Source organism: Hydra vulgaris, chromosome 06 (genome assembly GCF_038396675.1).
Source record: "Hydra vulgaris chromosome 06, alternate assembly HydraT2T_AEP".
Taxonomy (NCBI): Eukaryota; Metazoa; Cnidaria; class Hydrozoa; order Anthoathecata; family Hydridae; genus Hydra; species Hydra vulgaris.
In genome coordinates, this window is record NC_088925.1 from 39,704,215 (window position 1) to 39,776,303 (window position 72,089).

General features: G+C 26.4%; 3 protein-coding genes across 5 annotated transcripts in view; 2 read left to right on the plus strand and 1 right to left on the minus strand.

The window, feature by feature from the left end:
* Positions 1 to 296: 296 nt before the first annotated feature.
* LOC100198704 (uncharacterized) lies at positions 297 to 42,175 on the minus strand. 3 transcript variants are annotated; one of them, XM_065800110.1, is made up of 24 exons: positions 42,001 to 42,175; positions 40,119 to 40,167; positions 36,671 to 36,842; positions 28,256 to 28,521; positions 27,937 to 28,110; positions 27,489 to 27,524; positions 26,472 to 26,960; positions 25,894 to 26,382; positions 25,751 to 25,789; positions 25,001 to 25,492; positions 24,345 to 24,833; positions 21,928 to 21,966; positions 21,329 to 21,814; positions 17,701 to 17,739; positions 17,081 to 17,566; positions 13,567 to 13,605; positions 12,995 to 13,480; positions 8,429 to 8,467; positions 7,823 to 8,308; positions 5,349 to 5,387; positions 4,721 to 5,206; positions 1,993 to 2,151; positions 789 to 911; positions 297 to 683 (listed from the first exon to the last, which is right to left on the minus strand). In XM_065800110.1, the coding sequence occupies exons 1-24, from the start codon at positions 42,001 to 42,003 to the stop codon at positions 382 to 384; spliced, it is 5,907 nt and encodes a 1,968-aa protein (XP_065656182.1). In that variant the 5' UTR covers positions 42,004 to 42,175; the 3' UTR covers positions 297 to 381. The 3 variants fall into 3 exon arrangements, with proteins under 3 accessions (XP_065656182.1, XP_065656183.1, XP_065656184.1); XM_065800111.1 differs by lacking the exons at positions 17,081 to 17,566; positions 17,701 to 17,739 and having other exon boundaries at positions 42,001 to 42,143; XM_065800112.1 differs by lacking the exons at positions 7,823 to 8,308; positions 8,429 to 8,467; positions 12,995 to 13,480; positions 13,567 to 13,605 and having other exon boundaries at positions 42,001 to 42,143.
* Positions 42,176 to 56,466: 14,291 nt separating this feature from the next.
* Positions 56,467 to 68,533, plus strand: LOC100210622 (E3 ubiquitin-protein ligase TRAIP). The gene is made up of 11 exons (XM_065800113.1): positions 56,467 to 56,599; positions 56,794 to 56,818; positions 59,765 to 59,891; positions 61,189 to 61,228; positions 61,352 to 61,479; positions 62,959 to 63,053; positions 63,324 to 63,437; positions 67,363 to 67,450; positions 67,578 to 67,735; positions 67,835 to 67,972; positions 68,158 to 68,533. Exons 1-11 carry the CDS (start codon positions 56,533 to 56,535, stop codon positions 68,474 to 68,476), a joined length of 1,299 nt encoding a protein of 432 aa, XP_065656185.1. The 5' UTR covers positions 56,467 to 56,532; the 3' UTR covers positions 68,477 to 68,533.
* A 2,748-nt stretch (positions 68,534 to 71,281) lies between these two features.
* The window catches only part of LOC136081388 (uncharacterized), a 1,023-nt gene continuing 215 nt past the window's right edge, over positions 71,282 to 72,089 (plus strand). Inside the window, exon 1 of the mRNA XM_065798701.1 lies at positions 71,282 to 72,089. This exon is cut by the window's right edge and continues 215 nt beyond it. Coding sequence (XP_065654773.1) covers positions 71,282 to 72,089 — 808 coding nt within the window.

The window sequence follows — 72,089 nt, forward strand, 5'->3', positions numbered from 1 at the left end:
CAATACGCTATCCAGTTATTATTTTGATATCAGTGAAGAATGACAAGAGAGTTAAGCTATTTGTTTTGATGCAAGAAAGGAAACGTAACAAATGTATAATAAATTTAGTAATTCACATTTGTTTAATAAATACACCCATTAGTACAATAAATAAAACAGCACATTTTTTTTAATTAAAAGTTTTTCTATATATGCTCTCCAAAAACAAAAATGTTTTAAAAATAAAAATAAAAAAACCAATGAAAGATTTATATCCAAACTATAAATAAAATTATAATTATAAACAAGAAACAAAATTTATAATAAGTATTCTTTGAAATCAACATTATTAATCTGTTTATTTAAACTAAAAATATTCTGTAACATAAGATTTTTCACTACTTATAACTTCTTAAGTTTAAAGCTTGCATCTTTCCTGTAAAGTTCAGTGTTAGGATCATCTTTGTGAAGTTTTAAAGTATAATCTTGATGTCTAAGAAAAAAACCAGGATAGTTCGTGGACTCGAACGATACATAGCCAAGGTAATACTTATCTTCACGAATAATAAAAGAAGCATCGTTTTTGAAAAGTTCAGAACTACTTTCAATTGGATGCAGATGAAGAATAGAGTTCTGATGACGTAGGTACATTTTACTGTTTTTAGCTGATTGAAACGAGACTGCGTCAGCCTGCCCATTCAGAGCTAAAAAAATTAAAACCATTAAATTTTAAAAAATCATCGAACAGAACAAACTTGTTATTAAAATTAAATGTTAAAATTCAAGAATTTTGTTAAAACGTTATTTACCTTTAACAATCCGATAACCCTCATTGCTATTTAATATTATTGCTGCAGTTTTATCGTCTCTGATACCAATTTGATACTGAGGATAGTTGTAAGATTCAAATGAATATATATTGCTGACTAAATCTACAATACACAACAGTTTAAAATTTATTTTAAAATCTAAAAAATGTTCTTACTTTAATACTTTTGCAACTATTAGAAATTTGCTAAAATAAAATAAAACTTCCATTAAAATGAACCTCTTTTATTATAAAACTTAATTTACAATAAACCACCATTACAATAAACCTCCATTACCATAAACATTACATTAAACCCTTTATTACCCCTTAATAAATCCTTTAGATGCCATTCTTTAGATGCAGCCAACTCAACAAACTTTCATAGTTATTTTGGATATTTTTAGAGATACAAATAAAAACATGATAAATTCTAATACCTTCAAAAAATAAACCATTAAATATTTGATTTACAATAATTACTCTTTTGTTATAAATATGGTATTAATATTAAATATCTCTAATAAGTATAGTTTAGATAATGTATATGAAAAAACCTTTAGATTACTTTTAAATTATAACAAGCTTTAAATAGTAAAAATTTTAATTTTAATTTCAAAATATGAAACTAATTAAATAATACTTAAGAATTAAAGCTAAAGAAAACGCTATACTTGTGTACATCCGTATGAACAAAAGAATCAGGTAAAAGATTCCAGAAAAATAAAAACCCAGAGAGAAAAATCTTTTTTTATACAACATTATCGTTTACTTATTTTTGGTAATAAACAACTCATAAAAAATATTACAAACTCCCTAATACTGAGAGAGATATCCCAATATGCAGAATGGCCAACTATTAAAATATAAGCAAATCAACCGTTGTTTAAAAAAAAAACACTGTACCAAGTGTATATGTAATTAACTGTTTATCTTTTAATATATAGATGCCAAAATGCCAATGGATTCAAAGTTTAAAAATTACAATGGTTATAAAAAAAATTAAAAACTGAATATCTTAATTGATCCAAACTTTTTCTTTTTTGCAAATTTTTCAAAAAAGTGTGGCCATTACTCATATGAAACTGATCATAGTTGCTATTTTATCTAAATATTTTCACTCATATGCTATTATTCCCGTATAAATGTACCACATTCTTGATAAAAAAAATTTCTTATAAGGATTTTAAATTGCTTATACTTACTGCTTGAAAAAAAACACCAGTTGACATTTGGTATAGAGCTATCAAAGCAGCAACTTCGCTTGTTGCATTCACTTTCTGATATTCCAGGCCAGCCACAGTCTGTTCGTTCATTTGGAGAAATCATTTTACACGAGCTCTCAATTTCATTATTCATTACGTCTAAACAAAGATAAAAAGTAATGTATTTCTGAAAACAAACAACACACTGCTACTTTTAAAGATTATAGAACTCAAAATGATAAATTTACTGAATCACTCCCACAGATACACACATACACATAAAGTGCTAAAAGTGGATTATTCAAGCAGTCAAATTGCAATTTTAAAATACAGCATGAAATTAATTTAATATATTTAAAATAATTTTTAATATATAAATCATTTAATATATAAACTTTTGCAAAAAAATTCCAAGACCATTTTTCTATAATGTAGTTTAAAGGTTTTTTTTTTAATTATTAGTAATTAAATAAGTTTTTAATGAAACTAATTATAAGTTTATACTTTATTATATTAAAGTAATACTTCAAAGCTGTAAAAGTAAAATAAAATTTCTGTAGTATAGGATATAAAAAATTCATAATACACAATACAGTGACATAAAACTACATGAGCCTATTTACTGAAATTCTTATTCTTTCATTTACTTAATTAAAGATTACTAATGCTGATTTTCAGAAAAATGACAGTGTCAGAACGTAAACTTGAATGCTTAGATTTTTTGATCATAAACCAGGCCACCCTAACTGAACATTGCAACCAATATTAGATACATTGAATAATGAATTTTGTGGGTGTCAAGTTTTTTCCGTTTTTTTTTTATTCCTTTCATTATATATCTGCCAATGTTGATTAAAATTGAAAATAAGGATTAAAATTGATAGAAAAAACAAAGCTTTTCTAACTACGAAAATGACTGAAAAAAAAAATCCTGCATGTATCTCATTGGTATTTCATTGGTATCTCATCCATTAACAACAATAACATTTAAAATCAATATGAAAAAAAGGATATATCTCATTCTTTAACAGCAATAACATGTTACAGGAAATGTTAAATGTTTTTTTCTTTTACAATAAATAAAATATTTAGCATAGAAGTGCATTAAAGTAAGTAGTTCAGAAAGCTTGAGACCAATTTGGACCAAAGCTTCCTGTTGCTGAGAAAAGAAATATTGTTTGCAAGATTGGCAATTTAATAATCGTAAAAATGTCTATCAAAAAGGGACTCATAGAGGATCAGATCAACAACTTAAGAAAAATGACTTTATAGTGTCATGTAATCTTCTATTTGATATTGGTCACTATGATGTCATGGTCTTAACTAAAATTTTGTATTTTTGCAGATCATAGCTAAGAGAGGTGATCCACAAAATTTCTAAATTATTCTGAGATATGTATCAGAACAATTTATATGCCAGCATAATCTAGTCAACATCTAAGCAAGCCAACTTCAGTGCTTCAGATATTACTATATCAAATCTCACACCTGCATTGGATCAGAAAAATGTAAGCTATTTGAATGCTGCATATATCCAAACTGCACAGTACAGTATGGAGTTGAAGACACATCTAACTTACATTTATCTGCCAGTAGCATTTGTATGAGCAAAATGAAGAACTGTTTTCATCAAGTGTAAAAGTTAAATTTTCTGTTGATGACTATTAATTATTCATGTAAATGGAAACCTTCTTCAAGCCATCTTTGGTGGACAAGAGGAAGAAGATCAAGTTGCCAGGCAAGAGGATCAGAAGAAGATTATCTAGTTGTTTCAGGAAAAAAGTAGAAATCTTCTCTCTATAACTTGCTCAAACTTCGTTGTACAGGTATCTACCATCAGGGGCGCACAGAGGGTGGGGATCTGGGTTACTTTCCCCCAGGCATCACGTTTATGGAACATCAAAAACTATCAGTTTGCCAAATAAAAAATTGAAAATATCTAATAAAATAAATTAAAACTGTTTACTTTGATACCTTCATCCAGCAGTTTACAGAAAGATTTCAAGCTCTGAAACAGCAATGTAGATTATTTTCCTTTATTTGGTCTAAGCCTGACATCTATTCGGACTTAACAAACAGTCAAGAATCTAAAGTTAAAGATCTCGTACTTCTGTATCCAAATAATCTTAGTGAAGGCAAGTTTATTGATGAATTGATGAGTGAAAAACTAGTCCAAAAATGTCAGAGTGCAAAGAAATCTGTGAGGGCACTAAGTGTAGTGAGTGAATGTGCAGAGCAACCATTGCTTTTGCTACAACCTTTATCTCTGCTCTCACAAAACACACCAAAAAAAATAGTTTTTTATTTTAAACTATTAAAAGCCATCACAAGCACTTTCTAAGCTCTAAAAAGCATAGACTAAGTAGAGATTCTGCAAACAAATCAGACTAGAACAATTCAGACTAGAAACCAAGTAATTACAAATTTGACAATTGAAAAGACAATAGCAGTTATCTGTGCATTTTTCTAAAATCTTATTTTGTGTATTTACTATCAAAAATTTAAAGAAAATTGCACAAAACTTTTTAATATTTTGACCAAGTTTAGATTAAAACATAATTCTAATTAGTTTTGTTTATTTTTTTATAGTTAAAATTTTTAACCATCAAAAACTAGCTAGACTTTTAACCGTGCCAAAAAGAAAAAACGAAATCATGATTATTTTAAATGATAAATTATAATAAATATCAATAAATAAGATAAATAATATTTTAAACTAATATGTTACCATCATTCTGATTCAAAATATAAAAATTCCTAATAGAACCATCTTGAACTGGATACCATGGATCAGACGCATAGACTTTAACATCTTCAAAACTTCTAGCATCATTATTTTTTTCAGTAAACACAACTTCTCCATTTAGTTTTATAGTATATATGTATGTGTTTCCTTCAAGATGTTGTCTTATTTCAACATTTGTCCATTGCTTAAGAGCAAGTGGTGCAGTATCAAAATATCGATTAACATTTCCATTAATTGGAGCTGCAATATGAAGACCTCCATTACCACTATGATGAAACCACACTCCTGGTACTCTATCCCCATACCTTGACACATCTGAACCAATTGTAAAATGAATAACATTTCTCCATCCAACATCAAATGAGTTTGGTTTAACATCAAATGAAACAAAAAATTCTTTATCAATCTTGGGAATAACAGCTAACAAACTCCCTTTCACTATTGGTCTTTCAATATATGAAATTATCTCTATAAATTGACAAATACAATACAGAATAAACTACTTCTTAATTAATAATTTTTGATATCTTTTTAATTTTTAATGGCTATTATTAATAGGCAAATAATAAACTAAAAAAGTAAAAATATTGAATAATATATTGAAAAATACCTCTTCTTAAAATGTTTGAATTTTGTGAAAATAATAAATCTAAACAAAAAAAAAAGTTAAGAAATATACATTTTGATATTTATCATTTAAAGTTGATAACAGTAATATAAAACATAACACCAGAGGGTAATAAAGCAACTTAAAATTACAATTGAGTTTTGAAATAAAAATTTACCTGGTAAATTTACAGGTAAATTTTATTTTTAAAAAACTTACTGATAAATTTACAGGTAAATATTATTTTTAAAACTGATAAATTTTGAAACTTTTAGGAAATTGTGTAAAACATCAGTGATCATCTAAAAGATGAAATTTCAATTGTACAAAAATGTATATTTACAGTAAAGTTTTACCTTTGCCACACTTCTAGTCATAAATGCCATAACTTTATTTTTTTTTTTTAATTAACGCAACTTTTTTTTTAATTTAAACTATTTTATCAACCTATTTCTTTTAAATCAGGTATACTTATACTTTAAATCAGTTTTATTTATATTTTAAATTAGGTATGTTTATGTTTTAAATATGGTACATTTGTATTTTGAATAACCTATATTTATGTTTTAAATCAGATATTTTTGTTTTAGATTCTGTCAAATAAAAACTAGAGCAACTGGTTTTTAAATATAACAAATATATATATCATATATTTTATGTATAACATGTATTTACTATATGTTTTGATAAATATAATTATCAAAACATATGATATATAAGTTTAGAAACAAAACATATTTGATATTCATGAAACATTAGGCTCACATCAATTGAATCTGAAACATTAAGCACACATCAACTGAATCTGAAACATTAGGCACACATCAACTGAATCTGAAACATTAGGCACACATCAACTGAATCTGAAACATTAAGTACATATCAAATGAGCCCGTTTCATCAAAAAAATTTCAAAAATTCTTAAATGATAAAAAAAAATTTATTTGTCAGAAAATATATGCTGGAAACAAACTTGTTTTCTTATTTGGTGACTTTACCAAGCAGATCACTCTGCAACAATCCCCTACAATAGTTGATATTATTTTTCTAACTAATTACTTATGAAATTCTTCAGGAAATTTGACAACTTCAATTTTGTATTCCTAATTTTAACAAACTATTTGTATTGCAATGTCACAAATTATATTTCAAATATTTTGAAACCTTTAATATAAAAAAACTTTATAAAAAAATTACCAGGATGATATATAAAGAATAGTGATACTAACTTATGTTTCCAAATATTTATTACTGAAAATGTTTATTACTGAAAATGTTTATCACTGAAACTGTTTATTAGTGAATGCCCCACTCAAAAAGACTTATTTTTGAAATCAAAAGATTGGGAGTTTGAAATGTTGATTTAAAATATGGATTACAAAAATAATCATGAAAATTCAAATAAGAAAACTTTTCCAAAAATAAAAGCTGAAAGAACTTCTACTATAAATGGTAATAAAAATAATGTATAATATATGGTAATAATAAATGGTAATAACATTTATTAAACTTTGTAAAATACGTGTAAAATATTTTCGTAAAACTCAGAAATTAATAATCTAATAAATAATTTTAAAAATTCTAATAAATAGTAATGTAATAAATGTCAAAACTTAGATAGCCCCCAATTGTTTATAAATTAATGAAACATTTATAAGTGAAATATATATTGATATTCTTTCCTTTTTTTTAATGTTGTTTATAAAACTTAATCAAATATTTATTTGTTTCAAGCATTCAAATTTACATTGTCTACTCTTATCTCCAAAAAATATTCATGAAGTTTCACCTTTTAAATCTAAAATGAAATCAAGACGATTATTAGGTCCAAACAGCATTCCCACAAAAGTTCTTATATATTTCCCACAAATATTCTTATATATTTTAACAAAGAATTTTCAAATATTTTTTCTATATATTTTTAAGCCACTAGTTTGCTATTCCTCTTTTTGTTTTTTTGTTTTCGGCTCAAAAATTAATACTTACCATCTTCCACATCAAACTTACCATCTTCCACATCAAACTTTTTCACAGTAAGTAAAATAATACATTTGTACTCATAATATATATGAAATGAAAAACTTGGTGTACCATCTCATATAACTTAGAAATATAGTAAGTACAGCATTTTCTATGTTTTTTTACAACATTTAAAGATCTGAGAAATTATAGAAACCAGTATATCAATCTAGATTGATTTTTAAGTATTTTTCTGTTTTTAAATTTAGAACTTATTATTTTGTATATAAAACTAAATAGCACATAAAACTTGCATATAAACCTTAATAGCACATAAAGATTTTATTATACTTTATAAAATTACACAGTAAAATTACAGAGTAAAATAAAATTACACAGTATGAGGAATTTAAATATATAATAAAAAATGAGGAAATTTAAGTATATAATAAGAAATATTATAATACACAAACAACAATAATGTTACGACAAGGAATTTAATTTTAAAATAATGTTACCGTTGTTCTGATTTAAAACATAAAAATCCCTAATAGAACCATCTTGAACTGGATACCATGAATCAGACGCATAGACTTTAACATCTTCAAAACTTCTAGCGTCATTATTTTTTTCAGTAAACACAACTTCTCCATTTAGTTTTATAGTATAAATGTATGTATTTCCTTCAAGATGTTGTCTTATTTCAACATTTGTCCATTGCTTAAGAGCAATTGGTGCGGTGTCAAAATATCGGTTAACATTACCATTGATTGGAGCTGCAATATGAAGACCTCCATTACCACTATGATGAAACCACACTCCTGGTACTCTATCCCCATATCTTGATACATCTGAGCCAATAGTAAAGTGAATAACACTTTTCCATCCGACATTAAATGAGTTTGGTTTTACATCAAACGAAACAATGAACTCTTTATCAAGCTTGGGAATAACAGCTAATAAATTTCCTTTCACTAATGGGGTTTCGATATATGAAATTTGCTCTATAAAATGTAAAAATGTATATATAAAATAGACTACTTAGTTAATGGCTATTGTTTTTAGGCAAATAATGAATTTTTTAATATTAAAAAAAAAAAATTGAATAATTTATGAGAAATTACCTTTTTTTAAAATGTGTGAGTTTTGCGAAAGTAATAAATCTAAATATTGAATTAATAATTTTACAGTAGATAAGAGTTAAACAAAAAATATAATATAAAAACACTAAAATATAATATAAAAAATAGTATAATAGAACCAAAATAGAACTTTAAAAAATTAATAAAACTTTCTAAAAAACTATTTTTCAAAATACATAATATTCTGGGAGCCAGAAGTAAAAATTTAAAAGCTGTTTTTACTACAACTTATTTGTTTTTACAAAGATTTGTCAAAGATCTAGAATCATATATAAGTTAAACGAAACAAGAAAATACTATAATAATAAATTAAAATTACTAACATGAAAAAATTTTACAAAAGATTTGTAAGCTTCCACTTACTTCAACTAAGTGTTATGAGTTGATTATTTCAAAAAAATTGAGTAGTGAAATTGAGCTTCTATTTAAATAATTCAACCAAAATAAATAAATTGAAACAAGTTCGAAAGAAAAAAGTTTTCCTTGTATAAATGTATGTATGAATGTATGTATATATTTATGTACGTATGTATTTATATCAATCAATCAATCAATCAAGTTTATTGACAAGCTTAAGGCCCAATATAATAAATATACAATGGGTAAAATAAAGTGGATAAGAATAAAACAAAGACTAGCCCACTTGAATATAAACAAAACCCAATAAAAAATAAATAAAATAAAGATAAATAGATCTCACTATTCTGCAGCAGTAACAGTAAGGAGTATTGTTGCTTGCAAATAACAACATTAAGTGACTGGGCACCATGTTTCACAAATAATTCACTAGCACTGTTCCATGGTGGCTTGTTTAATATCAAGCAAAGTGCATTATTATATGCAACAAATAGGCAATGGAATGAGTCTTTTCTCAATAGATACCACAACTGACATCCATAGATTGGGCTGGAAAAGGCATTAAATAACATGATCTTTGTTTGTATTTGTGTAGAGCTGAACTTTCTACGGATGAGGTTAGCTTTAGCATACATAGAGCGCACGTGTTTTAAAATATCATTGTCATCCTGCATATCGTTTGAGATCAAGCGACCCAGGTATTTATATTGACTAGTGTATGTGAGAACCATGCCAGATAATGTGAAACAAAGGCTATTTATAAGGAGTTTATATATTTCAAAAAATATTATTTGAGACTTAATATTGTTATAAACTATATCATGTTTCACAGCATAAATGGAGCATAAGTCAAGTAAGATCTAGAGACCTTTGGCTGAGGGTGCACACAGGACAATTTCATCAGCATAAAGAAGATGGTTAACAAGAGAAGGACCCAACAGCCTATGGTAGCAACAGCCTATGGTAGTTTTATTGAGTAAAACACTAAGATTGTTAATATATATATTAAATAGAAGAGGAGACAGTACACCTCCTTGTCGGACTCCATTACTGATATTAAATGTTTTGGATAATATTCTACCCCAAAGGATCTGAGCTGTTTGACCAACATACCAGACAATGAGTAAGCGTAAGGTTACACCAGAGATAATTTTAGATAGTTTCGTAAATAGTGTATTAAAGCAAACTCTATCAAAGACTTCACTAATGTCAATAAATGCCACATGTATATTTGAGCCATGTGATAGGTAAAAATTTAAGATATCTTTTAAAATAAGAACTGGCATAAAAGTGCTATGGTTTTTCTTAAATCCAAATTGGTTGGGAGTCCAAGTGAAACTTTCATTAATGCGTGAGACAAAATATGTCCCAAAATCTAGGAGAAAATTGTCACCAAAGCAATTGGGCGATAATTAGCAGAATCGAAGATGTCACCATTCTTATCTTTAACCACAGGAGAAATAACAGAGTGTGAAGCACCAATAGGTATATATCCATGGCAAAGCATGGAGGAAAAATACAAAGACAAAATATTAAAGTAATTTGGGCTGGCATAGAGATAATACTCCAACTGAAGTCCAAAATGGTCAGCTGCTTTACCACAGGACATATGATTTATGATTGGACTTCATCAGGAGTAACAAGATAGCCATCATCTTTAAGAACAATGTTTAACTATAAAGTTATCATTTATATTGCATGTTGGCTTGATTGAGTTGAACAAGGTGGAATAGTTATTATACCACATGCGGCATACATTATCAGGACCTGAAGCAGAGTCAATAGAAGGTGGAAGACTACATTTATTGCTGCGAATACAAATCATGATAGACCAGAAACTGGTATAGTTCTTATCTGCTAAACTTTTTGCCAGCTTTTCTGCTTTTATAGTATCTTCTTTTTTTTTGCAGAAACGAATGACATATTTATATAAGGCTCTTGAATTTTCAAAAAGATTGAAGATTGAGCCAAATTTTGGTTTATTATAGCTACACCATAAACAGAACGCATCTTTAGCAGCCTTATGAGCATCTTTTACATAATCTGTCCAACCTGTTATAGGCTGTTTTTTATTTAAACTTGATTTAGAATAATTAAGACACTGAGATGAAAATTGAGTTAGACATTCATTTAGGATATTGTACAGGTAGTTAATCTGCTTAACATGCTCATGTGAGTTACAATGTACATTACTGCAGTTAATTACTTCAATTGATTGATTTGATTGATATATATATAAATATATATATATATATATATATAAATATATATATATATATATATAAATATATGTATATATATATATATATAAATAAATATATATATATATATATATATACATATATATATATATATATATATATATATATATATATATATATATATATATATATATATATATATATACATATATATATATATATATATATATATATATATATATATATATATATATATATATATATATATATATATATATATATATATATATATATATATATATATATATATATATATATATATAGATTGGTTTTGAATTACAATTAACAAAATGCCACTATCATTTCATTAATTAAAAATTTTAGCAAACATTTTCTTAAATATAACTTCAAATGGACTTTGATGTAATTTTACAGTGTTATACAGGGTGTTAGCCAGGATATATTTTTACCACATTTTTACAATATTGGCAATATTTATTGGTATTTTTCTACAAAATAATGAGAACTTTTATTGAAATTGTCCTACTACTTCCGCAAAAAAAAAGGTCATCAAATATTTGGAATTTTAAACTGATTGGGAAATCTGTAGTATATATGGTGCTATTTGGCTGGCTATAACCCTGTCATATTATATGATGCAGTAATTTATGATTTCATGTGATATACTGAAGCTTATGTTTCATTTAATGAGTATAGAACTGGATATTATTAAAGTTTTGAATAATATCCAGTTCTATATTTGCCATAAATGTCCTTTGGCCAGATAATAGAAATGTTTTTTTTCAAAGCAGACTTTCTATCAGTAGAAAAAACTACTGATATTAATTTCATTGAAACAAACTTTGTTGCTGATAGATGTGACATGGCTATTACTTCTATACACTTGCTTCTACAAGTCATTTATTTGATTTTACCAGCATAATGTCCACTTCTCTCACCATTTTAACCACTTCTACAAGTGTTGCTAATACATACCATTGCAAAATCTCCAAGGTTTATTATTCCAATACCAAAGCAGTTATTGCAAAGAAGACTATCAAGGAAAAGAGGAAAAACTACAATTCTGACCTCCTCTCCATAGGAAGTCTTGCTACAAGACAACCTGAGTAAGTTTGAGCCAAATGCATCAAATAAAAGAAAAAAAAGGCTCAAAGAGACAATTAAAAAAGGTTATACTCCAAAAAAAAGAACATATTGAAGTAGATGGAAAAAAAAAAGGTTATACTTTAAAAAAAAAAAAAAAAATATTGAAGTAGATACTTAAGTAGAAAAAATACTGCATCTAAAAAGAGGAAAACAACAAAAAGTCAGGAAAGATACTTCCTGTCTATACTTCCAAGAAAAAAGTCAGGAAAGATACTTCCTGTCTATACTTCCAAAAAAAATACTCAACTAGCATTGAAATTTGGGTTTTTGTAGTGATTGCAATAGCTTGGTACATCACTTTGTTGTTGGCACATTGCTGATTTAGTAAAAGTAAAAAGATAAAAAGCCAAGATTAACTAGTAAAGATTGAATAAAGTTATCGAAGTAACAATAACAACTTATGTTATTGTTACATTCTATACTCCTAGTTGCCCCTAGAATTTGGTAAAATATAATTTATACTTTTTAAATAAATATATTTTTTTTTTAAAGATTTTTAAATGTTAAATAATTTTTTGAATTTAATGGTAGTCTTTTTCATTTGTAAAATTGTAGTATTTTTTATGTATTGTATTTTGTCATCTAAATAAAAAAATTATTTTGTTTTTAATTATTTTTGCCAGTTTTTTGATGACTTTCCCATAATACCAAAGTTTTTTTAATGACTTTCCCATTATACCAAAGTTTTTTGATGTTTTTCCCACTATACCAAAGTTTCAACATAGAGGTACTACACTTTATATCTAAACTTTGAATATTGCGCCTAATTAAATACAACTAACAATATATAGCTATAGGAACTTAATTTCAAAAAAAATGTTACCATTGTTCTGATTTAAAACATAAAAATCCCTAATAGAACCATCTTGAACTGCATACCACGGATCAGACGCATACACTTTAACATCTTCAAAACTTCTAGCATCATTATTTTTTTCAGTAAACACAACTTCTCCATTTAGTTTTATAGTATAAATGTATGTATTTCCTTCAAGATGTTGTCTTATTTCAACATTTGTCCATTGCTTAAGAGCAAGTGGAGCAGTATCAAAATATCGATTAACATTTCCATTAATTGGAGCTGCAATATGAAGACCTCCATTACCACTATGATGAAACCACACTCCTGGCACTCTATCCCCATATCTTGACACATCTGAACCAATAGTAAAATGAATAACACTTTTCCAACCGACATTAAATGAGTTTGGTTTAACATCAAATGAAACAATAAATTCTTTATCAAGTTTAGGAATAACAGCTATCAAATTTCCTTTCACTAATAGAGTTTCGATATTCAAAAGTTGCTCTATAAAATGTAAAAGCATAATATAGAATAGACTACTTCTAAATGACATGTTTTTAAGTAAATAATGAATAAGTTAAAAAAAATACCTTTTCTTAAAATTTGTGAATTTTGTGAAGGTAATAAATCTAAATATTGAATGAATTAATTGAACAACTTTGATACATTCAAAAAATGAATACAAGAATAGAATATAAAAATCCTGATTTTAATCCGATATAAATTTATGGACACACTTTTAAAAAAAAACTCATGAATATATATGATAACATCCATGAGATTATAAAATCTTAAGATCCAAGAACCATAGATCATGCAGGTCATATTTGAAAAATCCGGAAAAATCCGGGTAAAATATCCGGAATATATTATCCTCTTAAATTTGCTTTTAGCTGAGTTGAGTTTTTTTCAAAATTTTTTACATTTTTTGTATGAGTGACGAGTGAAATAGCTTAAAAAACAAATATATTACAAAAATATATACCTAAACTTGTATGTATGGAAAATGTTTTGAATATCTGGAAAAAAATAAAGTTAAGAAGAATATCCGGAATCCTGAATCTTAAACCCTCAATTGTACACTCGACTGCAGCTATTCCAAGTGAACTTTATTAAGATTGAATTTTAAATTGACTTTAATTTTGTTGGAATAATCTTTTTAAATTGACTTAAATTTTAGTAGAATAATGTAGACTTTGCAGCGTCTACAACTTTATCAGTCAATCATGTAGCCAATATATCATTGATGAAAAAGTAATTAATAATAATATACTTATTAAATAAAAATAATCAAATAATTATTGTTTAAACAACAGTAATAGTTAATACCAATTAACATAAAGTATTTTAATGTTTATACCTGCACTTCAACACTTAATGCTAAAGAATTTAATTAAATACTTTATTTACCAAAAATATCTTTGGTGATTATTTGTCCATTTAGTCACTGTCTATTTATGTAACTTTATATTGAATTATAAGTACACTCCATTTCCCCTATACCTATTTAAGTCAGCTGATGTATGTAACTACACTGCGACTAAAGTTATATCAGTCAATTAATGTAAATAATAAATAAATATAGTTTTAACAACAATAATAGTTGAAACATGTAAAACTACTTTAAAGTAAAACACCACAATTTAAGGTTTCGATCTTTTTTAAAGTTTTTTGAGAAAAGCTAATTTTTTAAAGAAATTTCAAATTTTTGAGGGAAAACATTTTTAAATTTCATTGTGTTCAGAATATTTTTTTAAAAATTTCAGAATATTTTAAAGAAAAAAATATTTTGTTTTACTTTTCTATATATCCAAATAAACAGTTTATATTTTTGCGATAAAGTTTATTAAAATAGAATTTTGAACCTGAAAATTAATGATATGATTTTTATTGAATATAAAATCAGTTTAATTAAACTTGAACAAACACATGTTTAATTAAACTTGAACAAATACATGGTTGTGTAAACAACTCTAATATCTAAACAAACAATTAGTGGAAATTCATTTTTTTTTTATGTGTTTTGAGTCTCAAAGCGCTAATTTACAGAAAAAATAATTATTTCTCAAAAGTGTATCAGCCTGATTTTAAAAAAATTGCCATCAAATGCTGAACCTAATTACGTTGTTTTTATCAAATAAAAACAATATTTTAGGCTTTAAAATATTAAAAAAAACAGCTTTTTAAGATTTTATTAGAAAAAATGGAAAATGGAAACTTTTTTCAAAATTTGTTTAAATAGATTTTTCAAATAACTCTTTTAGCCTATAATTTTTTTGAAATCAGCATTAGATTTGACTATATTTTGGGTAAGTTTTTTTTTCCACATATTAAAATTTTAGCTTCCCATTTTGCACCAACTTTTGAGGAAACTGCCTCAAAAATCTGACGGGATGTTAGATTTTTAAAGCAGTTTCCTCAAAAGTCGGTGCATAATGGGAAGCTAAAATTTTCATAACATTTTAAATGGTATTTAATTGCAAAATCTCAACTAGTCCAGTAATGCTCTACACAATTATAATGATATTGTAAAAAATTAAAGAATTTAAACATACTCTTCCTACAAATAATATTTTTTTGTGGGCTTATTATTTGTGCATGCATACAAAAATGACTTTCAAAGTAATATTAAATATTATTAATTAAAATTTATATGTAATAAAATTTATTCATAGATAACTAAAAGCAGCTAAAAAAAGTTAAAATCTTATTGTTTTTAAAACCACAAAAATAATATTTAGGTGGTGGGGTGGCGGGTTCGAATTTGCTGCAAAATTATAGGAGGGGAGGGATCTGTAAACCGTGACGATTTGTTATTAGGAAGGGGGAAGGGCAAAAAGGCCTAAAATTACATGACCCTTATAATCACACAACCCCTTGATAGTTTGAAAATTTTAAAATAATAAAAAGTAGTTTTAATTTATATATATATATATATATATATATATATATATATATATATATATATATATATATATATATATATATATATATATATATATATATATATATATATATATATATGAACCTAAGCAAATTCTAAAAATACATACAAAGTTATACAAGAAATCTTTTGAGGTATTTTTTGACCATGCACTCATCAATATATACACAGGGTTGGACTGGCATTAAGGGGCCCAAAGGGGAGATATAATGGGGCCCTTATGTTACCAAAAAATTTATCAAAAGTAAGTTAAACCCTTTTTATTTATACAAAAAACTGAAATATAATGTTTACTAAGAAATAATATTTTAAATAATAAAATTTCCAGCCTCAATAAATAGCACATTTTTATCCTTTCCAGACTTGGGGGGATAAAAATGGGCTTATATAAAATATATGTGTATATATTTTATATAAGACTCGATAAAAACATGAAGTTTAATGTTTTTTAATAATAAATTAATTTTTTAGTCTCTTACTCAAGATAATTTAATTTACTAATAAATAATAATATAAGACTGCTTTATGATATCTTTGTATATTATATAAAACATTTCATATTTTAATCATCGAAATATTAAAAAATACTAATTGTAATGTCTTTTCAAAATTGATGCAATTAAACAATAATTAATTTGTATTTTTGTGTTTTACTTGTGCATCTTAGTGGCCAGCCTGACCCTGTTATTTAATTATTAATTTTTGTATTTTACAAAATCTGGGCCAACCATTAGAGTAAATTTTGGAAACTTATTCTATTTTTAAAATTGAATATTAAAAAAAAAAGGAAAACTTTTTATGGTCGTTTTTAAAATTATGTCCCACAATAAAATATATAAATATATATAAACTTTGGCTTTTATGTAACATTTCTTATTATATAAAAACATTCTAAATGTTTTCTTAAAAAAGTTTCAAAATATGTTCTGCTAAAATATACCTAGAAAAATAAACAATACCTGAAAGAATACCTAAGTTGTTTTGTAAATAAATTAATATGTATTATAAAAAAAGTATTTATATTCAATATTTTTTATATTATTATTCAGATAAAAATCAACAAAAATCAACAAAGTAAAAACTTTTAATAATAAAATTTGGAATAATATACTAATATTAAAATATATAACCATAGTAAATTTAATACTAAAATATATTACCATTATTCTGATTTAAAACATAAAAATCCCTAATAGAACCCTCTTGAACTGCATACCACGGATCAGACGCATACACTTTAACATCTTCAAAACTTCTAGCATCATTATTTTTTTCAGTAAACACAACTTCTCCATTTAGTTTTATAGTATATATGTATGTATTTCCTTCAAGATGTTGTCTTATTTCAACATTTGTCCATTGCTTAAGAGCAAGTGGTGCAGTATCAAAATATCGATTAACATTTCCATTAATTGGAGCTGCAATATGAAGACCTCCATTACCACTATGATGAAACCACACTCCTGGCACTCTATCCCCATATCTTGACACATCTGAACCAATTGTAAAATGAATAACACTTTTCCATCCGACATTAAATGAGTTTGGTTTTACATCAAATGAAACAATGAACTCTTTACCAAGCTTGGGAATAACAGCTAACAAATTTCCTTTTACTAATGGGGTTTCGATATATGAAATTTGCTCTATAAAATGCAATATAAAAACAATACAACATAAAATAGACTATTTCTTGACAATCGTTTTTAGGCAAATAATTAACCTTCAGAACAAACAAAAATTTTTTGTTTTTAATCAAAAGTAATTTATTAAAAAATACCTCTTCTTAAAACATGAGAATTTTGTGAGAGTAATAAATCTAAACATTGAATCAATATATTTAGAGTAGATAAGAGTCATACAAAAAATATAAACACCAAATCTCAAAATAAAAATCTCAAAACAGAACCTCAACAGAATGAAAAAAAATTAAAAAAACTTTTAAAAAAGTATTTTTAAAACACATAATACAATGGAGTCTGGAAACCATAAGCTTCATAGTTCTACTTAACACAGGTTATAAATAAATTTATAACTTGTATTAATTATACTACGGAATTTGAGCACAGGAATTACCTGTTCCAGACACTTGAAAAAATTACTAACTTAAAGGTAAATGTACTAGTTGGTTTTAAAAAAACACAGAAAAAAACATTGTTATCTCCCTAAACTCTAAATTATCTCTACAAACTCAAAATAAGCCACACTAATTACAACAATTTGTTTAGAAATGATTTTAGATAAAATTAATTTTTATAAAATTTTTACACTAATTATTTTAGCCAGTTAGACAAAGGTCATGAACTAAGAAAGCACATACAGGGAGAAAATACTTATATTTTATCAATTTTCAAAAAAAAAAAAATTTTCATTTTTGTACTTAATTGCATATTATATAGAAATGAGAGCATTGAAAATGTTTTGCTTAGTAACAAAACACCTATAATTTCATTTTGCTAATAAAAATTTAGTGATTTGCATTTACATTATACATTATAAATAGTGATGAAGATCACTATTTATAATATTGATGTATAGAATATTGAAGTTTTTATAACATAACATAACAATATGTTTTATAAAAAACAACATTTTTTATTAAATCTAAACAATCTAATTAAATAGGAAAGAATTTGTTACAAGGTTTTGTTACAAAGATTACTTTTTTGGCAAATGACATAAGCATTTAACATTTCAAGAATGAACCACAACATTTTAAATAAACATGAATTATAATTCAGACAATTTGAATGTAACTTTTTTAATATTGCTTTTACAAAGCTCTCTCTTTATTTATCTTTTTTTCACATTTCTATATTCCTTTGTTACACATAAAATCCAGAAATATGTAGAAATTCTAAATTGCTGAGGAGTAATTTCACATCAATCAGGTTTTAGCCTTCCACTCATTAGTGTATTTTTTTTGTACCACTACAAAACACATTGTTTACAAATTTTCCATGATAATTATTTCTTCGCGCAGCATGATCTAAAGTTTGTCAGTTGCAGCATTATTAATACAGGAGATTGTAATACAAAAAAGATTTCAAAATGTCAAATTAAGATAGATATCATAATGATAACAGGAAAACTGTCTGCATGCTGAGTATGAGAAAATGCACAAGGCATTTTACAACAACTCAAGGAGAAAGAATTGTTAGAATCTTTTATATAAATATTTATGCTTGTGATGCAAGAATTCCTTATGGCATTTGTAAGACATACCAAACAACTATTCACAGAAAAGATGAGGGGAAAGATGTTAAACTGCCTTTTCTTTCGGATTTCTCTACCACCAAATTTTGACCTAAAATGCAGGCCATCCCTGGAGACGCATGTTGTTTTTCATCACATATGTCCACGCATAAATTTTTTATTTTAGACAACTTGGTTAAAAGTTTTATATTAATTTCAATACTTTGCAGAAAAAAAAAGTTTCAAAAACAATGAAAGCAAAACTAACAAAATTGAAAATTAAAATAAATTTGAATAAAAAGAAAACAAAAACAAAAATTAATAACCAAAATAATTTGCGCATTTTATTTTTTAATTATTAATAATAATAATTATAATTAAAAATAATAATTATATTATTAATGATAATAATAATAATTATTAATAATAATTTTTAATTTTAATTTTATTTGATTTTATTTTTGTTTCTTTTGGGTGGTTGTTATTTTCAGCAACAAAATTGAATAAGACAAAACAAATAAAAACTGTTTTAAGTTGACATTAAAAAGAATGATTTTACTATATTATTTTATTTGTTTTTTAAAGAGGAAAGCAAAAATAAAAACTACAACCTGTTTGTAAAATATATTTGTATAAGTTTAATGTAACATAGTCTCCTGGGAAGGCTTGCAGTATCAATCAGCTTGATTATTCAAAGCTTAAATCTAACTGAAAAGAGCCCATTGGAAACCAGTAAAAGTTTACAATAGGGGACACAAAAGAGGTGTGCAAACTGCCAGACCCTTTTAGGCAAAGACTTGTCACATCATTGTATACAACCAACTTTAAGAGAAAATCTTAAGCAACTCACTACACAAAATGCGCCTCAACTGAGCAAATAGCCACAGATTTGATTGCAAAAAAGAATGCAATACCAGAAGGAACTATCAAATTTTTAAAATCAAAGAGTAGACAACCTCTACACCAGGTATATTTTAGTTATTTTAGAGCATAAAAGATTTTAGTAATGTTTGGCTGAAAAAAACATTTCGTTAATATTTTTGGTTTTCGTTTAATTTTTCTTAATATTACGCATTATCATCATCAAGTAGGCTTTAACTATCAACCAAGTAGCAAAATCTTAAACTATAGCAGTGTTAAGAAACAAATTCACAAAATTAAAGATATTTCAGAGAATTTTCATGAGAAGTATAATAACATCAAGTAAATTTGATTCAAGCTGATGCTTTGAACTTTGAACTGAAATCGGTGAACATTCTATTGGGACTTCAGTATATTACAAGCATGCATCCTTGTAGATTGATAGATGTAACATTGACAAAATGTTTCTCAAACTGTGGATCCTTTTGTACAATTGGTTCCCCTTTCAAATCTTTTGATGCTTTTAAAGCTTCTGGAAATGATGTTAAACAAGCCAATATGTTTAGAAAATTTGCTAAACAATATGGCAAATGACAGAAAAAGATTCAGCCTTTTAAGTTTTTGATTTCAATGACACATTTAGAAAATTTCATGCTGTTGTTACCTTATGCTTTGGCGTGACACTGGAGGAATATTTTGCAGAAAAAAATTTTAAATTTCAAAAACTTATTTTTGGCATTGACAAACTGCAGAAAACAAAAAAAGTCCATGCTGTTTTCATTGTTTTACATTTGATAAATTGGAATATTTGAAATGTTTTCATCAAATATTTTATTGAATGTACAAACTTTGAAACTATATATGTGTATATATCTATATATATATATATATATATATATATATATATATATATATATATATATATATATATATATATATATATATATATATATATATATATATATATATATATATATATATATATATATATATATATATATATATTCTTGTATGCATCCATTACTATAAAAGGGAAAACTGTTGAAAATTTTTCATCCTATTTATTATTAAAATAAAAAATATAGTTATAAAATACTTAAAACTTTATTCTAATTTAAAAAATGTGAAGAAAATGCATCTAAAGTGAGTTTAAATGTTTTCATTTTTATTTAAATTTGTACTTTCCATAAAATTAACACACACAGATTTAAAACCTAAATAACAAGGTACTTATATTCAGTTATTTTTTATATTAACATTGAATTTTAAATATTTAATAAATATTAAAAAAAAATAACAATACATAACTATAGTGAATTTTAAAGTAATAATTTAATATTAAAGTATGTTACCATTATTCTGATTTAAAACATAAAAATCCCTAATAGAACCATCTTGAACTGCATACCACGGATCAGACGCATACACTTTAACATCTTCAAAACTTCTAGCATCATTATTTTTTTCAGTAAACACAACTTCTCCATTTAGTTTTATAGTATATATGTATGTATTTCCTTCAAGATGTTGTCTTATTTCAACATTTGTCCATTGCTTAAGAGCAAGTGGTGCAGTATCAAAATATCGATTAACATTTCCATTAATTGGAGCTGCAATATGAAGACCTCCATTACCACTATGATGAAACCACACTCCTGGCACTCTATCCCCATATCTTGACACATCTGAACCAATTGTAAAATGAATAACACTTTTCCATCCAACATCAAATGAGTTTGGTTTTACATCAAATGAAACAATAAATTCTTTATCAAGCTTGGGAATAACTGCTATCAAATTTCCTTTTACTAATGGAGTTTCAATATATGAAATTTGCTCTATAAAATGTAAAATTGTATTTCTTAACTAATTATTTTTATGACATTGTTTTTAAATAAAAAATGAAAATTTAATATAAAATAAAATTATCAAACTATTTATTAAAAAATACCTCTTCTTAGAATCTGTGGATTTTGTGAAGGTAATAAATCTAAATATTGAATCAATAAATTTTTAATGTTTACAGTAAATAATAGTCAGACAAAAAAGTTTCCATAAAGTCATAAGATTTTCCATAAAAGCCCATAAACATTTTGAGCCATTTTTAAAATATTTTTTTAACAACTTTTTTGATTTAATCTTGAGTAAAAAAATAAAAAATTGTTAAGGAACTTTTTTACTATTTATTTTAAATATATAAAACAATATGAAAACAATTGGCTTTATAAAGTTTATAAAGATTTACCAAAAACTACTGGTAACTAACTGGCTGTCTAATTCTTTAGCCCTGATGAATACAATTTTGAAAAAATGTAATGAATTTAAAGTGAAGACATAGGAAATGATTATGAAACAAGAAATAAAATACTTGGCACACTGGAAAAAAAAGCGAAAAAAGTACACTGGAAAAAATACATAAAAGAGGCAACTTAATTTAAATGTAAAAACAAAATTGTAATTTTTAAAAAACAAATATTGTAGAACTAGATTGTAATATTTTTGCCTCATATCAGCCCAACACAAGGAGCTATAACTTCAAAATCAGAAGATAAATTGTTAAAAACTGCAATATTCGTCATCAATTCATAACTAATAGAGTCTCATCAATGTGGAACAAACTACAAAATTTCATCATCAAAAGTGAAAGGTTGAACTTATTCATAACTCGTATTTATAAATATCTGAGCTATAAGATTTGTAATTTATAATTTAACTTATTTACTTAGAATAACTACACAACTCATATGCTGTCAAAGTGAAATTAATTTCATTTTATTAATTTCACTCATAGTTTTTGGACTACTGCAGCTTTCTATTATATATTAAATACTTACTTAAAAAAAGTCTCTTAAAAAAAACCTCTTGAATCATTAAAGGTGGAAAATGTTGCATTAACCTTAACTATCTTTACTTAGCCTTAACTATCTTTACTTAGCTTTAACTATCTTTACTTAGCCTTAACTATCTTTACTTAGCCTTAACTATCTTTACTTAGCCTTAACCTTAACTATCTTTACCTAAACTATCTTACACAAACTCTTAATCTCCCCACAACTCTAAATAAGCAAAAAAAAATATTAACAGATTGTTTAGTAATGAGTTGATTTTGGATGATATCACTTTTTATAATGGGTGTGTGCAAAAATATTAAGTCACTCATGATTCTTAATATTTTAATAAAAAGTAATAAATAAAAAGTATAAAAAAACTTGATCAAGTATATGCTATTGTCTATGACTAAGAACAGATGCCCTGTGAATGATGCCTTATGTTTATAAACTGATGCCCTGTAGTTTAGCAAATAAAACAGTCTGGCGAATACAGTCAGTGAGGTAATATATCCTAGCCAAATTCAAATATTCTATATTTTCATTGAGAATGTAAATATTGTTTCTCTAGACAATCAGCTAAGAGCTTTTGTTTGAGCCTTTTTAGTTGATCACAGTAAACCTCTGCATTGATATTTGTATTGATAGGAAGTAAATACCATAATCCAATACCTCTTTAGCTCCACAAAACTGAAAACACTATCTTTTTTGGATGAAGTTCATGGTTTGGGGCAATATTAGCTTTTAAATAGGGCTGAGTCTTTAGTACTTTTTGGTGTAATTAACATAGAGTACCCACTTTTCATCATATGCAATAATGTCATCGATTTTGATAACACTAGATTTATTTTATGAAGAGCCCAAACACTTAGTTTTGAGCAATAACCAAGCTAATTCAGATTATGATAAGTAAAAAATAGTTTTATAGCAATACCTAACAATACTCATTAAGCAGACTGCAATTTGCTGTTAATTAGTTCTTTTTATTGGTTTAAGCAGTTTCTCCAGAACAACAGCCCATTCAATATTCATTTAATAGACTAATATGCTAACTAGCTTTTGCATTTTTTAAATACTTAAAACAGTTAAACAAAGATTATAAATAATAAAAATTTATTTGCACACACCCAATACTAATATGTATACATATTAATATGTTTATATATATTCTAAACATAACTAAAAAAAAATTTCAAAATAATTGGCACCCATTCTGCCTAATATTTCCACTTTCATTCAATCAAAGCAAACCTATCATCAGCACACCAATTAAAGCGAATCTATTATCAACACACCAATCCGAGCAAACCTATCATCAGCACACCAATCAAAGAAAACCTATCATCAGCACACCAATCAAAGCAAACCTATAATCAGACTAACAGTAAAAAATAGACTTTTATATCAAATGATAAATAATATAATTTTTTTTATCATAAAAAATTAAAAATTTATTGTAAGCATTAACTGATTTATTCACCAAAAAAATATTTTTTGACTGAAAAAAAAATTTTAATACAAAGTTTTTATAATAACTTACCATTCGCTGCATTAATGAAATAAAAATCTTTAATAGAACCATCTTGAACTGGATACCATGGATCAGATGCATAGACTTTAACATCTTCAAAACTTTTAGGTTGTGTATTTTCCTCAGCAAAAACACTTTCACCGTTTATTTTAATAACATAAATATACACACTTTCTTCAAGTTTCTGACTTATTTCAACATTTGTCCATTCATTTAAGGCAAGTGGTTTTGTATCAAAATACCGATTAGCATTGCCATTAATTGGAGCAGCAATATGAAGACCTCCATTGCCATTTTGATGGAACCACACTCCTGGAACTCTATCACCATAATTTCCAATGTTTGAACCAATAGTAAAATGGATTACATTTCTCCATTCAGCAGCAAAAGAATTTGGCTTAACGTCGAAAGAAACAATGAACTCTTTACTAAATTTTGGAACAACTGCTAATAATTTACCTTTATTTAGTGGTGTTTCTTCATCATTAATAATCTGATCTAAAATTTAAATTAAAAGCAAAGTATTAAAGCATAAAATTATTTTAATATAAGGCTATAAACCATATAACATATAGTATATGTAATGTAATATAGCATAAGATAAACTTATATTTATTAACTTTATTCATGTTTATTTTTTATTTCAAACAATTGTCTTAATTAACCTGAGTTTCCATTAAAAATAAGAATATCTTTGATGAAGCCATCTTGAGCATTATACCAAGGATCAGATGCATAAACTTTAACATTTTTTAATTCTATTGGTTTTTTATTTTCTACAGTGTGAATATTTTTTCCATTAACATCTACACTAAAATAAAATATATCTTTAATCTGGTACTGGTGTATTTTTACAGATGACCATATATTCAAAGGAAAGACATCAGTAGGAAAATATGCATTATTATTTTCATTTAGTGCAGTAAAAACAGCTAGTCTTCCGGAGCCACCCTCGTGAAACCAAACTGCAGGATTTCTTTCACCATATTTTCCATAGTTTTGATCGGTAGTTAAATGGATAACACTTCGCCATTCTTTAGAATATGTAACAGGCTTTATTTTAAAGGATACTGTATATTCTTTTTTTAACAGAGACATTGTTCCAATCAACTGTCCTTGTTCCAACTTCATTTCTTTTGGTTTACTAATCAAACCAACTAATTAAAAAATACATATATAAGATGAATCTAATACAACTGATGATGCATATAAACAATCATTTTAAAAATTATGAAATATAAAATAAATAAAATAATAAAATAACTTAACTTAAATAATAACATAAAATACTAAAAAAGTAAAAATTTAACAAACCAAGAAATTTTAATTATAGTTCATAATTTAAAATAAGGGTAGCTAAAATTTTTAACGCTATTTAGAATTATTTTGAATATATATATAAAAAAATAAAAAACCTGAAGGCCACATAATAGCATCATTGGATAAAGGTGTATCTAAAAAACAAGAAATTTCCTATTTTTAGTTTGTTTTTTGATCTATTTATGCAATTTATAAAATATAAATATAAAATGTAACATAAAAATGTCAATAATTTTACTCATGTTTCCATTGACAACAACTAAGTTCTTTATTGAACCATCTTGTACTGGATACCATGGATCAGAACAAAAAACTTTTACATTTTTAAAACTCTTAGGTTGAAGATTATTTTCTGAAAAAACTTCAACATCATTCAACATAATTTTGTAAATGTAGGAGTTTGCTTGAAGTTGTTGGCTTACTTCAATGTGTGTCCATTGGTTCAATGGAATTGGCTTTGTGTCAAAATAGCGATTCAAATTGCCATTAATTGGAGCTGCAATATGAAGACCTCCATTTCCGCTATGATGAAACCACACTCCTGGAACTCTATCTCCATAAGTTGTAATGTCAGAACCAATTGTAAAATGAATAACATTTCTCCATCCAACAGCGAATGAGTTTGGTTTCACGTCAAAAGAAACCTTAAATTGATTTTCAAGGACTGGTAAAACAGCCAATAACTTTCCTGCTTCTAATTTTGTTTCAACATCTTTAACTAATGTACCTAATTTTATATTATACAAAGATGTATAAATAAAACTAAAAAAATATAATTTAATCAATTTTGCCTTAAAATAAAATCTTAAATTTTACCTGGGTTTCCATTGGTTATTTTAAGATTTCTGATAAATCCAGGTTGCACATCATACCAGGGATCTGAAACGTACACTTTAACATTTAAAAAATCTCTTGCATCATTATTTTCCTCTTTAAATATTTTTTCTCCATTATGCTCAATTGTGTACATGTATCTTCCTTCAATGAATTCTTGTGATATCTTGAATGTGGACCATTTTCCAAGTTCAACAGCAATAGTATCTTTGCAAAGATTTCGATTGCCACTTACTGCAGAACATATGTGCAAATTTCCTGCTCCGCTTTGGTGAAACCACACTCCTGGGTTTCGATCTCCATAATTCAAAATATTCTCTCCAATAGTCAAATGGATGACACTTTTCCAACCACTTTGGAAAGCTGTTGGCTTTACTTCAAATGAAACTGAGTATTCTTTATTAAGTCTTTCGAAGGTTGCAACCAAGTTTCCTTTTGAAATTGGAATCTCTTTTTCCATTAAGAAGGCTTCTACAATATAAATTAAGAAATTTATTTCTAGTTTTATACATTTTTCTTTTTTGACAAACAGTAAAAATAAAAAACAATTCTATATTTAAAATAAAGAATTTCTTGCAATTTAAAAACAAACAAAAACTCAATAAAAACATTTTCAGAATGGTTGCTTTCAATTTATTTGTAAAGTTAGTTTAAATGTTTTTTAAAAAATTCTTCCATCATGGATCTACTTTGGTCTAATATGAAACCTAATTAAATATCAAATGGTTTTTTTAGATTTTGTTGTTGGAAATTTTTTAAATAATTGCTGTCACTTTTTGAAAATTAAAACTGCACACAGGTGCACAAAAATTAACTTAAAACAGCTAGCCATCAAATAATTTCTAATAAATTTAAATCTTACACAAAATTCCCATGCCATTAAAGCAAATATATTTTTGAGTTTATATAAGGACAACAATTTATATAACTTGAATTAATATAAAGATAACAATTACATTTGAATATAAACCTTTTTTTAAACAAAAGAATTGTGATTACCATTAAGCTTCACTAGCTGGTTTTCAGAAGTAAAGTCTAAAAAAAAATAATAAAGATTAGTAACTGTAAACTTATAACATAAAATATTAACATAAAAGAGTTGTTATGACTTTATATTTTCTAAAATATATCAAAAATATAAAGTTATTAAATAAAAACAATATTGATTTTCAAAATTTCTTTGTAATTTTACAGCAAATATTTATAAAAAACAAACCTTTCTAGAAAGAAAATTTTTAAAAAGACCTGTTGACATCATTTTATTAAATTATTAACATTATAAAAAAAAAGTAATAAGTGCATAAACTAAATTCAAATTGTATGTTTGCAAACTTATAAACAAAACAAAAAAAAATCTTTTTTTATCTCTCAAATCTTTTTTTGCTCCAAATATTTTATTAATAAAAAAAATTAATAATTAAAAAACAAAAACAAAATTAAAATGAACCTTTGCATTTGGCTAAGTTACACTTGACAGCTTCAGACAATTCCCCTGAGCATCCTTTTCCGGATCCTTGGGGAACTGGATTAGTGCAAGTTCGCTCTCTTTCTTTAATTCCGTCTCCACATGTAGCAGAACACTCTGAAAACTCACTCCATTCTGATAAACCTCCGTCAATAGCTTCAAAAATATTTTGATTATTTAAATTTATAATAAACTTGATCAAGAAAAAATTACACTAAAATAACTTTTATTACAATTTTTTTTTTTCTAATTAAAAAAAATTGTTTGTAAACAAACTATCAATAAGAAAAAAATATTTTACCAACATCTGTGCTTTGAGACGAACTACTGACTTTATAGAGGTAAACAGCATTTGTTTTTTCTTCAGAGCCACCAACACATTCTTCAGGATGTTTATCATCGCATTCTAAAAAATTTGCATTGAAGCACTTTGAAGATCTTTGTGATTGTTTACCGATATCTTTTATAACATTTAATTTTTTGCTTGACCAGCATTCAGCCCAATGAATAATATAAAAGAAATCATATCCTTCTTCTTTAGATTTTTTTGAGCATCTACATGCAATGCTAGATAAAAAAAAAACCAAATAATAATAGATAAACAACAAATAATGTTAAAACTCAGTATAGTACTCAGATACTTTACAAGATTCATTAACAATAGCAGTCAAAATCAAGTTGATGTACTTTTAAATATATAATGAATTTTAAAGAACAACTTGATGCATATGTCATAAAATTAGATTTTTATTAGAAAATCAAAATAATATGTCTCTGTTTTTCTATATGTTCCTACATATTCCTATATATAAGCAAAACTAGACCTATTTTTTATAATTGACTGTTTGCTTAAAGTTTTTGTAGTATTGTTACATTTTTCCTACTGAAAAAAGAAACTTAATTGATTTTTTAAGCGTTACAGTTGAGCTTAGAGAAAAAGGATAATATTTCTTTAATGAATATTTCAATAAACAAACAATTTTTATCAAGTTTATCAATTTTATGTTAAAAAAACTATTTGTATATTAAATTAAATTGTATATTATGTTATGTTAAAAATTGTGTATTATGATTGTATTATGTTAAAATTGTTTATTATGATTGGATATTATCATATATTAAAAATACCTTTTTAATTACCTCAATAAATTTGAATTTTCAAGTCATGAAAATATTTTAAAAGAGGGTTTACTACTGGGTTTACTCTACTCTGTGTTTTGGACTACTTAGGATGCTCTCTTGAGCAGTTACAACAAGTAATCAATTTGTTATTTCTCAGAACTTAAAGATAACACTCAATATAGGAAAAATATTGAAAAAATGTGTTTGGAAGTGCAGTTATGTGAGTGTGTGTGAGTGTGTGTGTGTGTGTTTGGACGTGTGAACATCAAAATCATCAAAATTATCTTTGATGATTGTTGAAACTGTGAAAGAAAAAAAATTTAATCTTGCAACTTTTGTCTGTACAGAGGACTTTAATTAAACTTAATATCAAGTGAATCTATCAAAGTGTTCATTATTGAATTAGTTTGAAGTATACTTATTCCTATATTAAGTATACTCATTCTTAACAACCTTAATTGTCTGTAATAGTTAAAAAAAGTTATTTCTAAGAGTCGTTTCTTTGAAGAAAAAAAATGCAAAATTTTGCAAAAAATTTTGCATTTTTTTTACGAAATAAAATAACATTTGGAACTAATTCAAGGAAAAAACAATTTTTATATATTTGTATATAAACAATTATATAAAATTGTTTATATACAAATATATAAAAATTGTTATATTTGTTATTATAATTGTTTATATATATATATATATATATATATATATATATATATATATATATATATATATATATATATATATATATATATATATATATACATATATATATATATATATATATATATATATATATATATATATATATATATATATATATATATATATATATATATATATATAAACAATTATAATTGTTTATATATATATAAACAATTATAACTGTTTATATATATATATATATATATATATATATATATATATATATATATATATATATATATATATATATATATATATATATATATATATATATATATATATATATATATATATATATATATGCATATACATATATATATATATATATAAATATATATATATATATATATATATATATATGCATATACATATATACATATATATATATATATATATATATATATATATATATATATATATATATATATATATATATATATATATATATATATATATATATATATATATAAATTTTATTTTTTCGTATTATGCTTTTGATTTTTTTTTTTTAACTTTATTTTTAGATTAATTTTTTTAGAAGAACTTAACATAAAATATTTCTCGTAGCCTGTTAAGAAAAGCGCGCACGTGAAAACCTTATATTCAGGAATAGGAACGAGCAATCTGATTCGCTAATTTGGAACGGTATGCATTTATTACGCGTTTATTATTATTACGCGTTTGTTTTAAAAATTAAATGAAAAGGTCGAATTATATACAAATATCAAAATACGTATAGCATAATAAAACTGAAGTAATATAATAACTAGGCCCGTTGAAACAAAAATTATTTTGTGTGTGTGCGGGGGGTGGGGCAGGGGGGTGAGCGCAGTATTAATCCGAAATAGTTTTAAGGACCTTTTTCTTTTGTTTTTAGTCATTTTTTCAGTCAATTTCTACAAAATTATTCATTTGAAAAATTATTGGAGGAGCAAATGCCCCTGCTGTCCCCCGGTTGCTACGGGTCTGATAACTAGATAAAAATTTAAATACCAATATCAAAAACATCAACTTTTTAATTGGTAAATTAAAATACAAATACTTTTTGTTTAAAACTTTACAACTTAAAACATTTAAAATTAAAAAATAGCTTAATTATTTTCTTTCATTTTATATTTTCTAACTCTCTTTCTCATCCTTCCCTCGTTGTGTTTCTCTTAAATGGGAGTTAGTAAACCTATTTGATAATTGATTAGCATTATTGGCTTATTTTTTAAAATCTCCCTACCCCTATATATAGATAGGGGTAAGGATCTAAAGATCTATTGATCTAGCTAAATCTATTTTGAAGTTTATCTAGATCTTTAGTTAGATCTAGATAGACTTAGCTAGATTTAACTAAGTCTATCTAGATCTAGCTAAGTCTATTCTAAAAGAAATGAAAAGGCAATAATAGTTAAATAATTTTTTTTCTTTTTACTCTGTAACATTTTTTATAACTTTTTTTTAGTTTTACACGCATCTTTTCCCATATTAACAATAAGCTTTTGCATATTTGTTTTTATAAGACGGGCTAACATGTAGCTACATGGATCAAAAAAGATCTAAAAAAAAAAGAAAAAGCGCATCTTGCTTATAAAGATGGTGTTTGTGTCTAAATAGGTGTGCAAGATTGTATAAAATTTCTAAACCTACTTTAAAACGTTATTTGCTGAAAATCTTTCACCTGAAGTCAAAGATCTGGTGATGTTTGGCATCACAAGAAAGGTATCTAAAAAGCTCTTATGCAGTTAGCTACCTAAAAAGCTAACTAATGTAGTTAGTTTTTTAGACTAAAAATTATAGTCAAAGACTAAAAACCTGCTAAACAACTTTAATAAAGCTAATATAATTGCTGGCAAAAAACTCTTTTATGAAAAAGCAACCTGCATTGAGTTTGCAGCAGCCAGAAACTACATTAATTGCTAGAGCGTCCGGGTTTAACCTTGTAGTTCTTGGTGGCTTCTATGACAAGCTACAATAATCCTAAATAAAAATTAACTTCAAACCAAGGATATTTATAATATGGACAAAGCTAGTTTTTCAACTGTTCAGACACAAAGTTATAGCAAAAGGAAAGGGCCTGCTCGATTTATTTCAAGTTCCGAGAGGGGTCTACAACAACTGCTTTTTTTTGTATGCTGTTATCTATTTTCTTCCAGCAACGGTAATTTTTAAATGTAAATAGATAAAAGATGAGCTAAAAGATGATTCATTCTCTGGATTATTTTTTGCATGTAATGATTGTAGATGGATAAATGGATACAGATTTGTTTGAAAAGTGGATAGACCATTTCATAATTTTTGTAAAACCATCAAAGGATTTTCCCCATTCTTTTAAAATTAAATGGTACTGCCACCCATACAAAAAACTTAAATGCTATTTTGAAATCATCAGAACCTGGCGTAATAATGCTGAGCTTTCCTCAAGATACTAGACATGACATGCCTCTTGAAATCTTTGTTTTCAAGCCATTGCAGAAATATTATAAGCAAGAGACTGAAAAGAGGCTGTCATGTTTCAGATGTGTAACCTTATAGAACTTGCTTTTTCCAAGGTTGCCTCAATATGCTACGTAAAAAGTGAATTTAATACTCATGATATTTAGCCTTTCAACTGTGATGCTTTTGAAGATCATGAATATTTAGCATTAGCCATCTGTGATAAAAACTTTGTCACGATTCCTTTTTCACATGGCATCTTATGCCCTGTTAGTCCTGATACATCACAAATTTTTTTAAATTTAAAACACTAAACATTCAACTAGCAACATCGCAGACCTTCTCCAATATCACATCACAACATCACATTTTAGTTTACAACCTAAAACATATGCTGCCCTACTAAAGAAACCAAGTTCCACTTAAACAATTGAAATCATTAAATTAAAACCTGATGGTCGCTTTAAAATGTTGACAAGAATAAAGTTTGAATAATCAAGGACTTCTAACAAATAATCCAAGGGAAATCTTAAGCTGATCTATTAAGTGATTAGTTCCATGTGCCACAATCTCATTGACTATTATAAACTTGACCAAGGAAATCTCTGCGCTGATATAAACAATACAAAATAATAATATATAATATATAATATACCTAATAAACGATATAAAGTTTTTTTAGAGAGAGCCAAAAACATGTTTAATGCAACAATCATGCGTGGAGAGTTAGAACTTATTGCTATCTACAAAGTTAATTAAAGTAAAATAATTGTTGACAACTCTAAACAGAGTGCTATACTAAAGTGTGGTATGAATGAATTTTTAAACTCATTATTATAGGTTACTATAACTGCTTATTTCTAAGGCAACAGCATGTGACAAAAGCCCCTAAGAATCACCTATATGTCCCTGTGAAATATATTTCATCAATTCTTGTGCATGTCAAGATGTAAACAAAAAGAAAAAGAAAAAAAGAAAGCTTCCAGATATTAACATCAAGTCCATATATAAAGTCACTTTCATTTAAGATTACCCCCAAAACTAAGAGAACAATTAGCAGTGACAAAAAGAAATCAAGCCAAAATTTAAATAAGAAAAATATCAAGAAAAATAAGTTCAACACAAGTACATGTTGGTTAAAAGGATAGCAAAACCAATATAGCCCAACATTTCGAGGTAATAAGTAAAAAGGATATTAAGAAGGATATAATCCAGTGTTTAGTTTGTGGATTATGGGTACATGTTGCGTGCTAACCATCTAAGTCTCAAGATGTGTCACATGATAGTTATATTGGTGAATCATGTCAATAAATATATTTAATAAGTGTACAATGTACCAGTTATTGTTTTATATTTTACAAGTGTAAAATGAACCAGTTATTGCCTTATTTACTACTTATTATCAGTGATTAGTTTTTTTGTTTTTTTTTCCTTATGGTACTAATTAGCCTCACTAGTACTATCTAAACATAGTTGTGGGTAATTATTACTAATTTGTTTATTTTTAGTTTTGATTAGTGTGCTTTTTATTTTGATATTAATATCTTGAAATCATGATTTTTTGTTTTCATCAATGTTTCATTAATGGTTGTCTGTATCTAAAAATAAACTTTTTCGTTTAGTTTTGTTGTTATTAGCTTTTTATTAGCTTTTTTCCTTAGAGGAATTTTTTTCAATCCAACTGTTATAAAACAAAAAAGGGATGCTTTGGTGATGCTTTAGTTTACATTCAAAATCGTTAATTTTTCAACTTTTTCCAACTTGTTTTTGCTTGTAATACAAAAGTTTGAATATTATTGTGCAAATAATTATTGTTCATCAGGCAAACAAGTAAACTGCACTTTTTATGTTAGATTTACAAACAGAATATTAATAAATAATCTCTTTACACATATTCATGGCTCAAAGTTATTGCGAAAAATTATTGTAAGTACCCTTCAAAATATTTTTCAAATCTTCTTAAAGTTTTTGTAGGTTTAAGGATGATGATTTATTTAGTAATGAGTAATAATAATCCCATTGATAAGATAGATAAAATCTCATTGATAAGAAATACTTTTTTTAAACCTACACCAACATTAATAAATTTATCATGTGAACGTTCACAATAAGAGAGAACTAAAACTACCAGAAAGTCAATGTTTCTTTATTAAAAATTAAATGAATAATATTTATTTTTATTTTTCATATACAACAGTAATTGTATCATCAGAATATTTTAATAAAATACATTTTAGAACTTTTTATTTTTTATGGGAAAGTTACAACTTTGTTATAACTAAGCAGTAACTTTCGCATAAAAAAGAAAAAAGAAAAAAATGTATGTTATTGAAATATTCTGATGATATACTCACTGGTTGTATATAAAAAAAATAATAAATATTGATAATAACAAATATTATCAAATAATTATAATTATCGATTAAACACAAATAATTATGAGTAAAAAGAAAATAAAGGAAAACACTTGTTTAAATTGTATTAGCATTTTTGATGATGATTATAAAATATTTATGTTTTGACATATAAATATAAAAATACAATTATTATTTCAATACAAATATAGATGGTTGGGGCTAGAAGAAGACTCCATTTGTCTTATCGCCCCAAGCCCCGGGAATTGACCGCTAAAAGAAGAAAACATGAAATCAACATTCGTACTCTTGACAGAAATGACTTTGGTGACACCCCTAATAAATTATTGATGAATAGTCAGTAAAACGTTGTTATAATATTGCTAGATTTTTTTTTTCAACAAAGAGATTTACATTGATAAGCATATTGCTAGATATTTCTCAAAATCGTACTTATCGTATCATTCTAAAACTGTTATTTAAATCAAATAGTTTTATTAATATCTCAATATAATCCAAACCTGAAAATTTGGATTAATGATATAAAGTTAATAAAAATAGTGTCACTTGTCTTCCCATTATTCTTAAATTTGTGTCACTTATCATTCCAATTGTTCTTAAAATAGTGTTACTTAATGATTCTCAAAATAATGTTAGTTATCTTATTGTTATTAATGTTAGTTATCTTATGATTCTCAAAATGAGTTTTATCAACTTGAGAGCAGATAAAACCAAATAAACAGTTACCGAAGCTGTTTCTTATTGTTGTTTTTTTCTTGTTATTTTCTGGCGATGCCTGATACATTGCCCAATGTTTTTCATTAAAATCAGTTGTCAGTTTGTTTACGGTAAGTATGGTTACACGGTGTCAGTTGTCCGGTCTGTGGTATTAATAGTAGTATGCAAAGCTTAAGATAAAACTCTAAAACTGCTCGTAACCATCTTTAATCCAATGTTGATGCTACAGTTGATGTACATAGCTCCTGTTAGTACAGCATCGAATAAACAATCGTTTACTTAATTAAAAATTATTTAAGCATTTTCTTCAGATCGCATTTAAAATGCTATGCTATTTAGATACAACAAACATATTTTAAGCTTACATAAATGTACACACACACACACACACACACACACACACACACACACACACACACATACACACACACACACACACACACACACACACACACACACACACATACACACACAAACACACACTTATACTTGCGGCATTCATTCGCGCCGGCCTTGAGTCTGTACGGTACATTGTCGCAATTTACAGATCTAATAAAGTTAAAACTGACATCAAAAAGTATATTTAATTTGTAAATTTTAATTTTCTGTCTAAAATTGAGGTCTTCATTATTTCATAAAAAAATTTAATCAAATATTAAACATTATATAAGTTTTGACTTGCAATTGTTATGATTAATGATGATTTTTGAAACAACTTTTTCAAGTTGTTTAATAAAAGATTAAGACAAATATGCTAAAAACTATTCTTGGTTTTTTGCTAGTGTGTTTTTAATAGCAACATAATTTTTTATTTAAAAAAATATTTTAATGTACTTGAACATATTTTAATATATTTTAAAATATTTTAATATATTGATATATTGATATTAAATATATATATATATACATATATATATATATATATATATATATATATATATATATATATATATATATATATATATATATATATATATATATATATATATATATATATATATATATGTGTGTGTGTGTGTGTGTGTATATATATATATATATATATATATGTGTGTGTGTGTATATATATATATATATATATATATATATATATATATATATATATATATATATATATATATATATATATATATATATATATACATATTTATTTATATATTTATTTAAATTTATGAGATTAAAAGTATTTTACTCATGAAAAAGTTCATGAGTAAAATACTTTTAATCTTATAAATATATCATAAATATAAATATATCATAAATATTTCAATTTTAACATTTAAAATAACTTATAATAATAATTTCACTAGATTTCGATTTATTCAAATTCGATTAAAAAAAAATGAAATAGTTTTCCATTTTTAAAAAACGTAGTTTACCTGTGTATCGATTCTTTCATTTTGTCCCAATCCAGTTCGAAACCTTGGTACGATTCACTTTGATCATCTTTATCGGTGATTAACAAACTATGCGTTGTTGGATCATGAAACTCCTTGAAGCATCCCATTTTATAGTAGTCGCGTTCACAAGATACATGGCTCTTAATTTCAGCTAAAATAAAAACATTTATCTTTCCTAAACTACATTGATATCTTGCGTTGCCGTTTGAAACATTTTTAGAAGCGCTTTGCATTGGTTTGCTACTAGATTGGAACTAGATTGGAATTGTAGTTAAACTAACAACATCTTTTAAGTTAGATTACAAATCGGCAATAGATTTGCAGTTTAATTGCAGCAAGTCGATTATCCTAACTGTTCGGAATTTATATTTTGATCAACAACTTTTGTTTTAATTGGGCAAACTAATACATTGTTTCAGTTTAGCTAAAAAAGTAAACCCTATTCTCAGTTTTGTTTTTAAGTTAACTAATTTTTTTATAATTTACTTTATAGTTTAAATAATACTATAGTTTTCTATATCATAATAAGTAGCTATAAGTACGACTTAGTAGGCGACTTAGAAGGCAATTATTCTAAAGTAATTTTTTTTGGACTCACAAAGCGATGCAATTGACAAAAATTGAAGTTCGCATTTTAGATGTAAAACAGAGATGTTCGCATTTCGCATGTAAAATATCTTTTGAAATATGAAAAATACTGCATCACAAGTACCTTAGTAACAGTCTTGTTATGTTGCAATTCTACTGTCCTAGTTAGAAATTCATGTTTCACATACTTTCCCATAGACTAGCAAATCTCTAACCTCTAAATGACTATCCTCTGGCGTGGTGTTAATTCACTGGCAAGTTGCTTCCAGAGTAATATATTAATTAGGTAATCTCATTAATAGTATTAATTGCACAATTCTTACATCAGTGCAATATCTGTCCGTTATCTCTATGCTATCTTTCTAACTTGACTTCTTCTAACTTGAACTATATTATCCTTCGTACTTCCTAAACTCACTTATTCTTGGTCTGCGAAGCAAGTTATGATGCTCCTTATGGAGCTGAAGTTGTCTTTACAGATCCGGATATCTGGCCCTCTATATTGCAATTAGCCGGAGGAGGTTAAACCACAATACCCATAGACTAGCAAACCAAAGACGAAAGTTGATAAAAAGCTCAGGTGAACTTGACATGAACTTGAATTGTACATTCTAACTTCTAGAGCCATATCTGTCCACTTTCTATATGTTATCTTTCTAACTCGACTTCTTCTGACTTTAACTCTACTATACTTCGTTCCTCTTAAAATTACTTACTCTTGGTCTGCGAGGCGGGTTATATTATTCTTTAATGAGCTGAACTTGTCTTTGCAGGCCTTGGTATGTGGTCTCTATATGGTAATTAGCCGGAGAAGGATAAACCACAATACCATAAACTAGCAAACCAAAATAAATACATTTGTGGAACCAAATGCCCTCATATATGAAATTGAAGAAATTCTAAACTAGCCCATTTTTTACAATAAAAATATTTGAATTAACAAGTTAAGCTATATAATTACAAAAAATACACATCGAAAAAAATATTATGTTAGTAACTGGCATCACAAAACCCTTTAGGCACGATTTTTAAATCCTAACTCGATTGGCATGACAGTGTTTGAGCTGAGAGCTAATCGAGCTAGTAGAATTAGCGAGAACCCTCCGCATCGAATCAAATCAATCAAATCAAATATATCGCAAAATCTTAAAATAAGGACAAAAATTGGACTTTGAAAAAAGCTCTTTTCTGTAGCAAATAGATAAATATGAATATAAAAATTTGTCTTTTATTTATTAATTAACTTTTTTATCGTATTTTATTTCAAATTATTTCCAAGTTTTACAAAGCTCTAAGTTATCTTCGTAAATTGGGGTATTTTGTATACATATATTTTTTTTTAAACTACGTTTACCTTCTTGTAATATTATGAGATAGGAGTCAATAAATCAACTAGCAGAAAGACATAATAAACTACAATACAAAAAGCATTTGCACAAAAAGTCTAATACAATTCAAAAAAAAAAAGTTTGATTATAAATAGAATTATTAACACAACATTTTTAAAGCCTTGTCACTTTTCTTAAAAGTTATATAAAGTATATTATCTTATAAAAAAAAAACCTTCATAAAACGTGTTTTCGTAATAAACTAAAAAACAAAAACAAAAAAAAAAAACAGACACCTTTCTAGTAAATATTTTAAGTTAAATTAAAAATTTTATAGTTTATAGTAGATTAAAGGAAATAAATGTATAACTTTAAAAAAGTTTTTTTTAATATCTTTTTTAAAAGGCATGTATTTTAAATGACGTAACTTTTCAACTTGAACAAATCATACCATGTCACGTTGTCACTTGTTATAAACTATTTTATGTAAATCAGAAAATAAGGAAATGCAACTACGTTGACTGTTTAAAAGAAGACTGCTTTTTAAGCATTTTATACTATTTTTTTTTATTTAGTTACAAAAATACAGGGCTTGGGTCATAACTTATAATTTTGACTTTTGGGACTTAGTTGAGCTTTCTAGTTGCATTTGGAAATCGTTTTGAGAAATTTTCCATTTTCCATTTGAGAAACTTCCATTTGGAAATCCTTTTAACAAAAATCTGAAAAATCAAAAGTTAATACTTTTTAAATATCATTTTTAATGAGTAGGGTCGACCTTCCTCACTAAAAAGGATGTCAATTTTTCTTACCCCCTAAATTAAATTAAAATGCTTATATTCCATCTGTTTTTTATGATAATATTTTTTTATGGTATTGTTTTTTTTTTTTTTTATTGGTTCTTTTAAATTTAAATCTGCTTATAGATGGCATAGATACAAGCTTTAAATTAAAAAAAATAAAAATATTTTTTTTAATTTAAATTATTTTTGTCTTAACTCCCATCTCCCCTTTGTCAACTTTTTTCAAATTTTTCAGCACTCCTCTCTCCTTCCTCTCTTTTTTTTACTACTGATGTCATTAATGGATGGTCCCGAAGCTGCTATATCCAAAAATGATAATAGTTTTTAATATCTTTACTATATTCTTCATTAAAATTATTTTTATTTTTTAACCAAAATTTATTAGGTAAAAGGCTGCTCATTAATTATGTCAACAAAGTAAGGGGGAGGAGTAATCTAAAATTTTTTGACAAATATTGACAAGGAGGGGAGGGGGGGATAAGAAAATTAAGAAAAGTTGACGTTAACAGTGTTACTTTTTTAATAATCTTAAATAAAAAATTTAAAAAAAGGGTGCTTTTTTCCATTTTAATTTTTTTCAAGCGTCTATCTGTCTAATGTATCATTAGCGGTTTAAGTAAAGTTTTGTTAATGTTATAATATTAATGATCTTTACATAGTTAATTAAAAAAATTATTAAAATCTATTTAAAAATTAAAGTCAACAAACCTTTCGCAGACAATGCCAGCAATGACGTAATTGCAAAAAGCAATAGCGCCTAAAATATTCAAAAAATGCATAAAAACAAAAAATTATATTTTCATTTTGTAGCATTTATGAATTTATATATTTATAACATTTTTAATAATCAAACACGGTTATAGAAAATACTGTACACTGATATATATTAGGGAGGGAGAGGGGGGATACAACATTTTTTTATGTTTGAGCTAACTTTCAGAAGGAAGCAAAATCAATAAATTTATATGTATATACTTATGTCAAATGAGGGTGCTTTGCAAAAAATTGCGTCAAATAAAGCTAGGGAACAAAAAAGTTTTGATATTTTTGCGACACCTGTTGCAGACGTGAGAGCAATATGCTGAAAAAATATCTTTTTTGCTATTCTAAATACTTAACTAAATTTATATTCCTTGATAAATTTTAAAGTTTATACAATAATCTCAGTAAAGAGTTTAAAAATTATTAGTTAAGAATAGTAAAAAAATATTTTATCTATTTGTTGCTCTCACGTTTCGGGCAGGTGTAGCTAAAATTTTGAGACTTTTTTTGTTCCCAGGCTCCAATAATTAAAACTTTTAGCTAAGCATCTTTTTTTGACATGAGTATAAATATATAAATGTTTTGAGTTTCAAACATCAAAAGGCGATGCATTTGCCCCTGTATATACACATAAAAATTGTACAAATTGTAATAGAAAGTTTTTGCATAATTTTTGTACAAAATACTTTGCGACCGCTCGGTTTGCATATTTATTTGCTTGATTGTTAATAATTTTCTAACTAATAATAAAAAATGGTTAACTTATTTTTAAATTTAGTAACCAAAGGAAGTTATTGTTAAGAAATAATTTTGACATTTATAGGTTCTTTTATATATATTAGTTAAAAGTAATATAAAAGATTTATAATAAATCGAGTTATAATTCGGATACTGTACAAAGTTCAAAGTAAACTCCATAAAGAACCATCATTACTATGATTACTATGTTGCAAGTTCTAAAAATGCCTGCTCATCAATATAAAATGTTGAATTCAGCAATCACGAATGTTAAAAGTGTGCTCAAACACAATCGAAAATTCAATGAAAAAAAAGTTTGCAAAACAGGTGTAAAAAAAAAAGGCAATAACTAGAGAGCTGCTATAGATCGGCGTTAATTTGAATGGTTGAATTGGGCAAACAAAATGCAAACTAAAACAAAAAATGAAGCCATTTCCACTATAATTTTACCTGCTAGACATCCGCAAAGACAACAAAAGTGGTCCTAATTTTAAAATTCTTTGTTGTTAATTTATTTTTTGTATAAAATGTTATAAAATTAATTTGTAAAAATGAATGGCATTTTTTCTTACATCTTATACAAAAATAATAGCAACTAAACGATCGACATTTTTGAATTTATAATTTTTTTTTCGGACAAAATAAAGTAAAATAAGGATAAGATAAAGTGAAAGAAATTTTTAATTTAAAAAATAGTTGAAGAAACTGAAATGAAACTGTTAAGTTTATTTAGTATAAATGTAGGCGAAAAAAACGGTGCGGGGAAACCCTATTTTTAAACGGGATACAAATTGCTGATTAGTGGGAAAAGAACACAAGTTAGAGCAAACATGTACCTTAAGGACTAAGATAGTACATGCTCTAGTTTGTGAGTTTTCCAACTAACAAGTAACTTGACTCTAAGGCAAACTAAGGCTAAGCCTGGCTCTTTATAAAACTTTTTAAAAAAAAAGTGTTAAGCTGTTAAGTGTTAAAAGTGTTAAGTGTAATGCTACGAATTCCAAAATTAAAGTTAATAGTTACTTTTATTTTTGTTTTTGCTTGTAGAAAACTTAAAAAAAATAAGTTTATATACTTAAATAATGCTTACCATGTCTTTTAATGTTGTAGAATATGTTTTTTTTAGTTCTGAAAATGAATTTATTATTGTTTGTTTACTTATTTAAATTAACATTTTGAATTTATAAACAAACATAAATAGATGCTTTTCAATAAATTAATGTAATTGAATTCACCGTTTCCTTTTCTTGTAATAAACAAACAAATTTTAAACATATGTGTTAATAAAAAAAGTTCCCTTTTTTCCACCCAGCAAAAACTTTTAACAGTGAGGTGTTTATAATACTCTCAGAACATTTGAAGTTGCGTAATAATTGTTCTTCTTTAACTAGCTGTAGTTTAAGCCTGAGACAGTTTCAAAACACCTTTATTATAAATCAAGTATCACATACATTTAAATTAATATTACATTGAAGTCGATAAAATATGTTGCTTCATCATAGTCGTTTATCAATATATAACGACGTGCTAAAAATATATGTAGTTCTTGATAATTAAAAATATTTTAAGAACAATTAAATTTTTGTGTAACAATAAAAGTTGTTTTATGAAATATAAAAGATGAAAAGAACTGTAATATAAAGTTGCCAAATATATTTATAGAATACGCTAAAGAATTTGAAAGACAAAAAAAGTTATATATACTACTCTAATTTGCTTGAGAGAAATAAACTTAATTCAAAAGGTATGTGGAAATTCTAAGAGAACTCACTGGCATACAGGAATTAAAAACAAGCGCATGGTCAAAATCTATTAAAATTTAATTATAAAACAGATGTGATCTAAGTGCCATAGCTTATGAATTAAATAGATTTTTTGTATTTTGTATTTTTGTAATTTGGCACGACAAATTTCCATCGAGACCAACAAAAGAGCGATTATGCTTTTCCATTAATATCGTTCTTAAATTCCTATGAGGTGCCTTTTAAGGAAAATGAGATTTTTAAAAAAATGCTATTCTTATAAATGACTTGGTCAAGATAATATTTATTGCAACGTTATTATCAACTTTTACAAACTCATTAAAGATACTATATTTAAGGTTTTATATAACATAATTTTCAATCAAATAATATTGCAAGATTAAAAAAATTATTGCCAAAATAAATAATAAAATACTTATATAAATTTTGCACCTAATAATACATTAATAATCATTTTGTAGTTTGTGCCAACTTATCCCGGGGGGTAAGTTAGCGAAACTATTTTTATTTTTGAAGACCCTGGAGGACCCTCAAGTAAAAAGAAATTTTTTTAATAGTAAATCCAAGTTGAAATTGCTACCAAAATAAAACTCTAAAAGACTACGCTTTAATATTTGCAAAAAGGTGTGTTACAGAGCTCAATCAGGCTCAAAACTAAGGCAACTAGCCCTGTCTCTGTTACTATGGAATTTACGGAAATGTCTCTATGCTTCTTGGTGGCTTATATAGAAAAATTTTGGTTTGGTCTGTTTAGTTTTTGTGCTAGTAAATTCTATTTATCAGAAAACTTTGTTTATTGTTTTCCTAACTTTTTAATATTATTCTTTTTTGAAACATTAAAGTCTCGAGATTTAGAAAAAAAATTTCATTGTATGTTCCTTAATCATAAAGATTTCAAATGTACTAAAATGATCAACTAAGAATAGTTTTAGAAAATTTTATAACACAACACCTATTTTTTTTATAACACAACACCTACTTTATATATAAATTTGTAACTTTTTTATCATATATTTTTATATAAATTTTTGTTTATAACACAACACCTATTTTATATATAAATTTGTGATTTTTATTTTATTTTTATAATATTTTGCACAAATATTGGGAAAACCCTACTAGAAGCTATAATTCGATAGCAAAAAAGTTGCAAATACATTCTTTCATCGTTGTTTAACGTTTTTTCAAAACAAAATTGATCAAGCGCAAATCTGGTAATGGAGGAAAGGAGGTTTTTCAAGATATAAAACTGGTTAACAGTTTTATGGATAACCCAAGACTCTCACCAAGGAAACGCGCAAAAAGATCAAGATTCTCAAATGTTTTATTGTAAAAATTCAAAATAAACATGTTTTTAAAGCTTTCAAATTGCAAAAAGTGCCTAACTGTTCTGAAATTCATAAAAAAGTGCAAGAACTCGCAGAAGAAAGTTTATGACAAGTATATTTCTAAAAATTTCTGAATTGTTATAAATGATAAAACTTTTTTGAAGAACGATCATCATCAAACTTTTGGTGCTGTCTATTATAATGCATAAATATAGAGGAAAAGCAGATAAGAAATTTCAAAAAATGACGTGAAAGTTATGTCTAAAATAGAAAATTCTTAAACTGCCCAGAATTGAAAGTTACTACACTACTTAATTCTAAAGCTTTAAGGTTGAATTTCAAAATACATGAGTTTTTCTTCAGATACTATTTATATGTATAGATTTGAGCTGGAATGTGCTGAAAATAAAATCCTAAGCGTTCCTTCTTAGTCCAAAATTGATATTTTCCGAGATCCAGAAAATAGTGTTTAAAATCATTTTTATTAATGCAGCTATCTCTTATTATAAATACCATAAAAACCCAAATGACATTCAATTGCCTTTTTCTTCAAAATGTGGTTAACTTAATTTATAATAATACCTTTAATAAATTCACTAATAAAGCTCTTAAAAAGATTGAGGACTTGTTTATATATATTAATTGTTAAAACTTATATAAAAATAGTAGCTACATTTTATAACATTTTAATTTATAAACACTTTTTTTTATTATTAAAAATGTAATATGATTTTAAAAATCTACCCAAATTAAATATTACATATCAAATATCTCATCTTTCAAGGAATAAAAATCATAATGAATCCAGAGGTTTATGTTATTTTTGTTGCTGAAACAAAACGGACAACTACTCTTATTGTAGTATGCCATCGCTGGTGATACTAATTTGAGACTATGTTCACGCAGGATTCATTTTGATATAAATGCTTTTATCACTGAGCTTTGTTACGTTGCAAAAATGCTCCTCTATGCCAAAAAGGTTATTACAAATTTATAAATACTTTATTAATTTATTAAATTTTAAAATATTTCACTAAAAATACAAATAATCTTGTTCACAGCAAGGAAAGTCTATGAAAATGATTGAAGAGGTTTCGAAAAGTGGAAGAGAGTTACTTATAAAGATTGGAAGGGTTACTCCAATTGACGATTAATGCTTTTGTCCATTATGTTGTATGGTGTCTGACAAGCGCAGCCACAAAATTTTTTAATTGATAAGATTATATCATTAAGACAAATAAAAATTTCTGCATTGAAAGGTTACACTCATTCTGCACAGATTATTTTCAACTAGTTATAAAGAGCATTAAACACCCATGCACCAGAACATCTGTTGTTCAAAATGCTAAGAATCTTATTCTTTTCAAGGATAAAATGATTTCAGAGCAAATAACTTTAATTGTTCTAAAGTTTCTAGTAAAGACTGAACATTCATTACAATTATCCACTGGTAAATTTTCACTTATTAGTTTGTTTATGTATAATGACTTGCTGCATTGACACACACACACACACACACACACACACACACACACACACACACACACACACACACACACACACACACACACACACACACACACACACGCACACACATGCACACACACACACACATATATATACATATATATATTGTTGTTGTATGATTTAGTGTTAAAAAAACTAAACTCTTGATCGTTGTAGCGTGCTCAATATTTAAGAAAATATATATTTTTAAAAACAGAGCGTTTTATACTTAAATTTTAGAAAAAACAACTTTTAATGGAACTTAAAGTTTCATGCCTATCGGCAATCATCAGCCATGAAGTACCTCATGGCTGATGATTGCCGATAGTTTAAACCTTTAAGTTCCATTAAAAGTTGTTTTTTCTAAAATTTAAGTATACATACATACATACATATATATATATATATATATATATATATATATATATATATATATATATATATATATATATATATATATATATATATATATATATATATATATATATATATATATATATATATATATATGTATATATATATATATATATATATATATATATGTATATATATATATATATATATATATAGAGAGAGAGAGAGAGAGAGAGAGAGAGAGAGAGAGAGAGAGAGAGAGAAAGAGATTGTATTGATAGAGACTACTTTATTTGTTAGGAGCTTTGGTTTTAATACTACCTGTAATATTAAAACCAAAAACAATTATGTTCAAATAGTACTTGTTAGGGTAATTAGTACCATAAGGAAAAAAAACAAAAACTAAGCACTAATAATAAGTAATAAATAAGGCAATAACTGGTTTATTTTACACTTGTAAAATATAAAACAATAATAATTTAAAATATTTTAATTAAAAAGCAAAATAACAAATGCTTCAAGGGGCTAAACTATAAACATTAAAGATAAAAAATCAAATTTTGATATAAATAAATTGCATTTATATAGCTAAATATATTGTCTTGGCTTATAGTAAATTTTAAAAGCAGTTAGTTCAATAAATTAAACTATCTATTAATTACTTTAAACAATAGAATGTAGGATCATTATATTATGATAATTGGATAATTAATCAATTTAAGTCTCTATCGATAAAATATTAGATACCAAGAAAAATCAACTTTGTTTAACTTTCGGGTAATAATGAACATTTTTTAAGAAACAAAATTAGAGGAGCAAAGTAGAAATAAAAAAGACTCAGGATCATATAAGGTGATAATTCTAGCTTTGGTCATTAAGAATAACCATAACCTTGGAATGCTTATTAAAATAATAAATCTAAATTAGCTCAAATATTTTGTGGTTTCTAACCTAAAGCTCATAAACGTACTTCTTGGCAGTAAGAAATTTGTCTAATTTTAATAGTTTTTTACAAGTATCTATTAAAACATTAAACCTCAGAATTATAAAACAATTCATTTTAGAGTCATGGTGGAAAGCATGCTTATTGTTACTGTTCTAGTACAATTAGCTCATCAGGTGATTTTAAAACTTTTGCATCATTAAGTTCAATTTGCTATCGGTACCAAGATCCAGGTTATCCTTATAAGACAATAAAATTATTCAATAATGTTTAACCCATGGTTGCTTGAGGAAGATCCCAGAAAAATCCAACGAGGTAAAGTTTACAAATTGTAGGATAAAATGATGCTGGTAACGCCAATTCAGTTATATCCCTGCAATGAAACCCTGCAAAATTTCAGAACAGGTAACAATCTCTTTCTTTCTCTTTCTCTCTTTCTTTCTCTCTCTCTCTCTCTCTCTCTCTCTCTCTCTCTCTCTTTATATATATATATATATATATATATATATATATATATATATATATATGTGCATATATATATGTGTGTGGGTGTGTGTGCGTGAGTGTGTTCGTGTGTGTGTGTGTGTGTGTGTGTGTGTGTGTGTGTGTGTGTGTGTGTGTGTGTGTGTGTGTGTATGTGTGTTTGCGTGTTCTGCAACTAAAGCATAATGCTCTTCTTTTTTAGTACCTACATTCCATTTATCTGCTTCTTTCTCCCTGGTTAATGTGTCATCATTTCTACCATCAAAATATAGAGAAGTAATCTTATCAGTGCATGTATTATAATTTTCTTGAAATAAAATTTAATTTTATCAATAACTTTACTTTGGTTTGTATTCGTAACAATACCAAAATCCACCAACACAACTGTGGCAAGAGAGGCCGCAGCACGATCTAAAACACCATACCCGTCACCCTCTCTTGCTATATTTGCTAAAGATACCCTCATTTGTTTACTAGTTCCTGAACTTGAACTGTGTGAATCTGATTCGACTTCCTCACTCAATGTTTTCAAACTTTCATCATCTCTCAATTCGTTGTTGTATTAATCGTCATTCTCTGTTTCATGATTACACGAAAATTCAACGTATTTTTCTAAACTGCCTGCTTCTGTTATATTAGCTTTTCTATATTTTTCAGCAATTTTTAACCCTTCAACTTCGACTCGATTATTTCGACTCTATTATTTAAAGCTAGCTTTCTTTTATTTAATTTTCAACTTTTTCTGATAATTTTAACGTCTACTCGCCAATGTACATTTAACGTATAGTTCTTTGGTCATGCAAGAATTTCAACTTTCTTTGTGGAACTTTCTTTTTTCTCACACATTTACAATCTGCGGTTATATCTCTAGAAAAATCCTCAACATGGAGTTTGCTCATACAAGAACAAATTTCAAATAACAATCGAAAAGTTGCAGTAAACTTTTGTAACTGTACTGTACTTGATTTTGATCGGCTTAAACTAGCCCCTTTATTTATTATGAAAGTAAGCCAATGTTTAACTATTGTAGGATGATGGGTAGGAATAGATGCATGTTCCATAATTCCAATATATTTGTGATTTTATTATTAATTGCTGCAATCTGTGAATTTAGCCTCTTTTTTTTTAGCTGTACAAAAATCTGACCATTTGATTAATAGGAGGCAGCTCATTCTTTGGTAAAAAAGCAGGAAAACCAAATGTATAGTGGCTGCTTTCTCTTTGTTAAAGGTCAATTTGAAACATTGGTTTTTGTTTGAGTTGAATTAAAAAAGAAATCTAATACAAAAGAGACATTGCAAAACTATGTTCATCATTCCCGCTTGAACAATATATGTATTAAAAAACAATAAGATAACCATTACTAATGATAACATAATAATTATTATCACAATAGAGGAATAAACTTATCATATAATTTAAAAACTAGAGACAAAAACCACGGATTGAAGCTTAAAAAAAGCGGTTTCGACCTATAGGTCAAAGCCGCAGGTTTCAAAGTACAGGTACAGGTTTCAAAGCAAATAAAATGCATAGAAAACAATTTCTTTTTTAAATTAAACACATGTGATCATATATATTATATAAACAAGTTAGTATGTATCTTATTAAGACTAATAAGATACATGCATGTTTTAACTTGTTTATATAATATATATGATGTCGTGTGTTTAATTAAAAAAAATTGTTATCTATGCATTTTATTTTGCTTTGAGACCTGTAATGTATAGAACAGACCCAAATAAATAATTTTAAAGTTATCAAACCATTAAAGGTATTATTATATATTAACCACATTTTGAAGACAAAGATAATGAATGGTCATGTGGGTTTCTATGAAATTTATAACAAGAGATAGATATAAGATAAAAAAGGGTTATTTTTTTTTAAACACTATTTTCTGGATTTTGGAAAATATCAATTTTGTACAAAGAAGGAACGCTTAGGATTTTATTTTCAACACATTACGGCTCGTAAATATACATATTAATAGAATCTGAAAAAAAACCTCATGTCATTTGAAGTTCAATCGAAAACCCTTAGAATCAAGGAGTGTTGCAAAGGTAATTATTATTCAAAAAATGTAAAAAAATAAATTAAAAAAAAACTATGCAGAATCTCAAAAGATTTGAAAGTATCATCAAGGCATCAAATAGTTTTGATTGTTGTTCTAATTGCACAATCTAATGAGGACCACTAAAACAAAAGTTCAAAATTTAATTAGCTACCCACATGAATAAATAAATTTCTTTGAAATATTTTATCTTCTTATATTATTGTACAGGTATATCAAGTTATGCGGCCTCCTCTATTACTATCTAATTTAAATATGGCATTCAGTGATAAATATATTCCCCACCTACAGTTTGCCTCAATTACAATTATATATTTTTGTTTATTAATTTATAAAAACCACCATGATTGGCTTGGAAAGAACGGCCATTCTGGGCGGAAAAAAATTCTTGGTACGCCACTGCCTAAAATGTAATGTTATCGGATAGCACAATGTTTTTCCACAACCACAATATTTTGTTAACTATAAAAAATAAAAATACAGTTATAGTATAGTATAGTATATAAAAGTACAGTTATAGTAAAGTAAATAAAAACTGTTCTAGAAAATTAAAAACTTTAAAATATTCAAGTTGCTAAAAATTTTCCACAAAATACAAAATAACTTGAAAAAATTGCGTTTTATATTTTGTAGCTGTTACGACCGCGACTTATAATATTTTGGCATAGTAATGCAACTGTAAAATAAAGGTTAGCATAAACCTTCCATATAATAGCACGTGACCAAAAATAGCCATTAAAAAAGTTATGTTTATTAAGTATTTCTTGCTTATTTATTAACTTTTTAGAGTGAAAATGTCACAAACACGACTATATAAAATGACCCTTTAAATTAATGTGCCTTTATTTAAAACGCATTTTTTTTGTATAGGAAATATGCAGTTTTTGTAATTTTACCACACATGTTCAAGCAAAAAGTATGATTTTTCAAGGTAAGATTTTTGTCACATTGACGTTGAAAATTTGTTAAAATTCTAAATAAGCGTAAACATAATAAGCATTTTTTTTACCATAAAAAAAATCCACTCAGTTTATCAAACTTAGAAACCATTAGGAAATTTCAACAACTTAGATTGTGGCGGTAATTTTAAGGGTTCAGTGCAGTGGCAATTGGGTTGGAGCCCCTCTACCTAAAAATCTGTCATAAAAACCTGTCCTAGGGCCCCAAATTCTTAAAAATTTTTCCAGCAGGTATTACCAAAAAAAAAAGTTCCTTAAATTTGCAAATAGGCACCTAAATTTCCAAACGAACCCCTTAAAATTGCTAATTCCCACCTCCTAATTGGGGGCGTGGGTGAGTCTAGCCATGGCTCTGGGAGGGTTAAAAAAGCCCTTTAGGGGCTTTCAAGTTTGTAATTTGAATTCCACCCACAGCTGATGGAATTCAAATTAAAGACTTGAAAAAATTGATTCAAAAACTTTTGCCAATTAACCATATTTTCATATTGCGGAAAGATTTTTTGTTCAGATCACCTATCACTTCTCTGCAACTTCTTAAAGTTGTTACTTTTATGTTTTATTTACATTTGACATAATATATGTAAATTACATATTTTACAAATACAAACAAGGCTTCTAAAAGAAGATCACAATGATCTCATCTTCAGAAGCCTTTTACAAAGGAGAGTACGTAAAATATTATAAAAACTCCTTTTTACAAAAAGAGTACGTAAAAATAACATAAAAACAATGAATCTTACTTAAATAAATTAATATAAATTGTACTCTTATCGTATAAAATAAAATTTGAATATACATGGCTCAAAACAATAAAACATTATTTCATCACAAAATAAATTAAAAGTATTCTAAGATATTTTTAATAGAGAGAACGAAATCTTTTTATTTCTTTTTAAAAAGGGGATAAGTTGGGGATAAGTTAGGGGTAAGTCGAAGGTTTTGCCTTCGACTTCGACTTACCCCTAACTTATCCTAACTTATAACTCTTTTTTTTGTTCATGAGATGAGTCGCACAATAAGTGATGCAAAATTAATTAAACTTTGTTCGACAGAATGGTTCATTTACATAATTATTATTTCTCATATTAAACTCGCTTAATGGTTTCAAAATAAAAAGTTTTTTAAAAATTATAGAAGATAAATCATTCATATAAACAAAAGGTAAATTTTTGTATGCAATTAGTTTATATATATCGAAGATTTTCATTTTTTAAAAAGTATTGAGAATTTTAAAAATATTTGATAAAAAATTTGGTGGTAAACGTCCCTTGGCCCAATCAGAAAAAAACAGAAAATGGTTTTGAAATTTTCTTATTAATTTTTTGCTAATATTACTAGGTGAAACATTAAACCGTAATACCAAATTTATCATAGAAAAATCACAACATAGTTAGTTTTAATCTGAGTTTTTTTTCAATTTTAAAAATTCGTTCAAAATCAGCGAATAAGATTACATACCTACATACAGCGAATAAGATTACATACCTGCAGAAGCCGTGGCGCTGTGGTTAGAGTTCTGGCTCTCAGAGGAGAACTCAGAGGTCCGAGGTTTGACGCCGCACTGTAGAAAATAAAGGTCTGTTTTGGATCAAAACTCAATAACTTTTTTATTACTAAAAATTAAATGTTGAAGTTTTGCACAAATGTAAAGTAGTATATGACGCTTCTAAACAAATATTTAAAAAAAAAAAAATTTAATATAAAATTTATTTACACTTTTTGCCGATAAAAAAAAATTTACAGTTGTAACTTATAAAAAATAATCACACGACCAGGGCTAGAAGAAGACAAATTTAGTCTTATCATTAAGCCCAAAAATTCTAACAATAACAGGATGATCATGATGATTCTGAACTTGTTGTTTTAAAAACAAGGTTTGAAAAAAATTATCATTTTTAATTTTATTTTCAACTAAACAATTTCTTTTTAATTATATAAAAAAACTATTTTAAGTATTCGAAACAGCAAAAAACATATAAAATGCTTATCTAATTGGAAAATATATTTATATTGAATTTATTTATATATAAAAAACATTTATACGAGCTTTCGGCTAAGCTCAAGACAAAAAAAAACTTACTTTTTAAACTTTTTAACAAACATTTTCCCTATATTAAGCTTAATTGCTTTATTAATTTGATTTTTTAATTTTTACGTGTAATTAATTAATTTGCATATATTTCAACATTTACAAAAATTAACAACAATTTTTATACAGTGAGTTTTTAGAGAATAAATTATAGGTCGACTTTCAAAAGCTGCATGGTATCTTCATAAAGTTCTTAGACCTTTTTGCTGTCGTTTTATAATGCTGAGGACTACCATCATTGGTATTACCACTTACTTGTTTCGGTTTGTCAACGATTAATCTTAGCTGCCCACGAAAACGTTTCTGTACCTATATCTTCTTCTCTTTTTTTTGTCATTTTTTTCTTCATTTTTAGGTGACCATGTTTAGAAAGACAGATTGTAGGAAATATGTAATATCATTTCCATACACCGAACCCAGGCATGAAATATCGACAGTCCTTATTGATACGAACTTTCATTTTTTGGCCTAGTTGACACTTTAGTCAAATCGTTAATTTGTCGTGGAGTAGCTCCACATATTGTATATGTAGACGAAGAAAGCGTATCCATAAATACCTGAGCCACTTTTCCATCTTCATTGTTAAAAAAAGCTCATGTTTCACTTGTATTCCTTTACAACATTTGTTAACCATGGCGGTAAAGAGTATCTTTGGCTTTTTATTTTGTCTACAACAACCAACAATAATACCAATAATAGAATGCATGTCCATCAAATTAGTTCTCAATTAAAAAATTGTCAAAATAACTTACGCAAAACTATTGTTACAAATAGATAATGTCTGAAACCACGATAAAAAGGGGTTTTCTGTTTTCTGTCTTTTAACACTTTTTTATCTATAATTTTGAAAGCCGCCAATATCCGCAACTGATTCTTAATAAATTAATTTTATAGACACTTAAGCTACAAATCAATTAGAAAAATTAAGTGTAAAGAAGCGTGGGTGACTGCTAAAAATATTAGTGAACTTTAAGAAATTTTATTTTTTAGCTCATTTTTTAGTTCAATTAATTATTAGTAAACAAGACCATATAATTAAAAATATGAATTTGTTCTGAAATCTCCATTACACGATGCTTTAAAAAATGTTTAACACTTTATACTTATTTATAAAAAGTTTTATAGAAAATAACTTTTAAAGTGATGAAGCAAGTAAGTTTCAATTCAACATTTACAAAAATATAAAGCAATAGGGCTTCAAAAATTATCTTTTTAACATAAAAATAACTCAAATCTCTACATTATAGTAAAGATTAACTATTAAACTATTAAAAAAAAATCAAAATATACTTTCTGCATTGAAATTGAAATTTGAGCAAGAAACATTTATAGTACGTTTTTGTAATACTATTTTCCAGAGTGCGTTGGCTCCATCTTAATAAGCGAAATTGGTAAGGAAGAAGGCGTGAACTTCCTTGTTAAATGTTCTTCCACGGTACTCTGTGATAAGACTTTAAGGACTTCTGGGAGCACCTTTACAACTAAAAAAAAATACAGAAGCATACCTATGCTAGTGGCGTTTAACTCAACCCAATTTTGAAATTACGAAAATCGTAGATTATGACGTTTTTGATTTTCAACCGACAATTTTTGATTTTTATATTTACACCTAATTAAAACATGTACTACTAATTTTCCGACCTACTAAATCGTTGAACTACTGTATTTTTGACCTACAGAACATTCAATCAGCTGAATATTCAACCTGCTGTATTTTCAGTATCAAAACTTCGCTTTACCAGTATGTATTTTGTATATTTTATTGTTGATTTAAATGCGAGCCGAATTCGATCAGCCTTGGCGCAGTGGTTGAAGCGCTGTCTTCAGAGTCGGGAGGTATAAGGTTCGAGGAATGCTTGGAAAACTTATTGATTATTAAATAAAATAAAAAAATTTCATGGTTAAAAAAAACAGCATTAAAAACACAGACCAGATAATCGGTTGAAAAATAATTTTACTCAAATCGGTTGAAAGTGAAAATCTATAAAATAGGTCGAAAAATAAATCGGTAGAAAACGAAAACGTCATAAATTGGTTAAAAATAAAAAAAACTATAATCGCTTGTAAACAATTTAGATCTCAGTAGGTTACCTGAAAATTAATTCCACTTTTTAGTAGATGTTCTCTTTGTATAACGACTTAGTAGGTAGTGATTTTTGTAGGTCTAACTATCTGACACGCCTATGCTTATGCTGTTGGTTAGAATCGCTCGTTTCAAAAGGACCGTGGTTCGATGTCAGCTCTGGCCAAACTTGTGACATTGGTTGGGAAGAATCCTCACTGAAGATAATGCTCTTCAGTGGGGTGCTCTGTGATATAACTGACGGTCATATTGCAGAGCAAGAAGTTAGAGCATCTTAATTATAGCTATAAGAAATAAAAAAATCTTGGTCGTTTGTTAATTAAGATTTTAAGGCAGTTGCGGACTGTAACGAGATAATAGTCTGGGAAAAATTCAAAAAATTTAATTGTTTTGATATATTCTTCTTTTGCGATATTTAAATCAGTTTTAAAGCGAATATAATGTTTTCCTAACTTAATCAAGTTTAATTTCTTTTAATATCATTTTTACATTTAATATTGTCTTGAAAAGGTTTAAAGAAATTATTATCTTAAAAATAAACAAAAGTTTGTCATACATGTGGCCAATTTATTTGTTTATTTTTTAATGCAGACTCTAAATATAATTTTAGATGAGAGGTTAGATGTTACTGCTATAAATGCTGTTAGGAGGGTTACTCTAAATGACATAGGCTTATTGTGTTATTTGATTTTGTTTTGTATTATTTTTCTTACTTTTCTCTAAAAGTCTAGAAATTGATCTTAGTGAGAAATAAGTAAAATAGTTGTTGGAATTTCGTAAAGATTTATTATTCAATTTGAAGTGTCATAGTTAGATAAAAAAAAAAATTATTGTATTACACCAGAAAAAGTATACAAAGCAACAGATTGTGATCATAACAACTATTTCAAAGGCTACCATCAGAGAAGTACTTGAAAATTTCAAAGAAACAGGACTGTCATTGATGAAAAGAAAAGTAGTAGGCCTCCCAAGCTTACACAGCTTGAGAACAAATATTTAAAAGTTTTAATTATTAGTATTTTATTTAAATATTGAAAAGATTTAATTGTTTAATTGTGTCATGTACACAGATGAATCTAAATTTGAAATTTTTGGTTGCAAAAAAAGCAAGAATGTTGAAGGAAAAATTCAAAAAGCTTATTAACTTGAGTGTTTAAACCACAACCATTAAACATAGAAGAGATTTTGTGCAAGTTTGGGGTTGTATTTCATCTTCTGAGGTATAAGATTTAATTAAAATTAAGGGAATACTTACTGGTGAATTCTATAAGAAATCTTACACCAACGTACAGTACCATCTGAAATGTAATAAATTGGCTCCACAAATGCAGGAAAATGCTTCCAAGTGCTTCTGAGAGAAGAGTAGAACATACCGCATAATTTATTTCAAATTTATATAAATCTTGAAGCAAATAGTGACTATTATTAAAGCGAAAAGATGACATTCTAAATATTAGTGTTTTTTTAATATTTGATAATTTTTAGGTTAAACCCTTAGCCTTTATAGTTGACTTTTGTATGTTAAATATATGTGTTTTTTATTATTTAGTATTTCTGAACTCAAAGTTTTGTATGTGTGTGTGTGTGTGTGTGTGTGTGTGTGTGTGTGCGTGTGTGTGCGTGCGTGTGTGTGTGTGTATATATATATATATATATATATATATATATATATATATATATATATATATATATACATATACTATGGTAATAATTTTGTCCAGTATTATTAATTTATGTCTTGGATAACGGATAACTTAATGAATAGCCAAAATATTGTTTTAAGTTATTCAATGTTTGAATTATTATTTATTAATGTTGCATAAGACTTAAAAAACATGCCAAATAAAAAAAAAGTGATTTAACACTTTGTTTTTGTATAAAAATTAATATATTTAAGCTAAAAATTTAAATAGGTTTAAAAATACTGTTTAATTGATTATTTTTGTTATATGCACACAATATTAATTCTTTATACTACAAAAAAGTCATTTTATAGAATGCATTTAATAACTTTATAAGAAAAAGGCTTATTTCAAATAAATGAATCGTTCAACATGCACCATTTGCTCAGATTTACTGACGCTTACTGATGTAGCTGCATGCCTATGTATCTTTTTATATATATTTTAATAAAAAAGTTTAAATGAATAAATGTTTTATTAATTTTTTATTTGGTAAAATAGTTTTAAAAATTAAAGTTTTTTAGTTTACTAATTTAAAACTTGTCACATGATTTAATTAAATCTATGAGGAAATATTGATCTTAAGATATTTGACTTGACTTAATAATTATTTTTATAGGTGGACATACATTTCACTATCATTGGTAAAAAATTTAAATTTATCAAAATTTATTCAATTTTTACTGGAAAATGCCAAAAGAATTAATGTTATTAAAAAGTTAATCTGGAATTTAAAATTATCTACAGTTATTTGTTTGTTACACTTTTTAATCGATTGTTTTTATAATTATTAAAATTACCATTTTTAAGAGTAAAGAAACTCTTTAGATAAATATAGGACTTAAATCTCTAATTAAAAAAAGGAAAATCTAAAATACAGAAATTATGCTGGAAAATAGAAAGAAATTTGAGTATGTCAAATAGTAAAACTTGAAGTTAAGAATTGTCTTATTACTTACAAACAAGACTTAGTTAAAATGCACAAAAAATCAAAAAATCCCTCTATAAACTATATATTACAATTATTATTTATTTAAATAATAAATTAGTAAAAGATTTAATAAAAGAATGAAGAGATGGTGGTAACATTTTAAAAGGTCAACTTAAAATCTTAAACAACTGTTTCCTTAATGTAATTGTTATTGAAGCTGAGGGTGGTTTTACTAAATTTGAGTCAGGCTTCAGAATCCTAATGAAAATAAAACCTTTTAACCTGATAAGTTTCATATTCTCTGATTTTGCCAGAACTCATAAGACGTATTTGCACTTCCATTAACATTAATCTGCAGAGGTTCATTAGCTTAAAGCTAACTTTTGATTCTATTTAGATCTGCAAATTAAGCTCTTTTTAAAAAAGATGACAAAGCAGTTGCAGCGAGTTGCAAGCCAGTTTCCTTTACTTTAGTGACATGCAAGATGCTAGAATGAATTATTTTTAACAAAGTTAAAACTTACTTTTAAAACATGGATTCATAAAAAAAAGTCATTTGCAACAAATCTATTGAAAACGAATAATTTTATAATATTGAGTGAGTACAGGGTGACATAGTGTCTTAGATCAAATTGTTGAGGGTCTCAGATTGGATTTTTGTTTTTAGTTGTATGCTTCAGGGTTTATTTATTTGACCTTTTTTTTTTGTCTACATTAATGATTTACATGATATAATCAAAAATTTTATTGATAGTTAATTTAGATTAGCATGTCAAAGATATCCAGGGTGATTTAAATAAATAGTTACTATAGTTACTGAAATTCAATATGCACAAGTAGGTTGTGATGTAATATGGCTCTACCAATAATAAATGTTCATTTTTTATTAATGGTATACAACTTATTGGTTCTGAGTTCAAGACTTAAAGTTACATTTTAAATAAAAAGATCAAATAAATATGGCAATTGGTAAAGCAAGTCAAATGTTGGAACAAATAAAGAAATGGTTCGCATAAATTTAACACACTAGGAAAAAATTTTTAATGTCATTTTCTAGTTTAAATTATGATATTATGAAAAAGTTTAAACTATTTTTCACAACTAGATACCCTTCTTGTTGTATCCTGTTTTCAAACTAGGACTGAGTATTTTTTTATAATGATATTTTGATTGATATAATGGTTATAATGATATAATGATTGATATAATGTTATGTTTATAATCAATTTTTATAATACTACCACTAGCACATTTACCAACAGAAAAACTATTGAAAGTGTCACCTTCAATAATAAGATCAGTTTATCATAATATTTAGGACACACACACACACACACACTTTTCTAGATAAAGGGTTGCATAAAAGCAAAATTTTTACATCTTTACAATCAGTTTGTCTATGATTAGATCTGAGAACAGTTCTTTTTTTATCACAAGTTGAAGAGAGTGGTTAATGCATCCTTGACTCATAATACAGCTTGGTTCATTGAAGGCTACTTTTACATTTGCTGCATTTTCTATTGAGCAAACTCCGATTTTTGAAGAAATTTTTGTATGTTTTTTGCAGTATGTCTTTCATCAAATTAAGAAAAAGTGATGCTGAATTTGATACTGTTTTTTTGTCAAGTCTTTAAAAATATAGTGAACTATCATTCCCAGACAGCCATGATGAAATGATGACCATGCATCAAAACAGACTGACACATTTTCAGCTTCTGATTGAACCAACTTTTCCTTGAGAGCAACTTTTATTTTTTTTAAAAGTTGGGTAAACTTGTGTTGTATTTTTCACTAGCAAATTTTCACTAATCAAATATTGGCTTGTGAATTTTTTGGTCTTTTTCAGAATTAGACTTAATTTTTGAAAAAGCTTATTTCAGCTCTTTTTTTTTTTTTATCATTTGTTTAAGGTTGGAACTGTCCTTTCACTTGTTTCATTTCAATTCAGCTTCTTCATTTGCTTTTGGATTAAGTTTGATGTCAGGATGATGTGACTTCAAATGTGACATGAGTCCATATTTTACACCCTTATTTTTTTGGGTTGTCAGATTCTCTTGAAACTTTGTCGCTGCAGATTTTTTGCCACTGAACCATTCTTAGATTGTTTGCTTTACAATAAACATATTTTTTTTTTTTTGAATCCATTTTATTAGAATGAAGTGGAAAAGGTTTTTCAATGTTGCTAGTTTAAGTCAGGAACAAATGTTAAAAATATAATTGACAAGTATATTTATTGATAAGATATATAATGATGCTGACATAAACAATTTTAATTTCAATACCCTTGGACATTAACTTTGCACTCAGAAATACTTTTGTGAAAGCAATTAAAAGCTGTAAAGCTAAACGTATGCAGAATTGACAATGAATTTTTAACACTTTATAGATTTTATAATTAATTGTAATACTCAATATATTTCTTTACATATAATTAGATATATATTAATTATTACAATTGTATGCGTATGCGTAGTTGTACTGTGTGTTTTGCATACTTTTTATGGTTGTTTATTATAGTTAAAATGTTATTAAAAACATGTTAATCCATGTAAGACATTAAGATGGCTGAATGATTATAGTAAATGAGTTATAATGAATGGATTTAAATGATTAAGATAACATTTTAAACTTTTTAAAAATATTATTTATAAAATTATAGTTTGGTAGCTTGGAAGGAATGTTCACCTACTTGTCCACAGTGTCGACATAAATTTACAACTCCTATAAAGTTGTTTTTTGATCTAGCAGTTACAGATGATTCAAATGTTGATGTCTCAACGTTGAAGGTTACATTTTCGATTAGGAATTTAATTTTTGAGATTAAATAAATAAAAGTTTTTTTTTTATTATTATTTTTTTAAATATTTTTATACTTATTATTTTTTAAGTTGTTAATTTTTATTGTTATATATTGTTATATGTTATTTATTTACTTTAAAAATTATCTATTGTAAGAAAAGGTTTTCATATGTTTCAAAAACTTGATTTGGGAATTTTTTTAAATTTAAAAATGACTTTTTTTTAGGGCATTTCCATTTCTGTGCATGATTTTTTATTTTCTTTGTTTTAGCAATTAAAAGTTGGGACTTTATGCATTATGATACTATTTTGATTTTCTTAAAGAACAATTATAACAAGAATATTTTAATCATATTTTAGGCTACCTGAATAAATTAAATATACATATTTTTATAATTTTATTTTTTTGCATAATAATATTGCTACATTTTGTAAAATATACAATAACTTTCAAAACGCCATACTCTAGCTAGAAATAATTGATGACTGCCATTTCGCATCAAAAATATATTAAATATGAGTCGTAGAAGAAGAATATTTCACTTGAAACACTCACAAGCAATTTATTTTCATAAAAATAATAACATGAAATTAACAAATTCGCAACATCCATGTGTGACTTCCGTGTGTAATCGTTTATAAACTGCATTTAAACGATTGCTGTGACTTTATGATTCATAGTGCAGCCCTAGAACTGTCTGGAAATCTTTACTAATGTTTAAATATTATTTAAAAAAAAAAAAGTATACCGCCGAAACTTATATTTTAACTAAAATTGAAGTTTTTCTGTTCTGTGCGTGATTCCACTTCAAACTTAATTTATTCTTTGTTAATATTACTAATGTATACCATTTTTTATTTAGAAAATATTTATATTGGTTAGAATTAATTGAGAGTAAATTGGAGATCGCCAGTTTTATTTTTTTGAAAATAATAGGAAAAACATATACAAGTTTCCGTGCGTGATTTTTTGGAAATGCCCTTTATAATTTTTCATGGATAGTTGTAAAATATAAGATTATTAAAAAGGTGAAGCAAATTAAGCAGGAAATATGAATTTGTTTTGAAAACTTTCAATAAACCAAGGTAATGATTTTGAAAGTTTTGAAAACTTTCAATAAATCAACACATAATCAAGGTAAATATCAATGCTAAAACATATATTTGTTTATCTACTTCATTCCTTCTAATACTATTTTATTTTCTCTCAATGTAATTTTATTTCCTAAAATTGATTATTTTTATGATATTTGTTTTTGAGTAGAGAAATGTAATTTTTTTTAGGTTCAAATGGATGACTTGAAAATTAATCTAACTTTGAAAGGTTTTTTTATTTATAATTTTTTTTTTTTTTTTAAAAAACTTTTTTTCTTCTTTATTTTGACTACTATATTTAATATTACAGAATTTTTTATGGTTGTTTTATAAATTTTTTTTTTAATTTTAGAACAAGAGTGTTCAAAAATTAAAGAAAAACAGTTGTCATATGAAAAAGAAATTGATTCTTTAACACATGAGTTACAGAGCATGAGTGAGCTTTTGCAAAATGCACAGGGACACAACAGCATTTTAAAAGTAACAAAAGTTATTATTAGTTTTTGGTAGTCGTTGAATCAAATTTTAATAATAGAAGTATTGAAGTTGCAATAGTAAGTTTTTGAAAAAATTTATTTTGATTAGACATGTTCAAAATTTAAAATAACTGATCAAAATAAGTTTTCTCAAAATTATTTTTTACTTGTGACTTAAGTACTCTTAATGTTAAGCGCATCACTTGCTCATGCAATATAGTGAATAAATAATAATTAATAATCAAATAAGAGTTAATAAGGAACACAAACTTTTCAGAAAGTTATTAATTTAAAATGCACACATCATTGCAATATTTTTTTTATTTTTTTTTCAATACTCTTTATATGTAAACTTGAACATAAGTTTTTCTAAAACTTAAATAAATTAGTCATACAAAAAAATTATACAAAAGTATATAATATAAGTTATACAAAAAAGATCATTATTTAAAAACTTATTTTATAACATTATTTTCTTTTCTTTTTTTTTTAAATTTATTTATTGTTTAAATTTTATTTATTGTCAAACATTTAAAACTAATATTGGTTATTTCTTATTTTGTTATATGTCTTATTAAAATAGCTTTTCTCAAAACATTTAGTGGCTTAAGTACATTCTTCGTATCTTTACTTTCAACAGGGCGTACTACTAAATAAGATATGAGCTTTATCTATATTTTATAGGTTCACACACTCCAAAAGGGCAGTAGTGTTCATTTTGTTTTATGTATTATATTAATGATTAAAGAATTTATTACAATTTGAATGACTAGTCATGCATGAGTGAGTTTTGACAGATACAACCATTAAAAAATATCAATGATTGATTAGTGGAAGTTTATTTTATCCATATATAAATCGTATTATATTAGAGTAGTGGGTGGGAGTAAAAGGTAAAAAAAATGGTAGAAAGATGGTGGAATAAGGGTAAAAAGAGGGTGGAAAGAGTGTAGAAAGAGCGTATTAGAGTAAGAGGTTTTTGTTTGTAGAAACCAAAATAAGTTAATTACAATTTATTAAAAATAGAAATAAAAATAGAAATTTTATTTCATTAATTGTATTTAAAAGTTAAAATGCGGTAGTGGTGTAGTGGTAGAGCGCTCGCTTCATAGGCGAGAGGTTCCAAGTTCAATTCCTGCCACGTCCCTGGTAGTACCGCGCTCAACTTGTTTCTCAGCGCAGCGGCCTTGTTCATCAAGGTTCGTGTTTCGGAGTTAAAGAGTTGAGAAAGGATTATAACCACAAGTAGCCTCCTCATCTGTAGTGGCCTTCTCGGCCTTGGGGAGGTGAATTATAAAAAATAAAAAAATTGCAATTTTAGTTTGTAAACAAAAATGCACACACCATATTAAATTATGGGAATAAAATTGCCAGATTGAAACAAATTAAATTAAACATTATGGACTTGGATTTTTATTTCTTGGATATCAATTTGTCATCTGTTTAATGGTTTTTACACTATGTAATTCATTTTATTACCTAGAAACAAATATCTTATTTGGAAAAAGTCCAATCAGACTATGAAAAATCAAAAGCTGAAGTCATTTCACTAGAAAAGAAACTCAATAGTTTTGCAAAGTAAGATTTATTTAACAAAGTTTTATTTTGTAAAGTAAGTTTTATTTAACCTCAAAGTTTTATACTGAAGTTAACCTCAATAGTTACTTGTGGCTAAATAGGTTTTATAATCTAATTAATCACAAGTTTTACTTGATTACCCAAGATAAACAAGCTAAGTTACTTGATTATCCAAGATCAACTAGTAGCCAAATTACCTGACTACCTAAGGTAAACAAGTTTATTCGTAATTAAATTTTTTTTTTAATTTTAATTTTTTTGTCTTTTTAGCATCAATGTATTAGTTAAAGCCGATCGCCAAGAAGTGGAATCCATTTTAAAAAACTGTGCTGACTCATCAGAATCTCTTATTCAGATAAAAACATCATATATTATTTTAAAAAAGTATGAAATTTTTTTTTTATAAATTAAATTATTAAAAAGGGTTTAAATCATTTATAAATATATTGCTTTGAGATTTATAAATCTTTTAAGTCAGACAGGTAAAGCTTAGCATTAAGAAACCATTTTACCTATAAGACTGGAAACCAACTTTCCTGACTGTACTTCATGATATTTTTCAAAATAATAAATAAAATATATAAAACAAAGTTAAAACTTTTTTTGAATAATTTTTTTTAATAATTTTCTTCCCTTATTAAAGCATTAAAAAAGTTGGAAAAAAAAAACAGTATACTGCTGCCCTATTTTCAGGAGTGGGATAAAATGCTTGCATGAAAAAATACTCCCCATTGTAAACACTTTTGAAAAAACTTTTGCAATGTCCAACAGTACTGATGTCTTACAGTTCTGAAAACAATTGATGTTGTTTTAGTGAAGCAAGAAAAAACAAACAGAGGAAGTGCATGAAGGAACAGATACAGTAAAAGAATATAACTTTGCTGAATAAAAACTCAGGTGAGATTGAATTTTGGTTGACTGAACAAGAGATGGTTGCCTGTTTGAGCAGCGACCATTGTGGCATTTGTAGAAATGAGAAAGAGATTCTACCTTATGACAATGGAACAAAGGCTCAATCTTGGCAGCTAGAGTAGGTCTAACTACATTTGCAATAAGTTTTTGTACTTTGTTTTGTTAAGGACATTATAATAAGAACCAGTCTAAATATGACAATAGTATTCCATAATAATAGTATGACAATATGACAATTGTATTCCATACAGGAAATAAGAGATTTAAAGGCAGAGAATGGAATAAGCAAATATCAGATGCTAAATTTGCAATTAATTGTTTGTATGATAATCTCATAAAACATAAAGTAGAGAACTCAGTAAAAAAAGGCCTGTCAGTAGCCCGACAGAATGACTAGACAGTTTTTTACTTACAAAAGTGTGTTTATTAATAAAGTCTTATTTTGAACTATAAAGATTTTATTCCTTGCGATTATTTAAAAGAAACTTTAAAAAAGCATTTAAAGTATTATACATTTTGTTTGAATATTGATACACTACGGTGCGTATATAGTTTATTGGTACACTACGGTGTTATATAGTTTTATTATGTAGTTATTAAATATTGGTACACAAGGGTGTTGTATAGTTTTACTAAACGTGATAAAATGAAGCCGACACGCAATTTAATATTTCAAAGTGTCACTACTGTTTTTTTAAACTTTGTTACATTTTGAAGTACGTTTCTTCTCAATTTAAATGAGTTTTAAAGTTACATTTTCTTTTAATTCCAAATACTAATGTATCAACATAAAAATGCCAATTTGAATCACGTTAATAGGCAGTTGAGTGCTTAATAACACTGAATCTCTTGTTTTTCATTAGTAAAATAATTTTCAATTTTAACTTTGTCAAAGAAAATTAACAAAAAAAAAAAGTTATTAAGATCCACATAAAAAATTATTATTAGAATGCACTCATTGATGCACGTGGAAATTTGTTTTTTTCTAAAAGGAAAGTTTTAGTATAATGAAAAATGTAGAGATAGTGAGATAGTGGTATTGATAGTATCACAAATAGTGATTTTTTCGAATACCAAATATTTGGCTAGGCGCCTATACCGGTGCCTAGTAGCACCAGTGGTGATTCATCTACACATCATAAGTAAAAAGTAATGTAAATGGTCAAACCAATCTCTACAAAAGATATGCACACATATAAGGATGTGGAAAAGAAAAGTCCGATAGCAAATTAAATTAGTTTTTACATGAAACTGCTTGCTTAAATTGGACAACAAACCCTTACAAGTTGTGGTCAGCAAGCGCAAAACATCATCATATCAAAACTTGATAAAATTTTCTTATTGTTTGCTGTTGGCAGTGTACATAGTGAATGGTTGTTTTTAAAAAGTATATATATTTTATTAGGAATTCACAATTATTTGCTATCATCAAATGATGAAAAAATAGATATATGTAATCTGTTTTTATGTTTTAAACATTCAACTAAAATTGAGAGAGAATAATAATATATTATTCTTTTTATAAAACCTCTCTTTGCGGTTAAAGCTTTTAACTTTTTTGCCTCATGTAATGAAACCTTTGTTAAGATTGACAAAAAGAAACAACATGAAAAATATATCTAATACAACTAAAATGACAATCTTTAAAAGTTGTATTTACAGTTATCTCTTTACCAATATCTCTTTGTAACTAAAGTTACCTAATATTTTTTAACAGCTTATAACTTTTCACTTTTTACCGGAGGGTACACCCCCAATAAAAAGTGTTGCAAATATTTTTGGTTTTTGATACCTGCTTGCAAAGAAATAAATTTTTTTTAATTCAAATTTATATTTATCACAAGCATTATGTTAATTACAACCATTAGTAATTTATAAGAAAAGAAATGAAATTAAAAACTTTAATTTGATTTTTAAGCTGCTCTTTTTGATCATTGCTAATATCATTTGAAATTTGAAATTATTTGAAATTATTATAATTTGAAATAGACTCCTAAACTGAATCCAAGAATATAAATGTGCAGTTAATACTAAAGACAACCTGTGGAGAAAAAGTTCCAAACAAGCTTTTTTGGATAAGAAAAATCAAGGTGATAGAAGAAAAAAATTAAAAACTTTTGTAGCAAAACAAGATCATCCTTAATAAATGAGCTTCTGTCTTTCATGCATGCCTAATGTTTAACTAGGTAATACAATTGTCATTGGATAAATACAGTTTTCGGGATAACAGTTGATAAGACAGGTGCTTGAGCAACAGGTCAAAAAATATTCTATATGCCTAACAACATAAGCAGATAGAATTAATCTAGTTGTAGTTTCAAATGCAAAAGTGTAAAATTTTGCAGGATTTCATTTATTTAAAACATGAATTGATGAATGAACTAAAATCAAAGAAAAAGTTTGAAAAGTTTTTATTTTTATTAGATAATAGGCTTTTTTTTTATTTATTTTCAATGTAATTTACCTCCCCAAGGCTGAGAGGGCTACTACAGTCGAGGAGGAAACTTTTTTGTGGTTACAACCCTCTATAAACTCTTTAACTCCATAACATGAAACTTGACGAACAAGGCAGCTGCAGGGAGAAATAAGTTAGGCACGGTACTACCCGTGGTGTATTTGGAATCAAACTTGGAACTTCTTGCTTATAAAGTGAGCGCACTAAAATTGTACCTCTACCGCATATGTCGGCTTAGTATCAATGACATAAAAGTTACAGTTTATCCTAAAGTTTTGCTTTATAATTTTGGAAAGAAAATGATTTTAATACCAAAATTTTTAAATTTTGAGGTAAAATATTAATATTTTACCTAAAAATCAATATTTTTAAGGTATGTTATTAGTAGTGTGGGCTGGGTTTATTGTTTATTGTTTGTTAATTGCAAAAGAAGTACTGCTGAAAAAGTATATATCAGATTTATAGAATTTAAAATTTTATAAATTTATTTATATATAAATATATATTTCATATATAATTTAATGATACATTTATATAAAATTTTTTGTTTCATTTTATAAAAAATTTAGTGAGTTTCTTTTATAAACCTTTATTAATCAAATCTAGTTTGCAAATATACTTTTATGTAATAAATCTATTTTTATTAAGATAAGCAAAAAAGTGAAAGATTTTCGGATTAAAATAGTGTAACTCTTTCTTCAGGCTTTCGGATTAAAATAATGTAATTCTTTCTTCAGACTTTCGGATTAAAATAGTGTAATTCTTTCTTCAGGCAAGATAGTATGTAATTCTTGAAGGGATAAATATCTATTAATTTTTTTTACTTACACGTTTGGCTTATGGCTTAAGTAAGTTATGTTACCAAAACGGTCTGAAACGTGATGAATATTTCGCGAACTTTTTATAAGTTAAGTTCTTAAAAATCTTCCATAATTTTTCTAGTGCATTTGATAAATTGCAAGATACAAAAAACAAACTAGAAGCTGAAAAGAAACAATTAAAACGACACATTGAAACATTAGAACGGGAGGTAATGAAAAATTAAAAAATAGTTACATGATATATGAAGTAGTTATATAGTATATAATAATTTATAGTCGTTTTTTAAGATGTTCATATTTTTTCACACTTTTTTTTGAAGATTATTTCTATTTAAGTGTCGTGAGCATCGAGGAAAAGTGGACTCTCTAACCACAGATGTGACTCATCTAAATGAAATTAATAAGAAACTTATGGAGAAAGTACAAAATCTCGAATGTTCATTTAATATTTCCAGTCCGTTTATTCAACCGAGCAAAAAAAGTATTGCTGAAAGGTAAAATTCGATATTTATTCTTTTGTTCTTCTTTCTACTATATTGACTTCTTCAAAACCAAACATACGTATTTTTATTTTAAAAATGACGTTTTTTTAGTTCAAAGCCTGTAATTAAACGCTCTCGATTTTATGATGAAGGTTTTAACGATAAAAACACTACTATAGAGTTGTTTGACGATAGCTCGGACTTAGCAAGTTGTTTTCACGAAAATGATGACATAGAGATTGCAGAGTTGTATGTCAAAACTATTATTTAACTAAATTTAAAAAAATTTTGTCATTATACTTATTAGTTTTTACATTAATTTATATTTTTATATAAATTTGAAAATTTTTATACAGTTATATAAATTAAATTTATAATATTATTATATTAATATTATTTTGTTATTATATTATCTTAACTATTTAAAATTTTAGGTACGGCTTGAAGAACGTTGCAACGACCAATATGGCTGAACAACGTGTTCCATTAAGAGATATAAAATCGTCAAAGTTTAATATAAAACTGCATACCCAAGCAACTTCATCCAATGGGCATTTAATGCCTCAAGGATTTAACGGAATGGGTGGTCAATCGCGGGTGTTAGTGTTACCCAAAAAGAGCTTTTCCACAATAGCCAAAACCTCAGCAGCTATTAAAAACGCCCGCAAACTACCGAAAAGTAAGAGCAAGCATAATTTAAAAGAAACAAAAATTCCCGATTTTTTAGGAAGTCCTATTACACTTAGTCCATAAAATTATTCATAACGCAATTTTTGTATATACTTTATTTATTATAACGTTAAAATCTGAGCTCAATTTTTTTCCCCCTAATAAATCAAAAATGTTTTTTAGTATGAGTCTTTAATTAATTGAATAAAATTTAAAACACAAAGTATTTTACAAGCGAGTTTATTAGGAACCTCAGCTCGGAACCTATTCTTGGGGTCAAGAGGATTGGGATCAAGTTAAGAGGTTTTTATACCTAAGAGTCTTTTCTATACTTTTAGAGTTGCAGGAACCCAAAAACAAAATAAATAGTTTTTCCTCTTTAAAATCTCTTAAGGGGTCATACTTTAAAATTTCCGCTTAAAAAGCAAAACTTTATAATAAGTATTTTTGAAAAAAAAAAAAAAATTTTATCGTTCTAAAGTTAAGGTTTGAAGATTTTTTATAATTTTTAAGTATTTGACAAAAAAAAACTTTAAAAAATGTTCGATAAAAGGTTTATTTTAGTGTACAACATTATTACACAATACCATCTCGTGACAGCTTGGGGTTTGCAGTGACTGCTGAATTTTAACCCAAACAAAACTCAGTTATTTACTGCAGATCATGCGTCAGATTCAATTAGTACAAATCTTTATTATTAATATATTTATTACATGCAATGGGAGGGCATATAAAAGTTTTATAGAGATAGCCGCCACCTCTGAATATTAAAATTGTGGTGTTAATAACCAATTTGACCAATTTTGACATTTATAATTGACATTTCATTTTTGCAAGTTTGAATTTTTGATAGATGATTTTCATCTTCCAATGCTTAGCTTGCCAAGAAACTCATCTGACATAAATCATATTTAGAACTTCTGGCGTCTTCTTAAATGTTAGGTTAATGCAATGAAATGCACCACTAAGCGATCCTTAATTGAAACATTCTCCATGTATGGAATCACGATCAAGTTCTCATACAAGTATTGCCAAATCATGTGGCTCAAATAATCAATAGCAAGGGTGATTAAATCAGGTATTGACAGATGGGTTCATTTGCAGTTAGTAGTGCATGACAAAATGCAGTTTAGATACATAACACTTTAAACTGGACGTAATTTTTCATATAAGTAGATTTGACTCAAAGCTTATTAAAGTTTCATAAAATTTAAATAAAAAAACAAGATAAATAAGTACAAATTGTTTCATCTCATTAACAATTAAATATTGCTTTCTTTAGGAATTCTGGTTAAAGAAACACTTGCTGAATGCGAAAGTTTGCGCTTTTTTATGATTTTCGCAGTGTTTCTAATGACTTCTCTAGGTCTGTTTATACAAAATACACTATATATAATTTTATTTAGAAAAATATTAGTTGCATACATATATGTATATAAAAATATTAGATATATACAAATACAAGATATATACATATATTATGTGTATACATATATACATGTATGTGTGAGGTTTTGTAACATACATATACAATATACATTCATATATATGATATGCAAAAGATTTATATAGGGGAAAGCAGGGCAAGATGGCGAATGATGGCTTTTCATATCGCAACTCAACAAAAAAACTTAAAAATGGGTGAAAACGAAACTATAATTACACCATGCCCAGTAAACACGCTTTAGTTGGTCCAACTGACGGGCCAGTATTGGCTATAGTTGGCTAACTTTTGGAATTCCGTGCCAACCATTAACCGACTGTATACTAGGGGGTTGATTTTTCAAATTTTTTTTAAAAAAATCAATGGGTATATTTTTAAAAGCTGACATTTTTATATTTATTTATAAAAATGTATACCTTAAGACATTTGATTGCAAAAATGTCACCCGTAAGTATGAAATTGTAATATGAAATTAAAAAATTGTAAATGTTTTTTAACAATTTTTAATGTGTAGCACAAAGATATTGTAATTATATAGGTACGTGTGTAAAAACTTCAAACCATTTATTTATCTAAGTTTTATATATGGTTCGAAAGAATTTGTAATAAAATGATGAAAACTTTATGTAAAAAGAATAATTAGAAAAAAATTTATGCTCATTTAAGTAACATTATTTTTTATGAAGCATTACTTAAGAAAAATGCAACTTTCGTATAAAACTCGCGTTCGGTTAACGGCAGCTTTGTAATAGAATTTTTATTAATTTGCGCATGATTTTGGATAGTGAAATGTGCAAAACGATTTAAAAACGTTATTAAAAAGTTTCGAATTAAAATAACAAAATATTTTTAACGATTAAAACGTAATAGTAAAATCTACTACAAAATTTTATAAAACATGCATAAAAAAAAAATCCATATTTTTGCGATATTTACAATAATTATATATACATATATATATATATATATATATATATATATATATATATATATATATATATATATATATATATATATATATATATATATATATATATATATATATATATATATATATATATATATATATATATATATATATATATATATATATATACAGTATCGGACAAAACGAGTGCAACCAAATAATGCTAACTTATACCCAGTTCACACTAAATTCTGTTTTAAATAAACATGTTTTAATGTAAACATAGTTTTATAATAAACATGTTTTCAGTTTTCTTGCGTTCAGATTGAACGTTCTTTAGTATTTATATTAACGTTCGAAAATGGCGCTCTCAAAGAAAAACTTGATCTCGAAGTTACGAGTATTATTGTACATATCAAGGAAAAAAAGAAGACTGCAATTGCAGCACATACTGATAAACTGTATTACTGCTTATAATTTTGCGGTTTACAGAAAAATTTGGACTAAACCTCGCAGTCAAAGCTTTTGGTACGAAACAATGGTAAACTGTTGGAACGAAGATGATTGGATAAAAAACATAAGAATGTCTAAAGCAGCCTTTAATTATCTGTGCAAGGAAGTTTCACCTTTTATGCCTATACAAGGCACTAACTTTCGTAAATCTTTGCCTTTAGAAATGAAGTTAGCTGTGACACTTTACTTTTTAAGTGGATCTGCAGATTACCGAACAATAGCCAATTTATTTGGCTTAGGAAAATCAACTGTTTGTACAATAGTTCACAGAATTTGTAAACATTTTGTTGATAACTTAATGAAGAAATACATTTCCTTACCCTCAAGGGAAGAAACAATGGAGATTATAGTAAGTTTTGAAAAATTATATGGTTTTCCACAAGTAGTTGGAGCAGTTGATGGATGTCACATAAGAATAAAGGCTCCTCATAAAAATTCAGAGGACTATATAAACAGAAAAGAATATCACTCCATTATTTTACAGGGATTGGTAGACAGCAAGTATTTATTTAGAGATATTTTTGTAGGGTGGACTGGCAAATCACACGATTCAAGGGTTTTTAAAAATTCTCCCTTATATAAAGAGTGTCTGGCTAGAACCTTTTTACCTACAAACTTATCTAAAATAATTGATAATATTGAAATTGGTCCTCTTATCCTTGGTGATTCAGCATATCCCCTTAAAAATTGGCTTATGAAACCTTACTCAGATCGTGGAAATCTTAGTATAGAAGAAGCAAAGTTTAACGTTTCTCTTAGTAAATGTCGTGTGGTGGTGGAGAATGGATTTGGAAGATTAAAAGGTCGATTTCAATGTCTTTTAAAGAGATTAG

Coding starts and splice junctions, on each gene's coding strand:
- LOC100198704 (XM_065800110.1), bottom strand. Junction 25,493..25,750: donor TGCTATTATGTGGCCTTCAG/GTTTTTTATTTT, acceptor TTTTTTAATTAG/TTGGTTTGATTAGTAAACCA. Junction 8,309..8,428: donor CTCACACATTTTAAAAAAAG/GTAATTTCTCAT, acceptor TACATTTTATAG/AGCAAATTTCATATATCGAA.
- LOC100210622 (XM_065800113.1), top strand. CDS start 56,533: ATGAATCGTTCAACATGCACCATTTGCTCAGATTTACTGACGCTTACT. Junction 56,600..56,793: donor TGATGTAGCTGCATGCCTAT/GTATCTTTTTAT, acceptor TTATTTTTATAG/GTGGACATACATTTCACTAT. Junction 63,438..67,362: donor TCATATATTATTTTAAAAAA/GTATGAAATTTT, acceptor TAATTTTTCTAG/TGCATTTGATAAATTGCAAG.